Genomic DNA, 59,194 nt, shown 5'->3' on the forward strand with positions numbered 1-59,194 from the left:
TCCTGTGGCCACTGCTGAGTTTTCCACATTTGCTGGCATATTGAGTGCAGCACTTTCACAGCATTATCTTTCAGGATTTGAAATAGCTCAACTGGGATTCCATCACCTCCACTACCTTTGTTCGTAGTGATGCTTTCTAAGGCCCATGTGACCTCACATTCCAGGATGTCTGGCTCTAGGTAAGTGATCACACCATTGTGATTATCTTGGTCATGAAGATATTTTTTGTACAGTTCTGTGTTATTTAGAGGGGAAGGCAATGGCACCCCACTCCAGTACTCTTGCCTGGAAAATCTCATGGACAGAGGACCCTGGTGGGCCGCAGTCCATGGGGTCGCTAAGAGTCGGACATGACTGAGTGACTTCACTTTCACTTTTCACTTTTATTCATTGGAGAAGGAAATGGCAACCCACTCCAGTGTTCTTGCCTGGAGAATCCCAGGGACGGGGGAGCCTGGTGGGCTGCCGTCTATGGGGTCGCACAGAATCGGACACGACTGAAGCGACTTAGCAGTAGCAGCAGCAGTAGCAGTAGCAGTTTTCTTTAGAATAGTGCAATTCATGTTATAAGAACAAGTGACATCTACCATCTTTTCATCTCACCCCACTCTCAATTATTTTCACTTTTGTTTCCATTGTTATTGTTTGGTGCTTCTTAGCAGTACCAGCTATATCACTGCTGCTTTTACACTTGCTTCTGGATATCCTGTGCTTGAAATAGATTCTGTACTGCTGTGCTCTATACAGTACTATACAGTACACAGAAACACCACCACTTGTAGAGGATGCATGCATGTGACAATGTGTGCCAGACATGTGAACTTACATACAAATACATGTTCACATCTTTGAAAGTTCAAAACTTGAAGGTTCATATGTAGGGAACTTATTATATATGGGTATTTGGGAGGATTATACATAACTGTTGAAGTGGGTTCTAAGTCAGAAGTGGCTGGAAGATGCTGGCCATACCTGTAGCTAGGACAATAGGCTCAAAGAGCTTCTAGATTAAAGTGGCCCTTTGCCCATATTTCCAAACACAATCCTTCAGATTTTCAGAAGCTCCATTACCATGTATGCCTGTGAAGCCTGAGTCTTGCAGGCTATATTGAATATCAGTCTGCTGATTATTTCTGAAGCACAAAGCACTGATTTCTGGCATGGCTCACTTTCTGTGTATGACTATTTACTATTATATAGGTCTTTCTCATGTGCAAACTAAAGGTTGCAAACAAGTGAGCTAAAGCCCCAGCCCATAGGTGTGTTTTATTTAGCCTAATGCTTTGAAAAGTTAGTTGTTCACATTTAACAATGGAGAGATTTCACATAAAACAAGTGATCTGGCAACAGTGGTTGTGCCTTTCTACAAAGCAACAGTTGACTGCAGTATAAAGGCAATTTTCCAGGGCCTGGAGGGCCTGCTTCCCTCATTTATCACTCAGATGCAACTTCTAGTCCTCTGCTGTCTAACATAGTCACCACACAGGACTATTGAATATAAATTATTTCAAAGTTCAGTTCAGTTCAGTCGCTCAGTCGTGTCCAACTCTTTGCGACCCCATTAATCGCAGCACGTCAGGCCTCCCTGTCTATCACCATCTCCTGGAGTTCACTCAAACTCACATCCATAGAGTCAGGGATGCCATCCAGCCATCTCATCCTCTGTCGTCCCCTTCTCCTCCTGCCCCCAATCCCTCCCAGCATCAGAGTCTTTTCCAATGAGTCAGCTCTTCTCATGAGGTGGCCAGAGTACTGTAGTTTCAGCTTTAGCATCATTCCTTCCAAAGAACACCCAGGGCTGATCTCCTTTAGAATGGACTGGTTGGATCTCCTTGCAGTCCAAGGGACTCTCAAGAGTCTTCTCCAACACCACAGTTCAAAAGCATCAATTCTTTGGTGCTCAGCTTTCTTCACAGCCCAACTCTCACATCCATACATGACTACTGGAAAAACCATAGCCTTGACTAGACGGACCTTTGTTGGCAAAGTAATGTCTCTGCTTTTGAATATGCTATCTAGATTGGTCATAACTTTTCTTCCAAGGAGTAAGCGTCTTTTAATTTCATGGCTGCAGTCACCATCTGCAGTGATTTTGGAGCCCAAAAAAATAAAGTCTGACACTGTTTCCCCATCTATTTTCCATGAAGTGATGGGACCAGATGACATGATCTTTTCAAAGTTAATTATAATTAAATAAAATTTAAAACTCAGTACCTCAGTCACATTAGCCACATTAGCATATTGGACAATACAGAAGAGAACTCTGTCGTCACTGCACACTGCTCTATTGAACAGTGCTGAACTAGCCTGTCTCCCCAATTGGAACAAGGAACATTTTTGCCTATCCCTTAGGCTACATAGCTTATTAGTGATAACTGTGGAGCCTCATCACAATTTACTGTTTTTATGGGGAAATGTGCCAAGTTCTAACTCTAGACATAGGCTTATGGATGGTTCACAGGACTACAAGTTGGCCTCTATTCCACATGCTTGGAACTTACTACAATGTTTTTGTTTTTAATAATTCTAAGCTTTAACATCGATTAAGTCACTGACATCTAATTCAGACTCCGTTTAAGTTTTACCAACTGTCCCAGTAATACCCTTAACAAAAGGATCCAGGTTAGAGTCACATGTTGCATGTGTTGTCTCTCTAGTCTCCTGTGTGAAATGTTTCAGCAATCTTGACTATCACACCCTTGACACAAGTAAGGATTATTTTGTACAATGTACTATTTTATAGAATGTTCCTCAATTTATCTGGTTGGATTTATCTTACCTATATCTTACAGGAATCTGTGATGCTGTGTTCTTCTCATTGCTGCCTGTAAGAGGTCCATTTATCTGTCCCATTATTGGTGATGTCAGCTTTCATCCATCTGCTAGACTTCTCCAGTGTACTTTCTCTAAAATAATAATTAATATATATCCCCTTCTTACCAAGCTTTCAGTTGATTCGCTTCTTTATATAATTAGTATGATTCATGGATTTCTGCTTTATTCAGTGAGTTATAATCCAGTACTTTCATGTTTTTGATGCTCAAGTTGTCCCAGATTTGGCTAGCGGTTTTTATGTACTCTTGATATGTCCCTATCATTCTTTGAGCACTTCCTTCTCTCTGAATCAAATGTTCAGGTTTATCTTATACTTTTCCCACCCCAGGCTTGGGATCACCTATTTCTCCAAGAAGCCCTGGATCCTTTGCCTGGATAATAAAGCCCTCTTTGTGGGTCAAGGTGAAGAATGTATGTATTCCCTACATATACACATTGGCATCTGTATTTACTTACATTGAAATTTGTGTTTATTTAGTTCATACCAATAAGAACACTGCAGGCTTCATTCTGGTTTTTTCCTCTTCTATATTTGTAACTCCATTCTCTGCTAGATCTCATTATCTTCAATATATCTACTTACTGGATCAATTCCCCCTGTATCTATGTACCCAGTCTCCCATTGCCAGCATTGCCTGGCCAGATCCTCTTTCCTCACCCTGTTTAGACTCCAGTACCCCTCTCCAGTCTCCCTTAAAAACAGTATTTTTAAAGAAAAGCAATCTTGTTGGACACTGAGACCAAAAACTGTTTGCTGTTATTTTTTTGGCTGTGCTGCATGGCTTACAGGATCTTAGTTCCCTGACCAGACACTGAACCTGTGCCCAACTGCAGGGGAAACTCAGAGCCCTAACCACTGGACTGCCAAGGGAATTCCCAAGACACTTTTGAGATAAAAAAAACTTTGATATGAACTGAGTATTTAATATTAAGCAATTAGTGTTGCAAATGCCATCAAAGTAAAAATTTTAAAAGTCCTTATTATTGCTAGGTAATGAGTACATGGGGGTTGATTATTATTCTATCTATCCTCATGCTTAAAATTTTTAAATTAAAAAAAAAAAAGACAGAAGGCAAGACTGCTGATCACCAGACTTTATTAAGATGAAATCGCTGATAATTACACAGAAATTACTTGCCTAAGCCAAAATCCTTGAGATTCACATGAACTTAGTTACACAAATAAACATCATGTTCAAAACTATGAGGAAATATCCCAATGCCCAGGTGATGAAGGCTGGGGTGAACAAATATGCACACTTATTTCAAGCTGTTAAACAGTTTGTGGGCCACCTAGATGGGGGAAAGAAAAGAATGTCATCAACTGGCATGTTTAATGTCACGAATTACAATGCTTTTCATAACCTGGAGCAGCACTGCCTCTTCCCTTACCACTCACCTTCTCACACTCTTCTTGAGCCCTAGTGAACTCCCCTCAATTACCGGAATACTATCTTAACTGGGAATCTTTTTCCCACTTTTTCATCTTTTAACTTTCCTTTAAAACCTAACATTTAAAACCTACATATTTAGGTTTTAACAAGCTCCTGTCCTTCCTGTCTTTCCCAAAGAAACTTATGATTCCCAATTACAGTGCTTACTAATTCAACAAATATTTATAAAACATCTACTATATGCCAGATACCGTTCTAGATGCTGAGTCACTACGGTAAACAAGACAATATCTGTGTCCTATAGAACTTAAGAGAACAATGAGAGAAATATATATATAACTTCTGGTAGTGATAAATGCTGAGGAAAATAAAATGGTGGGGGGAAGGAACAGCAACTTTAAATAGAAGGTTCAGTAAAGGGCATCCTGAAGTTATACCCAGATTTATCAGTTTACTAACCATTCTCCTTCTGTCTCCTGTGCTGGCTTATAACTCAGTGAAGGGGACCACACCCATCTCATTCCCAGATCTTAAGCCAGTTTTGACTCAAAGTATTTAAATAACATTCACCATTTTAATAATTTTAAGCAATTCATTTGTGTAGCCTTAAGTAACCGTGGTGTTGGAGAAGACTCTTGAGAGTCCCTTGGACTGCGAGGAGATCCAACCAGTCCATTCTAAAGGAGATCAGTCCTGGGTGTTCATTGGAAGGACTGATGCTGAGGCTGAAACTCCAATACTTTGGCCATCTCATGCGAAGAGTTGACTCATTGGAAAAGACCCTGATACTGGGAGGGATTGGGGGCAGGAGGAGAAGGGGACAACAGAGGATGAGATGACTGGATGGCATTACCGACTCAATGGACATGAGTTTGAGTAAACTCCGGGAGTTGGTGATGGACAAGGAGGCCTGGCGTGCTGCGATTCATGGGGTCGCAAAGAGTCGGACACAACTGAGCGACTGAACTGAACTGAAGTAACTCACGTTGTTCTACAACCATCAACCTCCAGAACTTTTTCATTTTCCCAAACTAAAACTCTATACCCATTAAATAAAGGCAACTACCATTCAGTTTTCTACCTCAATAAATCGGACTACTCTAGATCCTTCATATAAGTGGAATATTTGTTCTTTTGTTTTTGATTGATTTCATTTAGCATGTTTTCAAGGTTCACCTATGCTGTAGCATGTGTCAGTTTCCTTCCATTTTAAGGCTCAATAATATTCCATTGTATGTACATACATTTTGTTTATCCACCCCACCAACAGACATGTTTTTTGAGTAAAGTACTTATTTCTTTTTTTTGCCAAATAATATTCCTTTATGTGGATACATCAAGTTTTATTTATCAGCTGATGGACATTTATATTGTTTCCAACTGTGCCTGTTATGAATAATGCTTCTAGGAATATCTGTGTACAAATTTGTGTAGAGATGTTTTCATTTGTCTTGGGTGTACACCTAGGAGAACTGCTGGGTCATATGTTAACTCTAAGTTTAACCTTTTGAAGAACTGCCAGACCTTTCAATAAGGCTATACCAACATACATTCCCATAGGCAGTGTATATGAGGTTTCTAGTTTCTCCACATCACCAACACTTATTTCTTAAGATATAAAAAGCAATACATAGTGTTTTGTATATAAACTTTCCCTCTTTCCACTAAAATCATGGGGAAAAAGCTATATGAATAATTAAAAACTAGAGGATGGATAAAATATGAATATACATCAATGGAAAGGAATATAATGCTCCTTCATATTTTATATGTAAATGTGTTGTTATGATTTCATTTTGTTTAAAAATGTTAGTTTATATAAGAAAACATGTTTATCTCTAAACAGTATGACTTCAGTTGGATTTTTGTTCTTATATATATAAAAAAAAATTCCAGGCAATTCCTTGGTAGTGGGTCCAATGGTTGTTTAGAATTCCATACAGCACACACAGGATCAATCCTTGGTCAGGAAACCCTATAAAATGTGCAGCACAGCATGGCCAAACAAAATTTTCTTTTAACTGTTAGAATGTGTTTATAGGAGCTGTGTACGAATATGTGTGCATATGCATTTCTGTGTTTGCACTGTGTATTATAGAATTAAAAAACCTAAGTTGGGATTGCTGAAGCATAAATTATGATAGTGGAGGTCATTAACTATTTTGTGGGGAGTTATTTATCAACCCCCTTCACCCATTTCTCCCCATATTTTTTTATTATAGCCATCCTGAGGTGTGAAGGGGTATCTCATTGTGATTTTGATTTGCATTTCCCTGAGAGCTAATGGTGTTAGGCATCTTTTCATATGCTTATTAGTCACTCAATCAGTTTTAACATAAACAATCATATCAAACTTTGCCTACCCTGTACTTTATTAAAATACCTTACCGTTACATATGTAAGGAAGTCAAAAACAAGTTTAAAAAAAAATTTTTGTACTAACTATTATGTACAAGACACACTGGAGGATATATATTGAAGAACAGCCTTTTGTACTTAACATACAGAATCCAGTTTCCCTACTGCTTAGCAGTTTAAACTGGAACATCACATCTCTTTTCTGAGCCTCAGTTTTTTATCTGTAAAATGGGAAAAGCTATCTTCAGTGAATCAGAGGATTATGTAAGATTATGTATGTAAAATGCTCAGCACTGTCCTGCCCCTAGGATGGAAAGAAAGGTGGTCATCACCAAGTCTTCCCTGGCCACTGTAAGCTTTCCCCTTCTGGACTTTAGGCTGACTTACACAGTGGTCCCTTGCATGCAAGAAGTCCAAGAGCTCCTCTGTGCAGTCCTCCTCTGTCTGTGACCTGGAGGATACACGCTCATCACAGAGCTCGAGCCGCTCCCGAGCCTTTACACATTTCTCCAGCTGCTCGCATTGCTCTCTCACTGTTGTTAGGGGATCCTAAGAGAAACACACACCCACACAAAAACAAAATGGGGATTTTAGGAGACCCACAAACCACATGCTTTAATACAACCACCAAACCAAGGTGCTGTCTCTGAATTACCGTGCAGAAGGCCACCTGGCAGAGCCACACTGCCGCCAGAAAGAGCAGAATGGGGTCTCCCATTTAATTCTGATGCTAAGTAGAAGGGGAAAGTTTCACATTCCTGCCTTCCAGGGTTGCCAGTATGCACTGAAAGCCTCAGTCCTATCTGAAAAACAAGGTGATAAAGGAAACCTGGCCAAACTTGAAGGACATCTAGAGGAGGCCTGCCTTGTTTATTACGACATCATTTGGGGATATATAATGTCTGTGAATTTTAATTCCCCTCAATGGACAACTGGCCTATGCACCCCAGCTGACCACCTACAAAGGCAATGTGAACATGGAGAAGGATCATTTAAGATTCCTTTTAGAGTTCCTTAATAGACCACAAAGAGCACATGGTTGAGTACCAGGCCTTCAAGATGCTACTCTGCTCTCTGATACCATGATTGTAGAAGCCCCAAACCCAGAAAAGTGTCAGCCTCCCAGGCCCACATGCCAGAAAAACTAAACAGGAGTATTAAAGGATTTTTCCATTCCCATTCTCTCCAAGGTGTTGAGTATCCTTAAAATGCTCTTAAGAGTTTCATGAAACTCAAAACTTTCTTTTATTGAGATGGTTCCAAACCTGAGATAGCTCTTACCACTAATTCCTCCTCCTCCTCTTCCTCCTACAAAATGAAAACAAAATTAATGTCAGCAGCAATTTTATGACATATATATTCACAATCATAGTGTTGTTGTAATTACTGAGGATAGACAGTATTAATCATGTTTTAAATTTTTCTATATTTTATGGTGTTTTGACACTTTAGGAGCCTTGTTAATCCTGGAGACAGCCCCTCCCAGGGCTGCCTAATTTCTAGAGTTGGCAAACAACTTGCCAGGGGGCACAAATTTCAAAGAAACCAATCCAAAACCCTTCTTACCATCTACCTTTATCTAACTTTCCTACACTAAACCAATTATTGCCCCTGTACTAATCACATCAGGGCTAAGTACCAAACAAAAAGGGACCAGCCCAAAGTCAACAGCCTATTAAATTATCCAGTCTTAAACTTGCCAGTATGTTGAGGCTGGATATTGTCACCCTGCTTATTTAACTTATATTCAGAGTACACCGTGGGAAATGCCAGGCTGGATGAAGCACAAGATGGAATCAAGACTACCAGGATTAATATCAATAATCTCAGATATGCAGATAACATCACCCTTATGGCAGAAAGTGAAGAGGAACTAAAAAGCCTCTTGATGAAGGTGAAAGAGGAGAGTGAGAAAGCTGGCTTAAAACTCAACATTCAAAAATGGAAGATCATGGCATCCAGTCCCATCAGTTCATGGCAAATAGATGGGCAAACAATGGAACCAGTGACAGATTTTATTTTCCTGGGCTCCAAAATCACTGAACATGGTGACAGCAGCCATGAAATTAAAAGACGCTTGGTCTTTGGCAGAAAAGCTATGACAAACCCAGATAGCGCATTAAAAAGCAGAGACCTTACTTTGCCGACTAAAATCCATATAGTCAAAGCTATAGTTTTTCCAGTAGTCATGTATGGATGTGAGAGTCAGACCATAGAGAAGGCTGAGAGCCAAAGAATTGTTGCTTTTGAACTGTGGTGTTGGAGAAACTCTTTAGAGTCCCTTGGACTGCAAGGAAACGGACTACAAGGAGATCAAACCAGTCAATCCTAAAGGAAATCAAGCCTGAATATTCATTGGAAGGTCCATTGCTGAAGCTGACCTTCCAATACTTTGGGCATCTGATGGGAAGAAGCGACCCATTGGAAAAGACCCTGATACTGGCAAAGATCGAAGGCAGGAGAAGGGGACAACAGAGGACAAGATGGCATCACCAACTCAATGGACATGAGTTTGAGCAAGCTCGGGAAGACAATGAAGGACAAGGAAGCCTGGCATGCTGCAGTCCATGGGGTTGTAAAGAGTCACAACTGAGTGACTGAACGACAACAAAACTTGCCAGAACATGCCTATCCTGCCTCACCTAGTCCTTCTTCTGCTCCTGATTGGTCCTGGCACCTCCCCATGTGGCCCTGGTGGTATGGCCTGCCCTCTTCTCTTGGGAACTATAGTCAGTCAGCTCAGTCGCTATATATATAACTATATATAGTCAGGAACTATAGTAATAAACTTCATTCAAAAACAGTTGTCTTATCTTGATTATGCTTTGAAGAAGGGTAATAGATATCATACTAGACAGGGTCACTGATATAAACAACTTTACAGGTTATACAATTTAAATAATTTTAAAATAAATTATAAAGTAGTTTAAATAAAAAAAAGTTGTCTCCATGCTTGTAACCTTACCTTACCTGATTAAAACAAGTCCTGAGTATGTTTAAACAAGGATACACAATCTCATGTTCATTAGCAACAAACTTAAGTGTGTACAACACTCTAAAAGTTTATGCACTTTATATCTGTACTGATTTGACTAATTACAATAGATCCTTAAGGGGCTCCCAGTTTAGTAATAACAAGCACTAATCAAACATTTTCTGATGTAGATTCAAGCTGTCATAGTAAAACTGCCATATCAATTTTAATGTATAGATTTTGCAAATACCATACTATATGTAATACCTAACCGTATCTATAATATCTGTCATATATTTATGCTCATTAAATGTTTTAATTATGGGGGGGGGGAGATTCAGGGACTTCCCTGGTGGTCCAGTGGTTAAGAATACACCTTGCAATGCAGGGGATCCAGGTTCAACCCCTGATTGAGGAAATAAGATCCCACTATAGCCTGCCTGGCTCCTCTGTCCAGGGAATTCTCCAACCAAGAATAGTGGAGTGGGTTGCCATTTCCTTTTCCAGGGGATCTTCCTGACCCAGGGGATCGAACCTGGGTCACTTGCACTGCAGGCAGATTCTTTACTATCTGAGCTACAGGAAAGTCCCCAACTTAAATATATTTTCTTCTCAATTCTGAGACATACCAGTAGTGCCAGAAATAGCTAAATTTAATCCTTACATTCCCAAACCAAGTTAGGTAGAAAGCTAACATTTTTCCCTATGTTCTGAATTTGAATTGGGTATATGAAAATAGCCAAACCTAAATTCTCCTTTAGCCAGAATTTAAAGATAATTTCAGTCACTGCTTTTGGCTTGCTGAACTTTCAAGACTCTAAGTACACTGTCAATATAAGTGCACCAAAGCTCTACACAACTCCACTCACAAGCTTAAAAAACATCAGGCCCTATCTATTACTTGCTGCTACTGCTAAGTCGCTTCAGTAGTGACCGACACTCTGTGCGACCCCATAGACGGCGGCCCACCAGGCTCCCCCGTCCCTGGGATTCTCCAGGCAAGAACACTGGAGTGGGTTGCCATTTCCTTCTCCAATGCATGAAAGTGAAAAGTGAAAGTGAAGTCGCTCAGTGGTATCCGACTCTAAGCGACCCCATGGACTGCAGCCTACCAGGCTCCTCCATCCATGGGATTTTCCAGGCAAGAGTACTGGAGTGGGGTGCCATTGCCTTCTCCGACCTATTACTTCAACGTCAGCTTCTTTTCTTCCAAGGGGTGTGGGTAAACAAATCTCTTTGGGAGGAAAAGCAGAGTCTTAAAACTGTGGCACAGTAGAGCCTGATCAGTAACTCAACCTGTCAAAAGTAAAGCATCTGCCCGCCAGTGCATGTACATGTCCACGTTTGCAGGAAGGGAAGGAAAAGGTGATATAGAGAGGAAAAAAAAAAACTAGTTCAACAATCCCTCACTGTGTTTTCAAAACTCCATACAATCTGCCCCATTGTATGATCTTCAAGGAAGGGACCAAAGCTTATGAAAACTGGAGTGAGGGACAGGGCAGGTTCCACTGTAATCCAGGCTATTTATTCTCAAATTAACAAAGGTGTCTTCTAAATGTGAAGTTATTACTTAGAATGTACAATTCTAGTTTTCCATTAAACAAGATTTCTTAACCTTGCTCTTAGGGAAAAAAGATTCATCCTGAAAACAGTTATTCAAAAAAACTGAAATCCCATTCTGCCTGAGTTAGAAACCAGAAATTAGTATCCTAGAAGCAAGACCTTTATATCCTTTCCCTATTAGCAGTGTTACTACACTGATTATTTTATTGATCATTTTGATAATTTTGTGTCAAAAGTATCATGGCATATTTTGAGAAAACAAATCCAAATACAAATCTGAATATGGACTATTTCAGGTAAACTTCATATCAATGATAAAAACCAAGGTCATACTAAATAAAAAGATTCAATCTCCAAGATGTACAGGTTCTTCATAACAAACCTCAGATTTCTTCATTTTAAAACAGACTACTTGTTTACTTTCTGTTTTCTCATCTACTGCTGTGATGAGCCCTACTGAACTTTCTGGTATACTACCAGTTGAACATCCTGAGACTGGCTCCATTTCTTTCTTGTCCTTTTTCTGAAAATAAGACTAGAAAAAATTATGGGATTAACTAGTTCCCAATTATTCTTAACCCATAAGCCCAGAACAACTGCAGGGAAGTGACCAGAGAACTAAAGATAGGAAATGAGATGGGAAACAAAACTAGCTGGCTTCTGTAAAACCAGGTAACACTGTGGCTAAGCCTCCTCTGGAACCATGCTGTCTGAGTTCATTCCTGTCTCCATGATTTATTAGCTGTGTGTCCTCAGATTAGGCATTTAACCTCTCTATGCTTGTTTCCTCATCTGTAAAATGGCAATACTATGACTACCTAATACCTCACAGGACTATTGTGTGGCCTAAATGAATTAGTACATATAAAGCACTTGGAATCGAAAGCAGCCAATAAATGATTATTATTAAATTGGCATTCTCAGTCTGGGAAGGAGCTCCCTCTCTCATCACAGAATTATACCGCACATCCCCACAGTGTCCCCAAAGACACTTTTCCCTTCCCTCCACCTAAGGAAAACTAAATCACGTTTTCACAGAAACTAGCCGAAGGCCTGATGCCCGGAATCTCCACAGAAGATATACCAGGATCCCTGACCCTAGCTGAGGCAGCTTGCTCCCCAAATTAGTCAAACTACAGGCTCTGAACAGCTAATTGACTAAAAACATAAGCAGGCCTCATTTTTACAAAAATTTAGTCCACAAAGCATTTTCCCTCTCGTTAAACCTTAATCATTTTCACAGAGTGGGAAAGCCGAAGCCCAGAGAAAGCCTAGTCACCTACTTGCCCAAGGTCACCCGACGAGCTCTGGGGAAGGGTATGGGGAACCAGCTCTCCCGACCCTGCAAACTCTAGTGGGAAAGGGGGGCCCAGAGGGTCCCGTGCTTTGGGAGGTCCTGAGCCTCAGGGCTGTGAAAGGAGGTCGAGCCGCCCGAAACTCTTACCTCCTTGGGATCTCCGGACCCAGTCAGCATCCTTTGCTCGTCCTCTAGCCCCATGTCCGGCTGCGGCTCTGGACTCAACACAAGCAGCAACAGCGGCACCTATTCCACTTCAGGATCAAAAAGGACTTGTAAGGGTCACTCAGCGGATATCCGGCGATCTGGCCGGAAGTGCGGCAGACTAGTCGTAGTGGCGAACACACGCTCCGATTGGCATGTACTACCGTCCAGAGGCAGGGGACAGGGATAGCTGGTATTTGCACCAGAGAAGGATTTGCTAAGGAATATCCCCTTAGCCACACCAGGCCCAAATATGTTGACTTGGGGGGTTATTTGAATTATTGCTTTCTAAGAAACTTGGGAAGTATGCAGAAATACTTGATATTCTTTTAGCACAGTTCCCAGTCTTCCCCACATCGTCGATGGAACCGTCCTAACTGCTGACCTTTTCAAGATGGCGGCCCGAGACTGCTACTCGCGGACTCGCGCACCTCCCCAAGATGGCGGCGCCCGAGGCCTGGCGCGCCCGGAGTTGCTGGTTCTGTGAGGTAGCGGCAGCAACGACCATGGAGGCCACGTCCCGGGAGGCGGCGCCAGCGAAGAGCTCGGCCTCGGGCCCCAGCGCTCCCCCCGCCCTGTTCGAGCTGTGCGGGCGGGCGGTGAGCGCCCATATGGGGGTTCTGGAAAGCGGGGTGTGGGGTAAGTCGCGGGATGAGGGGCTACCACTGGCAACGAACGGAGGCGGCCCAGCGGCCGGGGGGCGCGGGGGGCGAGGCCAGGAGGCCTGGGGCAAGGCCCAGCTCTGGGCACTGGAAGTCAGACCTTCGGGTCGGAGCAAGAATTCTGTGACTGGCAGGACTGGGCACAGTAAAGACGGAGACCAAACTGGCAGGTGGACCCGCACCGCGGCCTGACTGGGGGGCTCGGGGGGCGAGGCCAGGAGGCCCAGTCTGGGGTGAAGCGGGCAGAGCCCGGGCGACAAGAGTCAGGACTGACTAGCCGGGCCTTGGTCACCGAAGTGACACTCGGACTGGGTCGGGCTGCAGAACCTCGGATGTCGAACGGACGGGCAGGGATGGCACTGCTACTTGGGGGCGGGGGCCGAGGCCTGGAGGCCCGGCCTAAGGCCAGGAGGCCAGGCCCAGGGCAACGTAACCAGACTGACGGCGCGCGGCCTCCGCTGTCTGCCTGACAGACCGTGGGGGCCGGGACTGTGGAGGCCAAGCCGCTGGGCCAGGGCAGCCAGCGGACTGGAGAGTGAAGGGATGGGGCTGCGGGAGAGGCCGAAAGGCTCGGGGCGCCGAGGCCTTTCTGACGGCCCGGGGCTGGAGGGAGCTGACTGACGGCCAGGGCCTCGGGTACCAAACTGAGTGAGCGACTGACTGACGGGCAGGACTCGGAGCGCCGGAGGCCGCTCGGATTGGCCGGAGCGGCGAGGAAGGGCCAGAGAGCGGGTGAAGGGAGGCCCGGAGCGGGTCAATCGACTGAGGCGCGAATGACGGACAGGCGGGAAGGGCCACGGAGGCCACAGGCGCGGCGAGGGCCTGGGGAACCCGAACTGGGAGGGGGCGCGGCGCCGCTTGGAGGCCTGGGTCCGGGTGGAGTGAAAGAAGGCCCGGGGCCTGAAAACGGCCGGGACCGCCAGGCCCGGCCTGGGTTGAGGGCGCCCAGGCTGAGTAGCAAAGGCGGGTGGCCGGGGGCACTGGGATGAGGGCCTGGGACGGTCAGCCGACTAGCCTGTCGGGGGGCCTGGCAGTACAGCGGCGGCGGGGCAAGCGGAGTAACGGAGGGAGGCCTGCAGGCGGATGGGCGCGAGGAGGCCCGGCCATGGGGTGGGTACTGCTGGTGGCAGCCAGGGGGCTGAGGAGGAAAACGCGAGTGGACGACCTCGGCACCGATAGTGAGTGTGAAAGAGAGGAAAGGGAGAGCTCTGGGGGCAGGCCTGCCTGCTTGGGCCTAGGAGGCCTTGGGCCTGACAGACTGCTGGAGCGAGGGGGTGGGGCCGGAGGCCTGGGCTGAAGTTGGGTGAGGAGATCTCAGGCCAGGCCGGAGGCCCCGGGACGGGGGAGCGGGTGGCAGGAGAGGAGGCCCTAGGCCCTGGCGGTGAAAGGGTCTAGTGTAGGCCTCAGGGAGTGTGGTGGTGTCTTTGCCTGGAGGACGGCCTGAGGAAGGCCTCCCGTAAGGTCAGGAGTCGGGGCTTAAGGTCCTGGGATGGGGGGTTTGGATTACACCCTGAGGAGGCCGATGTGGAGAAAAGACCCTGAAATGTGGGGAGCTGGACCTTCAGGAATAAGCCCCAAAGCTGTGGAGTGGTTAAGGAGGTCCAAGGATGTAGGAAGGCCCTTGGTGAAGTGGGGGTGGGGCACCCTTCCTGAAGAGGCCCAAGTGTCTTGTCTGGTGAGGGAAGGCTGTTAGCCGTCCTCAGGCCTGGTGAGGGGGAGGGGATTGTGGAGGCCCTGGACCAACAACTAAAAAGGATAGGGTCAAGCTGACCCAGGGGGAATGGGAGAAAAGTCTCAGTGGATCTGGACAGGAGACTCAGAAAAGTCCTGGGGAATTTGGAAGAAGATACAGTGGATCTGGCTGTGTCAGCCCGGAGCGTCTAGAATGCTAAACCTAACTAAGAGGGACTAGGACTGAGGGTGAAGTTCCCAAGTTGGGAAAGCAAAGCATTAAAGATATGAGCTAAAAAGAAGAGACTCCGGTTCGATCTCTGGGTCGGGAAGATCCCCTGGAGGAGGAAATGGCAACTGACTCCAGTATTCTTGTCTGGAAAATTCCGTGGACAGAGGACCCTGGTGGGCTACAGTCCATGGGGTTGCAGGGTTGGACACAACTGACACACACACACGAAAAGAAGCGAGGAAGAGCCTGGCTTAAGAAGATTGAGGAAAGGTAGAGAAGAGTTTGTGAATAATAGGGGATGAGAATGTCTGTGAAAGGGGATGGCTATACAGAGAGGAGCATATTGGAGGGACAGAGGAGGAAGAGCTCCTATGGGCCTTGCCCAGGTGGACAGTCACACAGAAAGAGCTGAATCAAGTTAGGCCTCTTAGAAGGGCCAAGTAAGAGGCCTGCTAGCAGTGCTATTTTGGAGCAAGGTCTCAGTGTGGGCTAACAGCCAAGAAAGCCTTCCTGGAAGTAGTGCACTAGCGTTTCTTTGTGTAGGGAGAGAGAAGGGAAAATGAGTAGAGCCAGCAGGAAAGGATATAATGAGGAATAGAACAGGTATGTTATACCTTGAATGCCAGGATATGGAACTTGGACTTTATCTTGAATGCAGTAAAGAGATTTCATTAGTATATTAGCAAACGGAATTAATGCTCTTCTTCAGTGGGTACATTGAGTCCCTACTATGTACAAAGAATTGTACTAAGCTCTTGGATATCAGGATTCAGTTACTGCACAAGTAAGGATAAAAGATCCTGGAATGTAAGTTTTAAAAGAATTTCCTTAGGTATCAAGATCTTAAAACTTGTTCTTGGCAGAACAGAGAAGCTTTTGACAGAATAGGAATAATAATAGCTAAAGGTTAGTGAAATTATGGCCAGCAACAGTCTTCAAGTCTGGTCTCTTCAAGTCTACAAATATGGTCTTCTTTAATTTTCACAACAATCTTAAGAGGTAGTTATTATTATCTCCATTTTAAAATTAAGGAAATTGAGGCTCAAAGACATTAATTTGTCCATGAATTCATAATTAAGTGATACAATCAGCATTTCACCCAGATTTGTCCCAACTCTAGAGACTATACCATTTAGCCACAATATTATAATGCCTCTCAGATCTAGGGAAGTTAGCAAGAGCGAGTTTTGTTTTTAAGATATATTGAATTAAGGGTTTAGAACCTAATTATTTCTATTCGCCATAGGAAAGTACTAGTTCAGGGTACAGTGGGAGCCCAAAGGATGGAAGTGGCCAGTCTGGAAGACTGAGAAGGGAATCCAGAAAAGGCTTAGTAAAGGGCATGTGATACATGAAAGATGAGTAGTTGATATGCTGAAAATGGCAAGAGCATTCCTGATGGAGAGAACAGCATAACAAAGGCACAGAGGCAGAAAGCAGGGAGGTAGGTAAATGAAAAAAGGTAGTTTAGTATGACTGAAGTATAGGGGGCAAAGCAGGGAGCTGGAGAAGTTAGTAGGGCTCAGATTATAAAAGACTTTTTTTAATCACACATATTCAGTAGGACCTTTTAAGTGCAGAATGGTTCATTATGCTTGGGCAGAAGTGAACTGCCAGCTCCTAAATGAGCCCATCTGCTTGCTTTGTGGGATTATCTCACCCTTGAAGATGTGCATGCCTCTGAAATTCCCGCTGCAAACTAAGTGTCTGAAGATAAGTGGACCAGTTTGAATTAGACTTAGGTTAGCGTCTAAAGATTTCTACTTGTCAAGTGAGAAGTCTTTCTGTTTTCCTTTCCAGTAGAATAAATAATGCTTGCAACCCTGGGAGAAAAAAGTAAATTTTGTGTTTGGTTTTTGTAGCCCTCCCAGGCCCAATACTTCAAAGCATCTTACCTCTGCTCAATATATATTACTTGGAGAGGATTGAGGAAACTGCCCTCAAGAAAGGTGAGTGTTTTTCTGTCTCTTTCTCAGTGATTGTAAGCAAGGCACCATGATGTTCTTCAGGTAAATATGACACTTGATACCTGCATAGAACTTCATGCTTTTCAAAAAGTACCCTCACACCTATTTTCTTATCTGATTTCTCAATGTCCTGTGAAACACAAAACAAGTATTTAATCCCCATTATACTAATAAAAATGAAACCACAAGCACACCACAATTAAGAGCAAAGCCAGGTAGAACACACATCTTTTGTTTTGGGCATTTTTGGTCTTGCCTCATGGCTTGAGGATCTTAGTTTCCCAATAAGAGATTGAACTCAGCCCCTGGCAGTGAAAGCACCTAGTCCTAACCACTCCACCGCCAAGGAGTTCCCAAGCCCAGATCTTTTGAAATTTTAGTTTTTCTATTTTATCAGACTACCTCCTAAGCTCCTCATTAAATACATGTTAACAGCTAACATTCATCCTTGTCTCAAGCATTGTCTTAGGCCCTCTCTCTGGAGAAACTTATTTAATATTTTCATCAATTCTGCAAAATCACTATTATTAACTACATTTTGTATATAATGAAACTGAGGTACAGAAAAATTAAGTAATTTGCTCAAGGTCACACAGCTAGACTGTTCTGGTATTTAAACCTAAACAGTCTGTCTTTAGAGCCAGTGCTCTTTACCAGTCTGCCATATTGCTCCTGTAAACCCAGAAAAGGACATTAAAAGGCTGATGTACTTCAGTCATGGAGACCAAGGAGCAGCCAAGTAAATGTGTTATTTCTCTCTACAGGCCTGTCCACTCAGGCCATTTGGCGCCGACTATGGGATGAGCTGATGAAGACAAGGCCTTCCAGTTTGGAAGTAAGTTAAGGCACCAGGTCAAGCTCTGGCCTCACTACATGGTGAAAGCAGGAATAGCACACAGACACAAGCTGGGTACTGGTAAAGCGCAGGGGCAGGCATGGGATGAATTTGAGAAGACGGCTCCAAGGGCTTGTCACAAAGTTCTTTCCTGTTTAACATTTGTCACTGACTGACTTGTTCACCATGTTTGCAGGTGACATAAAACAGGGAAAGATAGTGATTATATTGGATGGCAGAACCTGGATTCAGGTCTTGATAGGGCTGGAACAATGGTCAAACCTAACAGGATGAAATTGAACAGAATAAACCAACTCTTGAGTCTAAAAAATTCCAATTTCATGACCTCAGGGTAGTGGGTAGAGGGGTCTGGCTTAGCAGCAGCTAGTATAAAAAAGATTAAGGGGGTTTAGTCTGCAGTGTGCTGAAACCACTCATATAATGACTGTATCCTGAACTATGTGAACTAATGTAACTATAATGTAGACTGAAGGACATGGGGGATGATAGACCTGCTTGACTCTGCAGTGGTCAGGCTATCTCTGGAGTATGGAGAAAGAAGTCAAAGCCACATCTTGTGAGTCACATTTGGAAGACTGGAGATATTTTTCCTGAAAAAAGAAGACTTGAGCAATATGAACTGTCTTGAAATATCTGAAAGAGGGATTAATAGGTTTGTTCTGAGTGGAAGCTAAAGGAAGATAACTTTTTGCTAAGCTGAATGTAGAATTTTTAAACTGCACTTATTGGTGATGAAACAAGCTAATTCCAAAGGTAATAAGCTTCCCATCACTAAGTGTTTATAGAGTCTAGATAACCACCTGACACAAGGGTATTGTAAAAGAAATTCAGCATTGTTGGAGATGTTGGACAAGATGACTTTTAGGACTCCTCTTAGCCCTAAGATTCTGTTATTCATTGGTTCAGATATAACTCAATGGAGCTCTCATCTCTGTTGCTGCTGTGTAATCAGGTGACAGGACAGACTAATTTCAATAAACATTTACTCCAGCTTACCACATACCATGTATTATGCTAAATATTTTAAGTACAGCCATAATCCCTAGTCTTGAGAAACTATCAGTTTACTGGGGAAATCTGCAAACAAATACATCATGTATGGCAGGGCAAGTCGTATGACTGAGTGTAGCAAGGAGGTTGAAAGAAAAGAGAACAAGAAAGTCTTTCCTAGGAAGTAATCATTTGAATTGGGTGTTAGATGGTGAATGAGGCCAGATGACAAGATAACAAGCTCTTATCAGGAACTGCAGATTTATTTTGTGAGTATACACTAGGTTCAGTAACATTCAGCTCCTTTAGCTTCCCACTTCCAGATCTAGATGCAATCCCTGCCGTTCAGCACAGACACTGAGGCCCAACGAAATCATCAGGCATTATGTACAGGATTTAGGCCTTAAGAGGAAGAGAAGTGGACACAAGAATGTTAGAAAGTGGAAATAGCTTTCTGCAGTCTTTAAAGAAACATGATTTACTTTGTCACAGTGTTTCCCAGGTAGTATGGTTGACTAGGAAGTGATGGAGATTGTAGTATCTTTCTCTTTGAGAAAGCTTTCTCCACCATTATCTCAAGCTTCCTGGAAAGAAATGTCTGTTTGTTAGCTGTTTCCTTGTCTCAGAGTATTTCAGAATATTTAGGAAGCCCCAGGCCTGATGGCCTCACAGTCACCTACACAAAGGTCTTAACTTGGAACATATCCATTTCAGAGGGTGTCTTCTTCCACTTCCCACTTTTCACTTCATTCATAATTAAACAGTTATTAAGTGACTGTACAGTTCCAGGCACTATGCTAGGTTCTAAGTATACAGTGGTGAGCAAGATAGACATAGCCCTATTATAAAGCAATAATATTTCAAACTATGTAGTACTAATATATGTGTATATTAAGAGATCTGTAGAATAAAAGAGATATTCTGGAAACAAAGCAATGAAGAAATAAAGGATTATTCAATAAATGGTTCTGTAGTGATTGGTTAACCATTTGGAAAAAATAGTTAAAAGAGTCTTGTTTGGCAGAAACCAACACAATTCTGTAAAGCAATTGTTCTTCAATTAAAAGATAAATTTAAAATTAAAAAAAAACTTCACTTTACAGTATATTCAGTTTCTATATGCAAAACCAATACAATATTGTAATTAGCCTCCAATTATAATAAATAAATTTATACTACAGATTACTTTGTAAAAAGTAAAAGCACAAAACAATTTTAAAAATAAAGGTGACTGGTTATCTAGTCTCAGAGTAGAGAGTGCTAATAAATGGGTAGAACAATAAGAAAAAAATATACAGACACATTTGGCCACATAAAATGCCAACACTATAAATACAATTTAGTGAAAGATTCTTCCAGGCCAAGAATACTGGAGTGGGTTACCATTTCTTTCTCCAGAGGATCTTCCCAACCCAGGGGGATGGAACCCAGGTCTTTGCAGGCAGATTCTTTATTGGTCTGAGCCACCAGGGAAGCCCAAACACAATTTAAAAGGTGCATAAACTAGGAAATTATGAATGTTTGCACCAATATTTGCAAAATAAAAGGATACAGAGAATAAGACAAAAGCAAACAGTAAAATGAATAAAGATTTGGATAAGTCACAAAGTATACAAAAATTTCCAATAAATTTTTAAAATGTTCAATTTCATTAATAATAAAAAATGGGAAAGTAAAATTCTACCTCTTTAAAAGATAATTCCAGGGGTGGGCAGAACTTGCATTTTAATATGTTGTTGGCAGGAGCAGAAATGCTACAACTTTCTTGGTGGGTAATCTGGTGATAACTGTCAAGAGTCTTTAAAAAATGCTCAAATTCTTCAACTAAAATTATATTTTATGGTATATAAAAACTGAGATACTCATGAAGATTTATTTCCAGATGTTCATTATAGCAAAGTTATAAACAATTTAAGTATTCAATAATATAGACATTAAACATAGCACATCTATATTTTCAAAATTATTAATAAAGTCATTCTAGAAATATTTAAATATTTCTAAATATTTAAATAGTGGTAAAAATGTTTAATGATGTGGTGGTATAGTCTTTTTTTTTTTTTAAGCCCAGAATTTGAAACTGTTCAGAATTGTCTCTGTGTTATAAACACAAATACCTATGGCTTGTAACATATACACTCCAAAAAGTTTTACACGTGATTTTTGATTTGCTTCCATAAACTATTCCTGTTATCAGAAAAACAATGGACAATATATAGTTTGAGTATGGCTCTAAAAGTTTAGTATAAGAAAATATTTAGCTCTCCCTGGTTTGTACACACATTTCTTCCTGACCAGTACCCGAGCTACCAGCCCATTGTGGATGGGCCAAGGATTAGTTGTGTTGGTAAGCAAATGCCACTTCACCTCTTTGATGGTGTCATTTCCCAAAAGAAAATATTCAAATTACTTTGCATTGTCTGAACTATAGTGTACAAGTCCACAAAATGAGTGGCTTGGACTACTAGATCTCTCAGGTTATTTTTCAGCTTTGAAATTTTAGCACAGAATCTTGTACAAGCTGGTGATGGAATAAAGTGACAGTGAGTTGCTATCTATGCATTAATAAAAGTGACAGTGAGTTGCTATCTATGCATTAGTTGTCAGCTAATTTTTTTACACATTTGATTCTCATAATTCTGTCATGTAGGTATAGTTATCTTCCTCAGTTTATATATGATGAAACACACAGAAAGAGTAAAAGTGATTTGCCTAAAAGTTTCAGTTTGTGAATGACAAACCTATCCAGTTGTGGCAGCCTGGCCCTGGAGGAAATGCTCTTAATCACTGTCACGTTGCTTTCACTGGTTATCACAGGTCTGAGGTGTTCCAGTTTCAAGTATTCTCTCCCATTGTCTTCATGAACCAATAAAATGTCTGAAAAACCCAAGTATTTAGTTATCTACAGTTCATATTCCACATGCCTTATAGTTGGAAACTTACACCTTAATTTTCACATTTGTCTGTTATCTTAGCCCCAGATCTCATAGTAACCATCTACTTCACTTGTGAAGTTAAAGCCTTGCTGGGGTTACCTGCAAGCATCTTTTAAGATTGTGTGGGCCAGCAATGTGTGAAAAATGTGTTGAGTGAGGATGGATTGAAGGATTCAGGAATACCTTCTTTACTTCTATTAAGGCTAAGTAGAGATTTGGTTACCAGGTATTTTTTCCTGCTTCCCTCATGCCCCCACACTGCTGCTGGAGGGGTCTTTCTTATTGGTGCCATCCAGTTAGCTCAAACATGAAGTCATTCATGATTATTACAGCGTTCTCAGGAAACAGCTCAAGCCAAGGGAATGACACTTTTGCCCGAGAATAGGAGCCTAGCTCCTGACAAGAACCTCTTTTGAGGGTCAGTCTGGTAGGAGGAATGCACGGAGGTAGGGTAGAAGCCAAAAGAAGTGTCTTATTTTTAGATTTGAGGAACCTCAGGCCCCTACTACCTCTGCTTCAGGCTGAATAAGCACCCTGCTTAACAGGCTTTGCCTCCATTAAGTCCATTTCCCATGTAGGGTAATTATCATTAACAGTAAAGTTACATTTTATATTTTACAGTTTATAAAGTGCTTGAATTTACATTTACAGTCTCCAGTTCGATCTTTACAACAAACCTGTGAAGGTGATATTATCCACATTTTACAAATGAAGAGGTTGAGTATGTCGCAGAGCTGGCACTTTTCAGTCATCAGACTTTCCATGCACCTTAGGAGAGAATGGGGATTTACAGTATTTGCCTTTTGAGGTAGGCAGGTCCTTTTGAGGTAGGTAGCAGTAGTTCCTAATCTCTGATACATGTATCAGAATTATTTGGGGGGAGATTTGAAAATAAAGATGCTTGCATCTTACCTCAGATGTAATCACCAAGTCTGGGTACACGGCATATGAATTTTGGAGAAAAAGTCCCCAGTAAATTTGATGTATTCCAAAGGTTAAAAATCACTTGTGTTTAGAGTTCTCCTGAATGTATCAGAGTAGACTGTTGAAACCTCATATCCAAGTATGGCCTTGGAGAAAACTAAGACTTGGTCCCTCCTCTCCAGGAATTTATCTGGTTGGGATGAGACATGATGCACAGGCAGAGTGACAATACCATGAGACCTATTTACCATTGTCTAAAGACATGAATAGTCGAGTATGAGTTCCAAAAGTAGGAGGTTGAGTAGGAGTGGGGGAGAGCAGTCAGTGAGATCTACAATTTTAGGGAGAAATGAACGGCCTCAAAGAGCAAAATGTTGATAGGTCCTTTCAGGAAGTCTGTTTGGGCAGTGGAGAGCATTTCTGGCAGATGTAGGAAGGGACAAAGGCAGGTTTGGGTCCATGAGGTGACCAGTTTTGCCAAAGCAGAGCTTTCCTGAGCAAGTGGGAGATACAGCTTCTCCAGTAGGCAGAGCCCATATTGTGGACAGCTTTCCCTGCCAGGCTGAGGAACTTTAAATGTGCTGCTGCCCTGATCCCCTTGGCAGTGGGGACTCAATAGGGGTATTGGAGAATAGTGTAATCAGAGTTGTTTTTGAACACAAAGATTAAACCCAGTGGACTTGTGTAAAAGTTTGGGAAGGGAAACAAGGAGAGCAATCAGGAAGCTAATGAAGTACCAGGTGTTAGGTAATAAGGGGCTGAACAAAGGTGGCAGCAATAAGAATGAAAAGGTAGGATCAGATTCTAAAAACAAAGGTGATATAACAGAAGTATTTCACTTGAGGGACATTTTGGCAAAATTGTCTCTGGAACCAAATTTCCTGGGTTCAGGTTTTGTTTTTTGCTGTACCACACAGCCTGTGGAATTCTTACTCCCCAACCAGGTATTGAACCTGGGCCATAGGCAGTGAAAGCTCAGAGTCCTAACCACTGGACTGCCAAGGAATTCCCTCCTGAGTTTCAAATCTTAATCCTACCACTTAATTATGTAACCACAGGCAATGACATTTGTGCCTTGTTTTTCTTACCTTTAAATTGGATCTAATAGTAATATATACCTCAAAGACGTGAGGATTAAATGAACTTGCATGTTATTTAGAACATTACCTGGCTTAGTAAACAGCTAGCTATTGGAAGGAAACTGTATCCCGTGGGTAGCACTTAGTATCACAGCTGTCTGGAATGTTCTCTGCTTTTCAGAGCGTGACCTGTTGGCGAGCCAAGTTTATGGAGGCCTTTTTTTCCCATGTTCTACGTGGGACCATTGATGTGTCTTCTGACAGGCGTCTTTGTGACCAGCGCTTCTCACCTCTCCTGCATAGCTCCCGCCACGTCCGGCAACTCACCATCTGCAACATGCTGCAGGGTGCAACTGAGCTGGTGGCCGAGCCCAACCGCAGGGTTCTGGAGACCCTGGCCAGTTCCCTGCACACTCTTAAGTTCCGCCACTTGCTGTTCTCCGATGTGGCTGCTCAGCAGTCACTTCGGCAGCTGTTACATCAGCTTATTCACCATGGGGCTGTCAGCCAGGTGTCGCTGTACTCCTGGCCTGTGCCAGAGTCAGCCCTTTTCATTCTTATCCTCACCATGAGTGCTGGCTTCTGGCAGCCAGGCCCTGGTGGTCCGCCCTGCCGCCTCTGTGGAGAGGCCTCCCGAGGCCGGGCCCCATCCCGAGATGAAGGGTCCCTTTTGCTGGGCTCACGCCGGCCTCGCCGAGATGCTGCTGAGCGATGTGCTGCAGCTCTGATGGCCTCCCGGCGTAAGAGTGAAGCCAAGCAGACGGCCAGAGCTGCACCTGCCACTCGGGTAACACGCCGGAGCACACAGGAGAGCCTGACAGCAGGCGGCACAGACTCTAAGAGGGAGCCCCTCCCTCCAGCCACCTCCCATGAGGCTCCTGGCACCAAACGCCCACCTTCTGCTCCAGCCACCACCTCCTCTGCCTCTGCTTCCTCTTCCACATCCTCATCTAAACGGGCTCCAGCCAGCTCAGCCCCACAGCCTAAGCCCCTAAAGCGTTTTAAGCGAGCTGCAGGGAAGAAGGGTGCTCGCACCCGTCAGGGGTGTGGCGCAGAATCTGAAGACCTGTATGACTTTGTTTTCATTGTGGCGGGTGAGAAAGAGGATGGGGAAGAGATGGAGATTGGAGAAGTGGCTTGTGGAGCTTTGGATGGATCAGATCCCAGCTGCCTGGGGCTTCCAGCACTGGAAGCCTCCCAACGATTCCGCAGCATTTCCACCTTGGAGCTTTTCACAGTTCCACTCTCCACAGAGGCGGCTCTGACACTGTGCCACCTGCTGAGCTCCTGGGTGTCTCTGGAGAGCCTCACACTCTCCTATAATGGTGAGTGCCCTGGAGGGCTGAGATTTGGTTTCCCAGCAGCACCAGCTGTGCCCAACCCTGTCAGGGGGAATAGGGGATATGATCAGGAAGCCAGAGATGTGGCCCTACCCACCTCAGGGAATAGAGTGGCAGACTCAGTGCTACAGAAGATGGATATATGGTCTATGGCTTGATCTAGTTGGAAGCAGGGGTTCCTGAGGAGCAGTGAGAATCTCAAGAGTCTACTTTGGATATGGTAGGCTAACCAAGGGCAGGTGGGAGAGTATAATGTATATAGGCCCAAGGAGAGGGCTGAGGTTGTATCTTACCTATCATATCAAAGGAGCTGTACAAAAAGATGTGGGACACTTTTTTTTTTTTAAAGATCAGACCAGCAACCTGCCTAACAGTCCTTAGGTCTTGCCCACCTTGTTGTGCCCAACTAGCCAAACTTCAGTTCTGACTAAACCCAGGAATCTACCTATGTTGCTGAATGCTGCTAAAGTCACACAATTGCAGATTAGTGTACCGTATACATTCCTGGTCATCAACTTCATATGAACCCTGTTTGCAATGTCAGCTCCATTCCTAACTCTACTACTTCCAAATCCTTTCCTCTTTTCCTTTCTTAGCAAATCTCACCTGCTTGACAGAGAAAATAGAAGCCATCACACATGAACTCCTTCAATTTGTTAACCAGCCTATAAACTTCTGCATTTGCACTCTTTTCATCACAGTGGGATAAATGGCTGTCCTGTCTAAGGCTAACTCATCTGCTTGTGCTCTGGATCCATACACTCACCTCCCTAGGAAAACTGTTTTTCAAATGCCTTAATAAGAACTTTTATATACTGCCTATTATGTGCCTGACATACTTTAAATATTCTTAAAACTGGTTTAATCCTTAAAATTGTGAAGCCAAGTGACTTGCCCAGGATGTCGATAGGTTATAGACCTAGAATTCAAACCCAGGTGACCTGGCTCCAGAACTCATGCTTTTAAAGCACCAACTACTTAATGCTGCCTCTCTCCTCTGGATCAGGTATCCACCAAAAACTACCACCGTATCTCCTCCATATATTCTACTTATGAACTACTGTCCTATTCTCTCCTGCCCTTCATAGACAACCTTAAGAGTTATCTGTGCTTTCTTCTTCTCACAGCCACTTCAGCCTTGCTTACACTCCTTCTACTGCATTGTGGACCTAGAGGTGACCAAGGTTATCTGTGTTGCTAAGTCCAGTATATACTTTTTAGTCCTCATATTCTTGACATCTACTATTCTGCATTTTCTTCATGTAATAGTCTCACTTCTAACCTCAAAAATTTTCTTTTTCTCCCTTTCTGGACATTATTTGCCCTAATATTCAGAGTTTCTCAAAGCTCTCCCACTTTACATTTCCTGGACAATTTTGTCCATTTCCTTGATTTCAAAGGCCAACCATGCTCAAGACACCCCCATTTTGACATTAGCACATATCTTAACTCCAGACCAGTTTTTCCATCTGACAACTAGGAATCACAGTATTTATAAACCACATTCCCCAAGCTGAATTCATTTTCTTCCTTCTGTTCTCAGTGACATCACAGATGATTCAGTTGCCCAAAAGAAACCTGGATTCTTACTCCACATACATTAAAGATCTCTTACTCCACATATATTAAAGATACAAATTGTATCTTTACAATCTCAGAATCACTTATCTCCACATCCTTAATTCAGATTATCATTACTTCTCACCTGGATTCATCATTTCAGCAGTTCGTCCATACTCACCATAGTTGTTTATGCCACAATCAAAGTAATTTCAAAGTGCAAATCTGTAACTCATTCATTTAAAAATTCAGTGGCAAAAAAAAAAAAAAAAATTCAGTGGCTTCTTGTCACCTACTTTTAAGTTTTACTTACAGGGTCATTCATGTTCTTATCCCTGCTCACCTTTATAGTTGAATACTTCCCTCCCTTACACTTCACACACCTGCCAAATTGAGAATTTTTCAGTTCTTGGCACCTGCTTTCTCCTTCAGGTCTTGATATATGCAAAATACACTCTGCCAGTCACTGTTCTTCCACCTTTTAGCTTCTTTTATGTTTAGGACCTGCCTGGAAAGTCTTTACTGATATAAGCTAGCCTGGGTGCTAAGTAGCCATCCTTTTATTTTCACAATACTCTTACTTCCCCAGTTCTCATCCCATGCTTTTGTTATCAGGTAGGAACAAGATCTGCTGCTCATGACTTATCTAGCAAAAAAAAAAAAAAAACTATTTACCAGGGCTAGTTAATAGTTAAGGTTTAAATGAACCAACAGGAGCCTGCTCAGTCCAGAGATAAAGGTGTGTAGCTTCCACAGAATTATTTGCTTTGTGGCATTAATTACCCTAAACTTTCTGGATTCTACTACTCCCTTCTGTGAGATATGGTTTTCTGCCCCATTCCCACCCAGTGACCCTTTTAAAGTATTCCCTGTTGGATCACTGTCATTCTCCAGCTTAGTTTTAGATGTTACCCATGACCTACAGGAAAAGTCCAGAGGTCTGTACTGTTTAGGTCCATCATTCAGCTAGCAACCACATGCTGCCCCACATTCTATCATGTTTTGTGACTCTGGCCTGACTGATGCTTGAGGGTATGACCCAGTAGAGTAGACACCAGTCGGCTGGTTACCTGAGGAAAAAGCAAGACAATGGATGAATAATTGAGAATCATTGAAAATAATCTGATCCAGAGCTCAGATTTGGTAGTTTAATCAATATCTGAAGTTGTCTCTGAATGTTATCCCTGATGTAACTCCCACGATTGACCTAATGTCTTTCCTGCCATAGGCCTGGGTTCTAATATCTTCCGTCTACTGGACAGCCTGCGGGCCCTGTCAGTCCAGGCTGGATGCCGCCTCCGTGCCCTGCATCTCAGTGACCTGTTCTCACCACTGCCCATCCTGGAGCTGACACGTGCCATTGTGCGAGCCCTGCCCCTGCTGCGGGTCCTCTCTATCCGTGTGGACCACCCCAGCCAGAGGGACAACCCAGCTGTGCCTGGGAATGCAGGGCCCCCTAGCAACATAATTGGGGATGAGGAGATACCAGGTGAAGCATTGTGTGCGTGTATTTCCTCACAAATGTGCAGGTGTGTTTGTGTGGGCCAGGCAAAAGGTTTCTAATCCAGGTCTCTAAACCACCACATTCTTGGCTATCTATAATTTGTTCCCTTTAGAGCCTGCTAATCTTAAAGATGGGCTTACCTGGTGGTTCAGGTGGTAAAGAATCCTCCTGCAATGTGGGAGACCTGGGTTTGATCCCTGGGTTGGGAAGATCCCCTGGAGAAGGGAAGGCTACCCACTCCAGTATTCTGGCCTGGAGAATTCTATGGACTGTAGAGTCCATGGGGTCACAAAGACTTGGGACACAGCTGAGTGAATTTCAGTTTTAAAGATAACCATGGGTTGGATAGATCTCAGACCAACACTAGCCTAGTAGGGAGTCACTGGCACATCCACTCCAGAAAGGAGTCTGAACCAAGAACCAAACTGATGGGTCCCCATGCTATATGTTCTTTTAGTTCCTACGTGTCTCATATCCCACCATTCTGCATATGCTAAGTTGCTTCAGTCATGTCTGATTCTTTGTGACTCCCATGGACTGCAGCCCACCAGGCTCCTGTGTCCATGGGATTCTCCAGGCAAAAATATTGGAGTAGGTAGCCATTTCCTTCTCCAGGGGATCTTCCCAATCCTGGGATCAAACCCACGTCTCTTATGTCTCCTGTATTGGCAGGCAGGTTCTCTACCACTTGTGCCACTTGAGCCCACCATGGTGCATACTCTTTTATTATACTTGTGTCTGAGTAGTCTTCTTGGATTAAAAGCACCGTTAAGGGCAAGGACTAAACTGTGTATTAGCATCCTGCCAGCATATATAGGCACTCAAGGACAAGTAGATGAATAAATGATTTTTCAGTGAATCCCTTAAGGACAGGGTGAGACCTGCAATGGGAGTGAAGTAGATATGACCAGTTGGAATCTTCTCTTCCTACCATATCCAGAAAACTGCCTGGAACAGCTGGAGATGGGATTTCCACGGGGAGCCCAGCCAGCCCCACTGCTCTGCTCTGTACTGAAGGCCTCAGGTTCTCTGCAGCAATTGTCCCTGGATAGTGCCACCTTTGCATCTCCCCAAGATTTTGGGCTTGTGTTGCAGACACTCAAAGGTATGATCCAGCTAGAATGATAAAGGGAAGAGAATAGAAGGGGACTTTGTTCTTTGGGAAAGCTAAGGTCCATGAACTTTCTCCCAATCCAGAGTATAACCTAACCCTAAAGAGGCTGAGCTTCCACGACATGAATCTGGCTGACTGTCAGAGTGAGGTGCTCTTTTTGCTACAGAATCTGACTCTTCAAGGTAAGTTCTTCATCTAGAACCCAGGGACTCATTGGTCCTCACTGCAGAATTGCCACGGTCTCACTGAATCAACAAGCCACCGTTCTTTTCTTAGTCTTACATCCTCATAACTAAAATTATAGAACCTGCATCACCTTCCTTCTAGATGGTCCCCAACCTAACCATTCCTATACTAAACATGGGAAATTATTCACTTGTAAATTACCTCACCTAAAAGTATTCTTACCTTCCACTAGCTGACAGAAATGATGGTGGTGGGAAGGGATAAATGTGCTATCAGGCCCCCCTCATAGACTTGTCACTAATGTCCACCCCTGCATAAAAGGAAGTGAATGGAGAACTGTCCATCTAGAGAGTCTCCACATAGGCTCAGTCTCTGGTTTGAATCCTGACTTAGTTGCAACCTTGCTTGAGGGTTTGGACAAATTATTTTCTCCTGGGACTCTATAAAATGCTTATAACCCTTTTTAAGGCCCTGGGGACAGGTGGGACAGCACCAGTTCTCAGGCTGCCACCAGAACTTGTTCCAATTTTTCTTTACAGAGATTACCTTCTCCTTCTGCCGTCTGTTTGAGAAGCGCCCAGCCCAATTTCTGCCCGAGATGGTTGCTGCTATGAAGGGCAACTCCACACTGAAGGGCCTCCGACTGCCAGGGAACCGCCTGGGTGGGGACAGGGCCCTGAGGAGGGAGAGGGGGAAGGAGCCAGTCCTCTGACCTAGAAACTCAGTGGGTGAAGGCACATACCTCTCCACTGGGAAGACAGGGGTTGGGATACAGTTGTGCTGGAGCTTTAGGAGACTGGGCTTCTCTCCAGCCAGAATTGGGTTGGGATACCTTTGTTTCCTATTCTGGGGTAAAGGTGATGAGCATTTCTCCCCATCTCCCCAGGGAATGCTGGCCTACTGGCCCTGGCAGATGTTTTCTCGGAAGATTCATCCTCCTCTCTCTGTCAGCTGGATATCAGGTACCCATGGGGGTGGGGAATGACAAGGGATAAAGCTGTAGGGACACAGACCAGGGATTGATTTCTGGGTTTCTGATCCTCACCCCTACCAGTTCCAACTGCATCAAGCCAGATGGGCTTCTGGAGTTCGCCAAGCGGCTGGAGCGCTGGGGCCGTGGGGCCTTTGGTCACCTGCGCCTCTTCCAGAACTGGCTGGACCAGGATGCAGTCACAGCCAGGGAAGCCATCCGGCGGCTCCGGGCCACCTGCCATGTGGTTAGCGACTCGTGGGACTCATCGCAAGCCTTCGCAGATTATGTCAGCACCATGTGATGGGCCCATGCCTCACAGGCCCATGCTCAGTACCATCAGCTTGCAGGGGCTGAGGCATGGGCTGCCCAGAACTCCCAGCACCAATTCTGTCTTTCTCTTTCTGCTACCTTTTTTCTCTTTTTTCCTTTTTCCCTTGCACTGAGGTCCTGGAGGCCTTGATGGGGCCCAGCAAAGGCATTCCCACACCTGGGTTTGGAGCCTTTGGGTTCCTTACCCAGTACCCTGGGCCGGGAGGTTTCAGTGGTCATCAATCACTGAGGACAGCCCCCGTCCCCTTCCCTGCCCCAGGGTTCCTGCTTTCCTTTCTCAAGCAGGTACCCAGGCTTTAGTGAAGGATAGGAGTGCCCATTACCAGGCCTCTCCTCTCTGCTGGGCTTACCATGCTGCTTCCAGGCCTCAGTCCCTTTCATACCTTTATTCCTTTCTTTTTTTTAACCAAAATTTTTCTTATAAAATAAATTTTGGGCAAACATCATGCAGCCCTTCTTGATTTTTCTCTCAGAGAACAAAATACAACAGTGCCCTATTGGGCAGGGAGTCCCCTTTCCCCATCTCTTTCCTCTAACAGCTACACACCAGACCAGCTGGTTAAAGGTGGAGGCCCCGCTGCTCCTCATGGGAACGCTGGTGGAAGACAAAGGTGATGGCAGTGGAGGCAGCATCCCAAGCAGCCTGGAGTACCTCATCCTTGAGCCCCCGCTTATCAGTGCTGTGGTTCCACTGAGCCAGGTCTGAGGTGCAGTCAGAACCGTCATGGGGTGGCCAGACCTGGTGGTTGTTGACGCAGCGCCGGCAGCGCAACCTGGGGGCAGAGGACAGAAGTGTGGTTACTGTGGGGCCCAGCTCCATGCTGTGTAGGGTGTTCAGAGAGAATGGCCAGCAGGGGCACCCCACTCACCTGTCATGTGTGTCACTGAGCTTAGCCTCATCCAGGGTAAACAGCTCCTTCAATTCGCCGAGAGAAAAGTGTCGCTCCACATCCTGCTCCTCATCCACCACACAGCTGCTCAGTGCTTTCTTATGGCTCTGACGCTGAAAGATCTTCTCCTCGATGGTTCCTGCCTGGGGGGTGGGGGCAGAGGTGGAGCCCAGGGCTAAGTCACCTCCACACATAGGGGGCAGGAAAACCCAGGGGTTGAAACTATAGCTGCGCAGAAGGGGAGATGAATGAGAAGAGTCTTGCCTCAGTATGGCTCAAAATGGGCTGATCAGCTCAGCCCATTTTCCTAGTCTATCTTTTAGGAATATAATTTGGACATGTCTGCCCACCCAGGATATTTTCTGTACCGACAGAGGGTTTCAGGGCCTGGCTAAATTTCTTTAGGATGAGCTGAGGTTTATCTGCAGCAGCGTTATCTGACCTCCACGCCAAGCCCAAGTCTCACTCACTCAAGTAAATATCATTTGGGTATGAAATGCCAGGCCCTGTGCTTAAACCAGATACAAATAAGAATCAATATGATCCCTATCCTTCAACTCATAGACTAGTCAGAGAGACAGACAGACATATAAACTAACTGGTACATGACAGAATTCTATAGGCTACCCAGCGACCCACAGGAGGGACAGCATGAAATAATGTTGAAGAGCTTGAAAGTAAAAATTATCTTTAAGCTGAATCTTGAAAAAGGAATAGATGGTTTACAAAGAAAGAACAGAAGCCATTCCAGACATAATAACAAAATCAATCAGCCTGGCCTACTGGGGGCCTGTCTAGAGAATGGTAGGAGTAGGGCAAGAGCTGGGACTGAGAAAGTCCCATACTGCAGAAACTTGGATGCTAGGCTAAAGAGCTTGGCCTTGTCCTGAAAGTGCAAAGCAAAACTAGAATTTTTGGAAGGCTCATTCTGGAAGTAGTTGTGAATAATGGATTATGATAAGGCCAAAGGTAAAGAATTAGGATGCTGCTGCAAAATCCAAGTGGGAGATGACTGTGACTTTAGCATGGGATGGTGAGGAAGATTAGAGTAAGGACAGGATGGTGGGACACATGTACACCCAATGGAATCAACTGCCATTGATTCATGTCAATGTATGGCAAAACCACCACAATATTGTAATTAGCCTCCAATTAAATTAATTTTTTTAAAATAAAATGCATGCCCTTTCAAAAAAAAAAAGGCGGGGGGGGGGTACATTTTGAGAAAGTAAAATCAATGATAACTGGAATCTGGTAAGGAAGCAGAGAATGGTCCACAGGATGATACTCATATTTGGGTTGGGTGGATAACAGTCATTAAGTGACAAAATTCAGAAGGGGATACTCAAGACATTCAAGTAGAAATATATAGTAGGTGATAGAATTTTAAAATCTGCAGCCAGTAAACAGTGTCAGACACACAAAGAAGAAAAATCAAGAGTCTCTTGTTTTAGTAATTAGGAAGTCAACAGTACACTGAAAGCAGATCCAGTGGCAAAACTGGTGAGTTTAGTGAGTAGGAGATGAGATGAATTAAATCTCTAGGCTTGGGAAAATCTGACAGTGAATGAATGGAAAATAACCCTAGGTTGTCACTACAATGTAAGAGAGGGTTGAGAAACTTATTTTTAAGGTGAGAGCTACTTGACCATGTTCATAGACATCAGGGAAATAAAGGAGAAACTGATCAACTAAGAAAGGAAAGAATGGGGAAAGGGTCTAGAGCAGAGCTGGAATGGTAAGTCCCAAGTAGAAAGGAAGGAAATGATTCTCGTTTGAGAATGGAAAAAAAAGAGAAGATGTGAGACGGACAGAACAGAGGAAGATAGGCGAGAGAATTTAAGTTTGGTAGCCTACATTTTCTCTGTGAGGTAGAAGACAAAGTCTCTGCAGAAAGAAGGAAAGACAGGATTAGGAGGAAACTTGAGGGAAAAACTTGAAGTGGCTGTTGAAGGAAATGAGATACAACCCAGCTCAAAATGGAGAATGTGAACTTATGGTAGTGCCAATCTAAAAATGCCAAGTTTTATCTGGTGCAAAAGCTGCAAACAGCTGTAATGATCCAAGACTAGGTATTAGGGGAAGAGTGGCAGAAAGGATGCACAGGGAGGATCGGGCCAAATAGTAAGGCAAGTCAAGCCTGATTGGGAGGAACTGGGGCAGGTAGTAACTAAGGACATTAGGTTGAAACAGATGTAGAGGTCAAGGAAACATGAAGGCTAGAGTGCTGGCAAACTGCATGGCCCCTGAAGTCAACCAGGAAGATAGCTGGAGTTGAAGTAATGAAGACTGAGCTGGTGTCCAAACTTATTAACGAATTAGGTAAACAGCAGAAGGTAGATAACTGTAGCAAGGAAGAAAAGAGGGTAGTTAAGGCAACATGAGCTTCAAAAGAGGTACTATAGGATGGATGGTCTGAGTGATCACTGAGAACCTGGAGAATGCCAATACCACCACTTAGACCCACAAGATGGAATGTGAGAAGACTACAAGGCAAGCAGCACAGAAGAAATCAGGTTTAAGAGAAAGCAAGTGTCCTGTGAAAATGATGAGGGCATAGGGGAGTTTATTATCTACAGGCATCCAGAGTACAGCAAAAAGGATCTGAGGAACAGGATAGAGAGAGGGGAGAGAGCAGAAGAATGAAGGGCTCCAGGCTACGTCCAAACCTTGCTCACCACTACAGGCAGAGGGGCCACAGAGGCAATGACAAACACCAAAGGTGATCCTGAAGGTCTTATTCCATGACCCACCACTACTCTGAACATTACCACCATCCTTACAGACAGTAGGCGATAGATATAGCAGGTCTTCTTTTGACCATCACGCCAGACCCGGGCCATGGCTTGTTCATCATTGGCTGGGTTCCAGTCAGGGTCAAACATGACCAGTCGGTTAGCCCCGATGAGATTGAGGCCACAGCCCCCAGCTTTGCTGCTTAGCATGAAGACAAAGTCAGGACTCTGGAAAAAGAAGAAAAAGAACTGCTTATACCCCAAATTAAGAATCTTACTCAGACCAACCAACTGTTCTCTCACGTGTGGACTGCCAGTTTGCCTGCCTACCAGCCAATTTATCAGCCCGCAAGCTCAGTTCCCAGCACAGCCTTCATAAACCAATTAGCCTAACCCTACCACACCCACCAGAAAAAAAAAGAGAGGCCCTAAAGCAGAGGCCCCTTATAAATTAACAACCCTTAGTTCTCATGTTATTGCACTGGTAGCATGGGGACAGTGGCCGTGCATTTACCGATGGGTTGTTGAAGCGCTCCACAACCTTGGCTCGCTTCTTAATGGACATCGTGCCATCTAAGCGAACATATAAGTACCTAAAGGGGGATCCAAAGATCAAATCAAGAAGTAAACAGAACACAGTGGGAGAAGGGGAGCGTTGGACAAATTGACTGACATACATACACATAGCTAGTGGGAAGCTGTTCTATAGCACAGGGAGCTCAGCCCGGTGCTATGATGACCTAAAGGGGTGAGATGAGGGAGAGGGAGGTTTAAGAGGGAATGTATACTTATGGCTGATTCACATTGTTGTTCAGCAGAAACTAACATGACATTGTAAAACAGTTATCCTCCAATTAAAAAAAAAGAAGTAAGTACAGTGTCCTTGGAGCCAGAGCTACTGAAGAGATAGAACCAACCACTCTTGAAGGTTGTTCATATATAACCTGAAACCCTAAACTCCCAAAGGGATTGGCAAGGAGCTAAGGGGCGAGGACCGTCCTGTGGAGTACCTGAAGGAACAGGGGCTATTCTGTTTGGAGATGGAGCAATAAAGGAACAAACATCTGGAAAGTCCTTCCTGTGCCTGCATTTTGGCCCACATCCACCAATCCAAACACCTGTTTTTCCTATGAATACAGTAGGTGAGGTATCCCTCTGACAGCTCTTCCCTACCTTCGGGCTCGGCAGAGTTTCTCAAAGAGGTCCAATGTCTGAGTGTAATTGGACACCAGCACTACTTTGTCACTGCTGTGGCTTCGGGTCACCGCCAGAATGTAATCAAGGACCAGCATCTTACCTAGGAGATCAACAACTATCAGCCCCCAATGCGCTATCCCAGTGGCCAGGATTCTTACTCTTGAGATGGAATAGATCGAGCACAGAGAGACAACCTCCTGTCTCTTTTCCCAGAGGGGCCCAAAGACTGGCAGGAAAGGACTCACCTGACAGCTGAGGCTCTAGAGCCTTGGAGTTATAACCAGGGGGAAATATGTCCAAGGTACCTTCAAAGCCATCTTCCTCTTGCACACACTTGTCATAGATTAAAGCTGGATCTGAAAAAAACAAACAAACAAACCTCCAAAATGCCAGCTACACTGTGTTTAGAAGTTTCATTTCAGTGTTCATTAGAACATCCTCTAGAAACTTAACCTTCCTCAGCACCAGACTTGTTTCCAAAGCCCAGGGTGTAGGCAGTGCCACCTGGGATCATGAGTAGACAATTCTGCTCACTAGTGTGTTCTGTGTTTTCCCAACAAGAGGGGAGTTATACCAGAGAGGGCAAAGTTTGTTATTTTTCCCCCGCCCAACATTTTATAGGCACACTTGTGCACACACACTCTCATGCACAGTCTTGTATACTCCAAGCATCAAACACGGGTCAAGCAAGGATAAGCTAAATTTTCCAAAACAAAGGGTCTGGTCTACTGCATGAGCTTATGCCTTGGGAAGGGTTAGAATCACATGTGGCCTCCGTGAAGACTACAGACAAGTTTCAGTAAAGGTGGCTGAACTACCTTCCTTGCTCACTTTCACCGAGGACCCCAGGGCATGGATCTAACTCACGATTACACAGTTTCTTCAGTGAGGTGATGGAAGAAAGAGAAGACACACTCATCTTGCCCTCGCGCAACTCTTCTGCTGGCTTGGCCTGTCTCAAAAACCTCTTGTATAATTCAATCTGAAGGGGTGTGAGCCTTTAAAAAAAGACAAAAAGAAGGGTAGCTGGGTCAGCAGGAATTGCAGGACCACACTTCTGCCTTCTGAGGACACCTTGAGAGCCCAACAATACCTCAGGGGCTGAGCTTTTACCCACTCACTCCACATCCCTCAGTTGTTCAGTACCTACAACAAACCACCTGCTCGATCTTCACAGGCAGATATTTAGAAAGGATATCAGATGTCCTCCGTATCAGGCACCTGGAAGAACAAGTTAAAAAGGCAAGAGGCTGATAAAACTGCCACACTAACTACCGGAATAAAAGCTGACACCCGAAGGACCAAGGCTCTTTGCAGTATCAAATGTCAGACACTCAATCAGCTCTATGGCAAAGATGTCTATATCAGTGTCTCAGCCATGGGAACAGAGACCCTTTCCTAGGGTCTAGCTTGATGGACAACTCTTTCTCTACTCCTTCAGAATGTTAGCTTATCTTCAAAGCAAGGCAGAGGTCTTCTACTAAGCCTGGTGCTCTGATGGAAATGAAGCTGTAAACCATTGAGTGTTCATGGGAGTTTCTCCTTGCATTTGCCCAAATGCCTGCTGCCAAATGGCCCGAGGTTCAATTAAATTCTGCCCCTACAACCTGGCAGACCAGGAAGGACAGAGATCAGGCACCTGAGCAGCAGCTCCTAAGAGCACATGGACTCTCTTTCCTGTTATCTTAACCTGAGAGGGAGGTGGCAGTTGGCAAAAGCAAGACTCTTCAGGATATAAATCATCAAGTATATATAACTACAACAGAGGAGTGCAGAATATACCTGCCCCTTGAGCAATGCGGCCCCCATCGAAAAAGCCCCATCAGCTGGGGAGGCACCACCACCCATCCTTCAGATCTACTACTACCTGTCACAGAAAGCTATGGGATGTAGGAAGAGAAGCTTGGTGCTTTAGATCTGAGACAGACAAAGGAAGCTTCTAAAGTACTAACAATGCTCCAAGGGATACCAAAACTTCCTCAGCAGGATGCTAAGTGGCACCAAACCAGACCACAGGGGCCAAGGCCAGGAAGAAAGCAGGAAATCAGCCTGCCAGACCCCTTCATTTACTCAGTGGCTATTATTGTCAGGGCACCATCCCACTCTCTTCATAGAATCCCACCCCCAAAGGCCAAGGTCCCAAAGGATTGGCCTTGGATGGCTAAGGAGGCGATTCTGATGACCTAAAGTGGGGGGGACCCCACAAGAGATGCTACTGCCACCCCCACCCCCATTACCTATTCACAATGCTGGTGAGCTCCCGCAGGCGCTCCTCTCCTACACGCCTATCTTCCTCACTGGCAGCTGCATCTCGACCCTTCAGAATTGGCAGTTCAAAATGCTTCTTGAACTCCTGGGCGGTTCCTAAGCACAGGAGAAAAGGCATTAAAGAATGCAGAAAGTAATGACTTTTCCATTGCCAGGAATGGCAGACTATGTTGTCACAGACCAACTTTCCCACCAAGAACAACAACGCTGAACAAATTATAGGCAATTTCTGTTTGAATAGATCAGAGAGCTACCAAAGCAGTAAAGACTTGAAAGGCCAAATATTAAGATAGCAAATAGATCAAAACTCAAATATATACCTAATTACATTAAATGTAAATGGACCAGGGACTTCCCTGGTCGTCCAGTGGTTAAGATCCCACAGTCCCAATGCAGGGGACACAGGTTCAACCCCCGGTCTGGAAGATTCCACATGCTGCAGGGCAATTAAGCCTGTGGGTCTTAACTACTGAGCCCATGCCCTAGAGCCCTGTGAGCTGCAGTGATCACACGAGTTAAAAACTGATATAACCATTCTACGCCCATACATTCTGGTTTTCACTTTCAGTAGAGTATTCGATGAATTACATGAGATACTCAATACTTCATTATAAAATAGACTGTGTGAACTGCTTTCACCTAATTTTTGGCTAACTTAAGTGTTCTGAGCACATTTCAGGTAGGCTAGGCTAAGTTTTAATGGCTGGCATTAAATGCATTTTTTTAAGGTATATGATTTTTTATGCTGCATACCATTTTATTTTTATTTTTTTGGCTGCACTGCATGGCATGCGTGATCTTAGCTCCCCAACCAGGGGTTGAACCTACATCCCCTGCAGTGGAAATGCAGTCTTAACCACTGGACCACCAAGGACATCCCTTAAATGCATTTTTGACTTAAGACACTTGCAACTTTTAGTGGGTTTAGTGGCACAGAACCCCATCATAAGCTGCGGAAGATCTGTACTGATACATGCTACATACAATACTGATGAACCTTGAAAACATTATGCTAAGTATGAGAAGCCAAACACAAAAGGTCTCATATTATATGATTCCATTTACAGGAAATATCCAGAACAGGCAAGTACACAGAGACAGAAAATAGACTGGTAGTTGATAGGGGTTGGGGTAAGTGGGGTTGGGAGTGACTGTTAATGAGTATAGGATTTTGTTTTAGTCAGGAATTTAAAAGATCAGGTACCTCACAAAAGTGGATCTCCAAATGGCCAATGAATATATGAAAAGGGGTTCCACTTTTACTCAAAATTAAATAAATGCAAAGAAATATCACTAAGCACCCAGCAGAATGACAAAAAAAAAAAATTTAATGTCTTCTAAAGATAAATATTGGTGGAAAAAAGCAGAGGTCAGCAAACTACAGCCATGGACCAGTCACCTGTTTCTGTAAAGTTCTATTAGAACGCATCCGTGCTCATGAGTTTACATGTTATGGATGCTTTCACGGTACAGAAGCAGAGCTGAGTACCTGTGACAGAGACAGTATGGCCTATGAGCCTGCAATACTTACCATCTAGCCTTTTAAGAAAAAAACTGCTGGCCCCTGATGTAGAAACACTGAAATTCTCATATACTGCTGGCACAATCACTCTGGAAAACTGGATTATTTACTAGGGCTAAACTCATACATAACATATGACCCAGCAATTCCATTTTTATGACAGAGAAATGCATACTATTCTCAGGTAAGGTACAAGAATGTTCATGGGATCACTATTCAAAATAATAAAAAATGGAAACTCAATTGTCTATCAACAGAACTGATAAATTCTGGTATATTTTAAAAAATGGAATAGTATACTAAAATGAAAAACAAACTGCCATAGACAACAACATGAATTACTCTCAAACATTATATTGAACAAAACAATCCAGATGCAAAGTAAAATATATTATATGATTCTTTTTACATGAAGCTCAAAAATGGGCACTAACAAATCCTTCCACAGATATCTATGTACAAGAACTGCCCAACCTATGATTTTTAGGGGCTGGGGGGCAGTGAGGAGTTGCTGCTTAATGGGAAGAGTTCCAGTGTTGCAAGATGCAAGTTCTGGAGGTAGATGGTGGTGGTTGCACAACAATGTGAATGTATTTAATGACACTAAGTTGTGCACTAAATAATGGTTAAAAACAAAACTGCCCAAGACAGTCTTCTCTGAGGCAAGAGCTCTTGTGAGGCTGCTAGGATGTGATGAGCAAAAAATGCCTGGGGGTAGTAGCTCCATCTCTAGCTCACGGAGACCATGCCCTGCACAGCGCCTGCCAACTCTACAGTGGGAAAAAGGGCCAGGGTGGGCCTTGCTAAGATGCCCAGCAGAGCCAAGGTCTCCCCACGGTTCTGGTACTCCTTGACAAGAGAAGTCTCCCTAAAAGAGAGTCTAGTAACCCACATTTAACCGTGGTCTCCTCTCTCCTCAGCTAGTGTTAGACTCGCAAGGTTACATCAAGGCTCCTCTCCAGCGCAGCAGAAAAGGCCAGATTCTTACCCAGGATTCCCGAGTTGACAAAGTGTACCAAGCTGAAATACTCAAGGAGATCATTCTGGATGGGGGTCCCGGAGATGAGCACCCGTCGGCTGGTGTTCAAGCTGTCCAAGGCCTGATAAGTCTGATTCTCAGAGTTCTTGAGCCTGTGTCCCTGCAAGGAAATTAATTCTCACTGAGGCCTGGGCACAATGTGGCCTCCCTAACAGTAGCAAAGTCTTGTGTAGACAGGAAAAGAGGAATCAAAAGCATAACAGGTCCTGAGGCCTTGGGAACTGGGCAGGGGCACCAAGAATGAGAGTTTATCTACTCTCTTGGGGAGAAACGGGCCAGGCCCAAGGACAGACCTTCAGCTTCTAGATCAACGCTACATCCATAAAACAAGGATTCCCTGTTTCTTCCTCTGCCCCCATCTCCAAAGTCACAGCAGCCTGCCTATCCTCTTCAGGAATCATCTGGACATGTTAGAGACCCAGGCTTTCAGGGAATTCTCCCTCCCCCACTAGCCCAACCATCCTAGAATCTCCTGAGTCAGATGCCTTCTGTATTAGACTCCTGGCTGTGTCTGGACTGTCAGTGGTAAGGGAACTTAGTCCAGGTTCCTCCTCCCCTCTTTCCTCAGAACCCATCCAGTTCAGATCTAAAGAAAGAGCCTCTCTCTGCATCCCTTCTCAATCCCTATATCACCGCCACCACCCCCAGCCCTCCCGTCCAGCACTTTATCTCACCAAGGCAGAAACTTTAAAGCAGAGACCATGTCAGATTTGCTTTTTAACTTAATGCACAAGACAGAGCTCTCTATTCAATGAATGTTTGCTGAAGAATGAAATGAATAACCAACATTGTTATTGAAGAATTAGACACAGAATTTTATTTAACAAAATGACTGAATGTTGTATACCTAAAACAAAAACATTTTATGTGAATTGTATCTCAAAAAAAACTTAAAGACATCCTAAACAAAATTAAGTTTTAAAGTGACTGAAAGCTCAAGCACCAGTCCTGAAACAAAAGGCTGAGACTTCTGAGCTGAAGAGGGAAAAGAAACTTTAAACCTGTGAAGAAATTACCCAAAAGGCCCTGGGGAAATGCGCATCACCAACTGGAACCCTCTAAACGGAAGCCCCCTGAGGGCAGGCAATCATGGATTCCCCAGGGCCTGACTCCGTCTAACAGGTACTTAACTCAATTTAATGAACTGAGCTGATACACTACCTTTGTGGGTCTCTGTGGAAGAGAAGTCCAACCCCAGCTCCTATGCAGCCACTCTGACTCCAGACCCAGCTCCTGACACCACTGGCCACAAATTTCAAACCCAAACCCTGGCATCTCAGCAAATCAAATATTTGGCTAGATAAAAAGTTGTCAAAGTTCTGGCTGAATTTCTATTCTGGCAGAATTCTCAGCTTATCCTTTTAAAAGCAAAAAAATGATACCAAGATTAAATACCACCACTTCTCTCTCATGAGCCCCATGAATAGATTCTTGTATTTAACACATTTCCCCAGCATCTGACTGGCTTTGTGTTCTAGAACTTGTAAAGAAACGTACATGGAACTGTGTGAAGCATACAGGGACAGATAGTCCTTCCATAGCCAAGCCAAGCTTCACCCTACACCAAGCTTTGGTTACATCCAAGGCAGGAGTGGAGAAGAGCCGGGCCTTAAAATCTCAGACCTGTATTCCAGTCCCAGCACTCCCCTAAGCTTCAGTTTCCTAACCTCCAAAACTGAGGTGAAGATGTCAGTCCCTCCCATTTATAACACCTTACAAAATGGCTCCATATACCCTCTTTCTTGATCTGGATCATGTCCCTTTCAGGTAGACAATGTACCATCTACTCTATAGTCTGAGAGCAGTCTCATCCATAGACACGCTTATAAGCAGCAAAGCCAACACTGATCCCAAGTGTTCTCACTTGCTCTGCCTAACTCAGATTACTATGTGGATCAAGATATTGTACACAGTTATCATGCTATTATCTTTTATTATTTCTGTGTGTTCCAGAGAAAAGCATCAGCCGGGAGGAAGCTGGGAACATGAAAGCCTGGGGAAAAGACTTTCCAGGATCTGAACAGGACAAACTCTTCCTAGAGTAGGCTGACCACCTCTTCAGGACTCTGGCTTCCTCAGGTCTCTGACAACCAACACAACAGGGACTAGCAATACACTACAGTATTCTTGCTTGGAGAATTTCATGGACAGAGGAGCCTAGTGGGCTACAGTCCATAGGGTCACAAAGAGTAGGACCCGACTTTCACTCTCTTACTCTGATAAATAAAAGGTAGATGAGGGGCTTCCCAGGTGGTCTAGTGGTTAAGACTCTGCACTCCCAATGCAGAAGGCCCAGGTTGAATCCCTGGTCAAAGAACTAGATTTCGCATCCCCTAACTAAGAGCCACAATGAAGATCCCATGTGCTGCAACTAAGACCCAGCACAGCCAAATAAATAAATTTTTTTAAAAAAGGTAGATGAGTATAAGGGAAGGCCAGGACGCTGCAGTGTACAAAGAGGCAGCTTGGAACCTGGTGCCAGTCAGCTCAGAAAACAGGAGAGAATGAGGAAAAAAATGAAACACTATTGAGCAAAAGAAAATCTAGATGCCCTCAGTCCTCAAGAGCTCAGATGCCATCAGCCTGCCTTCCCATCCCCTCCCCGACATCCTGGCCTCTAGACCAGGCTCCTGGCACAGTCCCTTTCCATGATGAAGCAAATGCCAGGGAGCTGTGCAGTGGTCACGTGCACACCCCACCTCAATCTGCTAAATCCCTTACTCCTACCAAGGAATGGCCCATCAGGGTATCAGAGGTTGGCAGGCATGCCAGATAATGACTCTTCATATGGACAAAAGTTCAACTGGGAAACAGCTCAGGGCTAGCAAGCATGGTTACCCTAAGTAAGCTTTTCTTCATCCCCTGGAAAAGACCCTCAGATACTAGGGTAATCTACAGTCCCTAAAGCAGTCAAGCCTGCCATCAGTTGAAAGATGGGGCCAAGTCTTCCAGCCACCCCTCCACTAAAGCCCCAGGGAATGCCCTGACTTTCCCCAAGATGTAAACAAGGTCAGCAGGCTCAGGGCAGCCAAGGCCCCTGAAGACCTGGAAAATTCTTTATACCGGGAAGCTCCCAGCCACCCTCACTCCTTTCTAAGTAGTAACATCCCTACCACCCTTCATGCACAGTGCTGGAAAAGGCCAGAAAGCAACAACTGCTATATTTCCCTCAGTCCCAGAGAGTCAACACAGGCTCACAATGTGTATGGACTATCCGCACCGGACTTTCCTATCGCTGTGCACCTGTTCACGGGAACCCTCTCAGCCTACACAAAAATCAGAGCTGACATTTACCAAGGTCTTATGACATACCAGGCACTGTGATAAAAGCCTTCCTTCATTTAATCCTCACAATAGTCCCATGAGGCAGATATTATCATCCCATTTTACTGACACAGAGAGGCTTGGGTAGTTAAGTAATTTGTCCAAGGTCATATTACTGGTATGCAGCAGAGAGCCAGGATTTGAATAAAGATCTCTCTGACCCTAGAACCTGTTCCCCTAAACCCTGTGCCGTGTCTCTCCACCCATCCACATCTCTCCCAGCCTTCAAAGTCCTTCGGTCTAGGAAAACTGTGTAGAGAACAAAACTGTGTAGAACAAAACCAGTCAGCCCCAGCACCGCACTCTCCTTGGCATCCCAAGCACTACTCAACCCCTCTTTTGGCAGATTGGTACCCTGGGCTCTCCCTCTCATCTGCTGACTCTGAGGCGTATGTTCTGTCCTCAGCATCTCCCAGTGACTAGCACAGCCCTTGGACGGCACTTTTCAGTGACAAGACGCTGACAGACTTTTCTCCCACCACCCAAACAGCAGTACGTCAAGTACCTCATCACATATGACCAGTCCAACACTCCCTTTCTGGAGGACTCCAACGTGAAGGCGGAAAGTCTCATAGGAAATGATGAGGATGGGAGAAGGCACTCTGGCACCACGCTGGTTCATAAATCCTTCTACGACAGAAAAGGTGTCAGGAGAGCAAGTCTGAGAATATGCTAAAGAAAAAACCAGTTTGATGATTCGTAATTTAGCCTGGAAACAACTCAACTCTTTTTCATGGTAATTCTCTTATCTTCTACCCACTCCCTGCCCTGGTTATCAGTGAGGATACACTTAAGAAAGGAGCAGGTTGTATGGAGGAGTGCAGTCATGTTTGTTAAGGCTCCTACCCAGCTTTTGGTCTATCTCGTCCTTAGAGCCTCCATCGATGGCCAGAGGTTGGATCCTCCCTCCAAGCCATTTCCCAACTTCATTGTACCAGTTCCTCACTAGGCTGGAGGGCGACACCACCACTGCCTTGTCAATTTCTGGCTTGCAGTCTGGACTCTGGCGCAGAAGCGTCCACATCAGTGTGATGCACTGCAGCGTCTTGCCCAGGCCCATCTCATCAGCCATGATGCAGCCATGGCTCCCAGGGATGCGCCGACTGGTGACACACTCCCACAGGAACTTTACTCCCTGTGGAATAGTAACAGCACTCAGCCCCCTTTGGCACCCCACTGCTGCTGCCCCGGGGATGACAGTCTCTCAGGCCCAGCCACTGCCCCAGCCCAAACCTCACCCCCACCCCCATTTACCTCTCTCTGATGAGGCCTCAAGACCTTACTCAGAATAGGATCAACAACCACATGGACAGGAAGTTTTTCCCTGAGAAAACACAACACAGAAAACAGAGCTCAGACACGGCAAGGCCACACCCTCAGAAAGCTATGTCCTGTTGTTCCAGAGGCAGTTGCCTAAGAGAGGACCTCTCTGGCCCATGCAATCAAACCATAGCAAATTCCTCTCCAGGGTGAAAAAGCGAGGAGATGGGGATGGGTTTCCTATGTCATCACCTCAACATCCCCTGCTCCCCTGAGTGAGCCTAGTGGGAAAGGATGAGGAAACCCACCAACTGGACATATCTACACACTCTTCCCCAGGCACTCTCCTCCCCATCTACTCACTCTCTGGATGGTACCATCGTCATGACAGCACTCTGAAAACACATACAGGTCCCAGGGTGAAACCACACCAAAATGCTCTCTGCCCTCCAGGCTCTGTGCACTTACAGAGGACACAGAAACACCAATGCTCAAGAAACACCAATGCACATACTTGTCAAACTTTAGCTGGTCATGGGCGCTCAGTGGGGGAGGCTCATACAGAACCAAGGCACCTTCTTCCAGGGGGTCATGGAGGGCTCGGCGGACCCCAGCCCGTTTGAGGCCCAATGCCCGAGAGCCCAGAGGACCTAGAAACCAACAATTTGTCACTTAAGCCTCTAAGCTGAGGAGCTCCAGCCTGCCCAGGTTAAATGCCTATCCTTCACATAACTTTCCGAAGCTTCCACATGACCCCTCTCCCCAGTACCTCTCCAGATGCAATTTGGGCACCTCTGCCTAACCATTAACCAGTCTGCCTCAGATATTACTTCTCCCACTCAACTACAAACTTCTGGCGGGGCCAGGTCTCTTTCATCTTAAATCAAAACAATCCTGGAAAGGTCTGAAACCCTAACGGGGCCTTTCAAGACTGAAAGCTCAAGAGTTTGCCTCCTCCCCACAGCCCGAGTTAGCACAACACTCTGTCCTTTGTACAGAGGGGGAAACCTGCAGAACCTAGACCTCTGACAGAGTCAACCTTATAAAGGAAATGCTACTGGACTCACCTGGACTGAACAGAGCCTGGGTCCATCAGCCGCCCTGGCCCACCAGAAACTTCCTGCACACTGGCACATCCCCACCAAGATGAGGGGCACTTAGTCTTAGTAACCCTTGATGAACTTATCAAACACAGACCTCATGCAGGCCCCGGGAGGGTCACCCCACACATAGTCATCACTGGATTGGCATCTTTAATTTCAAGGTAAGCTTGTACTTACAAAAGCAGGTGTTTTGATCTATTTGGGCATATTCACACATGACTAATTTAAGAAACAGAAGAGTCTCCACTTTTACCTTGATAATTTGGAATGGGAATTTTGAAAGGCTTTGACAAAATGCTTCGAATAAATGCTTCCTAAAAAGAGAAGAAACAAGGATTCAGGATTGCTTAGAGATGTTATGGGATGTTTTTATAAACACAGTCAAAAATGCCCACGTAAGTATCACAATATATTTAGAGCACTGTAGTTTGACTACATCTCATTCAGATGCATCTAAAACAGAAGATGTGCTCCATATTAAATTATTAGGTTTTGTACAATGGCTTTCATTTTTGAGGCTTTGCATGAGGTTCCACAAATCTCCTGGGACAGGACAGTGCCAAAGCAAGTAGCTGGCCTTGGTCAACCACAAGACTCAGAACCTTTAGCTCATGAAAGATCATGCCAAGCAAGCATACCTAACTATTCCCTAGGCTGCAGTGCCTTAAGAAAGCACCACAAACTGACCTGATCCCAGTACTAACATAACTCTCAAGTCTAGATTCAACCACTGTCCTATAGGGCTCCATCTTTCCAACCATAGCTCACACTTCTTTTGTAATCTCTGATCAATCCTGCTTACTGCATCTAATTCCCATATCAATTTTTACATCAGCCTCCTTGGGAACTAAACAGCCCTTCTAAGAGTAGTGGTCACAGGAGAAAAAGGAACAGTAGTATCAGTAAAATAATGTTGATAACAACAAAAATGACAGCAATAATGATAACTAATAATGTATGTCAGATGCAGTGCTAAGTCCTTGCATTCACGTTACCAATCCTCATTAATAGCTCTTTGAGGTCTGTATATTGGCACCCCTATTTTACAGATGAGCAAATTGAGGCTGAGTGGTTTCAAGTCACACAACCATGACATCTGTAGGACGTTCCTGATTCCAGGGCCTTTATTTGTAACAGATGGGCAATATGGCTCCCTAACCCAACCTGTTTGAGTATAGCATGTGGATCAGCCCAGAGTCAACAGCTTCCTGCATGAAACAGTACAAGAGAGGGGAAAACATGAGCCAAGAGGACATGAGAGCGAGGGCAAGCCAATCACCAAAAAAGCCAGGGACAAGGATGACAGGAAGTCTCTGTGCCATCACTTTAGCCTGGAATCAGCACTGGGCTACTGGGCTGGGGCAGAAGAAGTCCACAGTGTCAGCTCCTGAGCTAACTGACAACTCCCATCTAAGTTCTCATGTATATACACCTGAGCCCTCTAGGGAATTACAATAGCCTGTGAACCTCAACAAAATAAGAGTTAGCCAAGAGAGCAAGGAGAAAACAAGAGCAGAAACGTTGAAGGCAGTCTTAATGGAATACATTAGTAGGAAAGTAATGAAAAATACTCCCTTCTAGCAAAAACACAGTTTAATGGGGAGGGGGGGAAAGCAATTGCCCTGAAATTTTTATATTTTTATTCTGATCCACATGTATAGATTATAAATTAAATTCTAGAAACTCAATGTACTTTAAAGAAGAAGAATGTAATGAATATATATGGCAATGTATGGCAAGATAGAAAAGAAATGTGGAGAACTGAACTTCATCACCATGCTTAAATAACACAAGGCCAGGGTCGGAGAAAGGCTCCAATTCTTTATTTGCATATTTCTTTGCAGCTGAATAAAATTTTTTGATTATTTTTAATTATCAAAGAAAGGATAATGAGAAACTTATACATGAAAGATGCTAACAAAAAGCTACCATTAAGTCAAAGAAGAGGAAAAGGACAAAGATGGACTCAATTTCTTGCCTAACTTGGCATCAATTTTGCTTTTAATTCCAAAACTGAGATATTATTTTCAAGATTATCAATGTAAGAGGCTAGTATTAAAGCTCTTAAGTAGCCAAGCATTTATGCTCCAAATTTAAAGACTTTCAGTAAAACCCAGGAGCCACAAGTGCTGCAGGCAGAAGTGCAGGCTTGTGGAAATACTGTGGAAGGAGGTGAGGACCCCTGGCTAAAACCATCTGAGGGCACAGCCTGCAAGACTTGCAATGCAGCTTCCAAGAATCTGGTCTGGGAATAGTCACTGGACTCTGACAGAGGCAGGGGAGAAAGCATGCTCTCACTCAGTTCATTTAGTTATTGAAAATCCACACCACCCTTTGCTCCTAATGATAGAAGAGGGAGAAGAACATTCCTCCTCCCTACCAAGGTCAAAGCTTCCCTCTTCCACAGACAGTATCAGGCCTGCCTGATCTTCCTCTATCTCAAGCTTCTCCCTCTACCAGCTCTTTCTCACCAGGATTTAAGACATGCTTAACTCTCTCCTATCTTAAAAACAAAATGTCCTTTGACTTCATATCTCCTCCCCTTCAAACTTCTAGAAAAAGTAGTCTGTTTCCCCCTTATCTCCCACTCCTATCTTCTGAAATGATTCTGCCCAAGGTCACCAATGGCCTACAAGACCTTAACTCCAAGAGATATTTTTCTACCCTATCTTACTATACAAAGCTGGTCACTCTTCCCTCTCAAATAGTCTCTGCTTTTGACTTCCATGACACCATTCTCCCACTATTTTATCTTTCTGGGACTTTATACTCAGTCGCCTAACAGGCTCCTCTTCTTCTGCCCAATCCCTTTAAAAGTCAGTGTTTCTCAGGGTTTGACCTTACGTTCTTCTGACTATACATTCACATGGACACACCAATACACTTTTTGGAGGTGTCAAACTCTATGCCAATCACCTCAAATCTATTTCCAGTCCATAACACTCTCCTAGGTACCACATCCACATGTGCAAACCTAGACAACCTACAGGACTTAAACTCATTGTGTCTAAGGCTAAAGTCTGTCCCCAGGGCTGCACTGACTCCTGTAGTCCTAAAGCCTTTTTTCCCTTTGGGGATCCTTCCTCCACAGCTTTCACACAGGCTGTTCCCTTTACCTGGACATTTCCTGCTCTCTTCACCTGGCAAACTCCTCACAATCTTCAGGACCTGACCTAATCAGCATGTCCCTCAGATTCCAGTCTCCACCAGCCTCCAGACTGTTAGGCCTCCTGTTTGCAAACTCTCACCACCGTAACACTTATCTCCTAAGATAAATCCTGAATTAAAACAGTTCCAGAGGACTAATACTACCTTTTTAAGCTCAAGAAACAATTAAACAATATTACTTTAGTGAATTACATACATATGGTAAAACTATCACAAAAAGCAAGGGACGATGAACATAGTTAGGATGGTGGTACCTCTGGGAATGGGAAAAGAATTATGACTGATGATATTCTAGCCCTGGGTGGTGGGTTCACAGGAGTTATTTTGGTTTATATCTTATATACATTATACATATGTTTCTGTATTCATCAAATAGTATATAAAATGTTTTCTGAATGCATAAATAACTGTGCATGTGTAACCTCCATTACACATTCCTATCATCATATTCCTATTTTTCCTTCAAAATGTCCCTATAAAGGAAAAACACAATCCTGTGTCTCTGCCATTGCAACAAAACAATAAAACACCTAGGAATAAACCTTGCTACAGGACAGCCTTGGTGGTCCAGTGGTTAAGAATCCACCTGCCAATGCAGGGGACATGGATTTGATCCCTGATCTGGGAAGATTCCACATGCTGAAGAATCAGGACTTGTAGCCTGTGCCACAACTACTGAAGCCCTTGCGCCCTAGAGCCCATGCTCCACAAGAGAAGCCAATGCAATGAGAAGCCCACTCATAGCAACTACAGAGCAGCACCTGCTTACCACAACTAGAGAAAGCCTGTGGGCAGCAACAAAGATCCAGCACAGGCAAAAAAAAAAAAAATATCCTACCTACAGAGGCAAAGGCCCTAAGGCCCTGCTTATTTAACTTATATGCAAAGTACATCATGCAAAATTCCCGACTGGATGAAGCACAAGCTGGAATCAAGATTGCCAGGAGAAACAGCAATAACCTCAGATACGCAGATGACACCACCCTTATGGCAGAAAGTGAAGAGGAAATAAAAAGCCTCTTGATGAAAGTGAAAGGGGAGAGTGAAAAAGTTGGCTTAAAGCTCAACATTCAGAAAACTAAGATCATGGCAGCTCCCATCACTTCATGAAAAATAGATGGGGAAACAATGGAAACAGTGACAGACTTTATTTTCTTGGGCTCCAAAATCACTGCAGATAGTGACTGCAGCCATGAATTAAAAGATGCGTGCTCCTTACAAGAAAAGCTATGACAAACCTAGGCAGCATATTAAAAAGCAGAGGCATTACTTTGCCAACAAAGGCCCATCTAGTCAAAGCTATGGTTTTTCCAGTAATCATGTATGGATGTGAGAGTTGGGACTATAAAGAAAGCTGAGTGCTGAATAATTGATGCTTCTGAACTGTGGTGCTGGAGAAGACTCTTGAGAGTCCCTTGGACTGCAAGGAGATCAAACCAATCAATTCTAAAGGAAATCAGTCCAGAATACTCATTGGAAGGACTGATGCTAAAGCTGAAGCTCCAATACTTTGGCCACCTGATAAAAAGAAGCAACTTATTAGAAAAGACCTTAATGCTGGGAAAGATTGAAGGCAGGAGGAGACAACAGAGGCTGAGATGGTTGGATGGCATCACCGACTCGATGAACATGAGTCTGAGTAAACTCTGGGAGTTGGTGATGGACAGGGAGGCCTGGAGTGCTGCAGTCCATGGGGTCACAAAGAGTTGGACATGACTGAGCAACTGAACTGACTGACAGAGGCAAAAGGCCTGTATGCAGAAAAGTATAAGATACTGATGAAAGAAATCAAAGATACAAACAGATGGAGATATCCCATGGTCTTGGATTGGAAGAATCAATATTGTGTAAATGTAAATGAATATACTACCCAAAGCAATCTATAGATTCAAAGCAATTCCTATCAAATTACCAATGGCATTTTCCATAGAACCAGAAAAGAAAATTTTACGATTTATATGGAAACAGAAAAGACCTTGAATAACCAAAGCAATCTGGAGAAACAAAAATGAAGCTAGAAGAATCAGGCTCCCTGACTTCAGACTATACTACAAAGCTACAGTAATCAAGACACTGGCTCAAAAACAAAAATATAGACCAATGGAAAAGGACAGACAATCCAGAGATAAACCCACACACCTATGGTCATCTTATCTATGACAAAAGAAGCAAGAAAATAAAATGGAGAAAAGACTTCAGTAAATAGTGCTGTGAAAACTGGACAGCTACATGTAGAAGAATGAAATTAGAACATTTCCTAACACCATACACAAAAATAAACTCAAAATGGGTTAAACACCTGAATGTAAGGCTATACACAATAAAACTCTTAGAGGAAAACAGGCAAAACACTCAGATCTTTTTTGATGCGCCTCCTAATGAAAATAAAAATAAACAAATGAGACCTAATTAAATGTAAAACCTTTTGCACAGTAAAGGAAACCATAAACAAGACAAAAAGACAACCCTCAGAATAGGAGGAAATATTTGCAAATGAACAAACTGAAAAAGGATTAATCTCCAAAATAGACAAACAGCTCATGCAGCTCAATATCAAATCAAAAAATGGACAGAAGACGTAAACAGACATTTCTCCAAAGAAACCATACAGATGGCCAAACAAACACATGAAGATGCTCAACATAACTAACTATTGGGAGAAGGCAATGGCACCCCACTCCAGTACTTTTGCCTGGAAAATCCCATGGACGGAGGAGCCTGGCAGGCTGCAGTCCATGGGGTTGCTCGAGTCGGACACGACTGAGAGACTTCACTTTCACTTTTCACTTTCATGCACTGGAGAAGGAAATGGCAACCCACTCCAGTGTTCTTGCCTGCAGAATCCCAGGGACGGGGAAGTCTGGTGGGCTGCCGTCTATGGGGTCGCACAGAGTTGGACACGACTGAAACTAATTATTAGAGGAATGCAAATCAAAACTACAATTAGGTATCAACTCACACCCATCAAAATGGCCATCATTAATAAAATCTACAAACAATAAATGCTCGAGTGAGTGAAGACAAGGAAGTCCTCTTGCACTGTTGGGAATATAAACTGGTACAAACACTATGGAGAACAGTATGGAGGTTCCTTAAAAAAACTCAGAACTAGCATATGAACAGCAATCTCACTACTGGACATATACTCAGAGAAAACCATAATTTAAAAAGACACATGTAGTGGTCAGTGTCTGACTCTTTGTGAACCCATGGACCATAGCCTGCCAGGCTCCTCTGTCCATGGGATTTCCCAGCCAAGAATACTAGAGTGGGTTGCCATTTCCTTCTCCAAGGGATCTTCCCGACCCAGAGATCAAACTCGCATCTCCTGCATTGGTAGGCAGACTGCTTACCACTGAGCCACCTGGGAAGCTTACACCTGAAACTAACACAACACTGTAAATCAACTATACTCCAATAAAAATTTAAAAAATGAAATATCAACTCTCTAAAGCAAAAAAATAAAGTTATTACAAAATAATGACTATACTTCCTTGTGTTGCATGTCCTTGTTGCTTATTTTATAAAAAACAAAAGACTGATGTATCCCAATGTTCATTGCAGCACTACTTACAATAGCCAGAACATGGAAGTAACCTAAATGTTCACCAACAGAGGAATGGATAAAGAATAGATAGTATATATGTGTGTGTGTGTGTGTGTGTGTCCACAATGGAATTAGCCATAAGAAGGAATGAAATTGGGTCATTTGTAGACACATGGATGGACCTGGAGATTGTTATAAATGAGTGTAGTAAGCCAGAAAGAGAAAAACAAGTATCATGCATTAACGTATATATGTGGAATCTAGAAAAATGGTATAGATGATCTTATCTGCAAAACAGAAATAGAGACACAGAAGTAGAGAACAAATGCATGGACACCAAAGGGGAAGGGAGAGGGTGGGATGAATTGGGATTGACATATATACACTCTTGATACTATGTATAAAATAAATAACTAATGAGAATCTACTGTATAGCTCAAGGAACTCTATTCAGTGCTCTGTGGTGACCTAAATGGGAAGGAAATCCAAAAAGAGGGGAGATATATATACATATATACACACACACACACACACGTATGGCTGATTCACTTTGCTGCACAGCAGAAATTAACACAACATTGTAAAGCAACTATACTCCAATAAAAATTAATGAAAAAAACAATCTTGCGTCTCCTCTATTGTCAATACTACACTATTTCTGACACTTGACATGTGGGTTTTCCACACATCAAGCAAATCTTCAGTTCCACTTGGGTTCCCTACACCTTAATTCCAACACTCTCTTCCAGGAGAAAGCATCAGAAGCAAATCTCAAGTCTAGGTGCTTCTAACCACAAAGTGAAAGTCGCTCAATCAGCTCTTTGCGACCCCATGGACTGTAGCCTGCCAGGCTCCTCTGTCCATGGGATTTTCCAGGCAATACTGTGGGGGATTGCCATTTCCTTCTCCAGGGGATATTCCCAACCCTGGGATCAAACCCGAGTTTCCTGCATTGCAGGCAGAGTCTTGAAAGGCTCTGACCCCAAGCTACAAATCAAATGTTACCACAACCCCTTCCTTAGATTAATTCACTAGCTGGTTCAGAGAACTCAGATAAAGTTTACTTACTAGATTACTGGTTTATCACAAAGGATATTAAAAGATATGAATGAATAGCCAGATGAACAGACACACAGAAGGAGGAGGTCTGGAAGAGCAGTGAACACTGGAGCTTCTGGCCCAGAGGAGCTTCAAGTGTGCCTCTTCCTGACTTCCTGCTCACTAACTGGGTTCTCCAAACCCTCCCAAACCTTTTGTGTTTCTAAGGAGGCTTTTGACACAGGTAGGACTGATTAAACATTGGCCATTAGTGGGTTGGTTCCCCTGGCAACCAGTCCCAAAGTTAAGTGCTTTCCAAAGTCATCTCATTAGCAAACTCAGGTGTGGCTGAAAGGGGTTCATTAGGAATAACAGAAGACATCTTGATCCCTCTTATCATTTAAATTCCAAAGGTTTTTGGAGCTGTGTCTTGGTGTCCTTCAGAAGATTTAGAGGAAAAAGCTTTGGATGGAGCCAGGCAGATCTGACAATTTTGTAACTTTAAGCAAATTATTTAACCCCTCTAGGATTCATCTTCCTTATCTTAAAAAAATGAGTTACATGAGATAATGCACATAACCTGCCATGGTGATGATTACTTTTGATTTTACTAAAGGATACAGTGAAAGCTATAGGGCTCTGGTACTTCTTAGAAGCCATTATGCAGAATCAGAGACAGTTCTCTGACGGGTTCCAACACCCTGCCTAAATGGGAAGGTCTTCACTCTCTGCACCTTGTTGTCGTCAGCAGTCTCAGCCACCTGAGAGTTGGTGCCCAGGTAGCTATAACAAGGGGAATTCCAAGTCAGGTACACTAAGGAAATCTCTTAAAAAAAGAGGTCAGGCCTTTTCCAGGCCCCGGGAGCTGTGGCCAGGCCCAAATCTCCCACTAAAGCATCTCATGGCTACTGTGCAAGGACTCAGGGAGCCTCCCTAAACAAAAGAGGGCACACACAGACATCAACAGGTTATAGCTCGGGCTTACATGTTGACTGCTGTCCAGACAGGGTGGTCGATTCATTAGTTGAGTCAAAGGTTTCCGAAAAGGAGACAGGAAACACTCCTGGCTCTGGGTCTCATGGCTGGATTTCTTAGGTTTCTTAGGAGTCTAGGAGAGAGAATTGGGGAAGGTGAAGTCTGGATGATACAGAGTTAGCCACAATGACAACTAATATTTAAAATCTCATTAAGCGTAAAGCACCGTGCTAAACTCTTCACATGTGTTATCATATATCATCTTCACAGTAATCCTAGAATACATGTTTACATCCTGATGTAACAGGTGAGAACACTGGAGCTTAGTGAAGTTAAAGAACTTGCCTAATTTGAGGGGCAGTGAAAAGTAAAAGTCGCTCAGACCTGTCCAGCCCTGCCTGCCCGTGGACTATACAATCCATGGAATTCTCCAGGGCAGAATACTGGAGTGGGTAGCCATTCCCTTCCCCAGGGGATCTCCCTGACCCAAGAATAGAACCAGCACTGCAGGCGGATTCTTTCCAACTGAGCTATCAGGGAAGCCCCGAGGGGCAATGGAAGAAGTGAATGAAGTGGGCCTGTGACGGGCAAGTCCATCAGTAGCATAGTCAAGCTGCCCACAAATCTTCACTCCAAAAGCCCCAAGGAATGACTGAGTGACTCTTTGCTTTCCTCCCAGGGTTTACCAATGGAGGGCAAGAGTAGCTGCTGCTGCTGCTGCTTAGTCGCTTCAGTCGTGTCCAACTCTGTGCGACCCCATGGACGGCAGCCCACCAGGCTTCCCCATCCCTGGGATTCCCCAGGCAAGAACACTGGAGTGGGTTGCAATTTCCTTCTCCAACGCATGAAAGTAAGAAGTGAAAGTAAAGTCACTCAGTTGTGTCCGACTCTTAGCGACCCCATGGACTGCAGCCTACCAGGCTCCTCTGTCCATGGATTTTCCAGGCAAAAGTACTGGAGTGGGGTGCCATTGCCTTCTCTAGGGCAAGAGTAGAGCTGCTCCCAACTCCCAGGCCGCTCTCATCAGTCCCCACCATGTCTATGAGAACACCAGCACTGAAAGCATTTTCTGGAGCAACCAGGAGCAGACAACACCAAGTGCTGCCCCAAGTTCAGTCTGAGACCCATGTAAGTGGCAAGGGGCAGCCAAGGCAGCCTGCACACCAGCAATGCAGCTACAGAACGAGCCCCACTGAGCCATCAGGCAAGAATTCACTTGTAGCAGCTTGCCAAGGTATCTGAAGCTACAAGGCACACCTGAAACAAACACCAGACCCCTTCCACTCTCTCTATGGGCTTTTACTCACATGTTGCAATCGCCCCAAATTGCCTTCTAGATATTTCTTAGCTAATCCCTTCTTCAAACCACTGCTTCTTGAATTGCTTTCTCTGAAGTGCATGCTACATCATCATCCTACTGATTTAGGTTACATAGGTCCTGCCCACAGCTAGCCCCAAAAAGCCTCCAAGGCAGGGCCCAGTCCAAAGTCAAACGTGGTGCCCTTGATTATCTGCAGGGACAGGAGGGGCGGCACCACCCCTCCAATCAAGGCCCAAGGAAGCTCCGATTCTACCATAGGCCCAGTGCACCCTACTGTTCTGTGACACTGGGCAGGTGACAAAGAGAAAAAGAGCTGCCAGTTGCTGCTGGGGCCTCCTCCCCCTTTTTTCCCAAGGGAACCAAAGGGTCCAACCCAATCAGCTCTTTGCTTTGGAACATAGCATACTAGCTTTTAGTGAGCACCTTGAGGACAAAGATTTTTATCCAGTTCGAAGCCTGACACATAGTAAGCACTAAAAGAACAGTAAGCACTGAAAGGTTTCTGGAGGTGACAGGGTACATTTCATGTAACCCCAGAAACCAAGTCTAGGATTCCTCTCTGCCTAAACAGCCCTGCAACCCCACGTTCCCTATCCCCTTGAGGGCAGAGTACTCACCACTGCTCCAGGCTGCCAGTCTTCATCATCAGAGGGTCCGTCTTCCGGTTTTCTCTTGGCCAGCTGGCTGGGAGCTAAGCTCCTCCTCTGTAAGAAGAGGACGGAAACAGTCCATTAGACCCAGCCATAGTGCTAGCCACAGTCTCCCATAGGCCCATACTTACCATCCTGGACCCAGTAACATAAAATGTCAAGTACCCATTAGGAAAAGGTCAAAGGCACACAGCAGCTGAGAATGTAGAACCAGCCTACTAAAGAGCGGGCTGCTACTCTTTTGAGAGCATGGGCTAATTAAAGGAGCAGGAATGGAGGGAATACAGCCAGGGGCTGAGCTTTAGGCCCGAAGTATGAAGAGTGTCGGTCTCCAGGTAGCCGAGGCGGGAGAGAAAGGCAAAAAGGAAGTACCCAATCAGAAATGGGTAGAGGTCTAGGATGGGGGGAAGAGGCAGGGGAAGAGACTGACAGACTGGGCAGAGGGGAGTCGGAATAACGGCCCCAGATGGACATGAAAGCAGGGGGTAGCAGCGGGGTGGGGGGAGGGGGGGAAGGGTGAAAATCTGAGGCCTGGGGAGGGCGAGTCCGGAGAAGGGATTTCCCAGGTCGGAGTGCGGATGCGGTCCTGAGGGAGGCCGAGCAGGGGTCCAGGCAGGACACGTAGAAAACCCGGGTTTGGGAGGGGAATCCCAGGCAAGGCTGGAAAGAGCCGCACAGCTGAATCCCAAGCACTGCCGCTAAACCTTCCTCTACCCAAAGCGCGCGTTAACAGCCGCCAGGACTCCCGGGACCCGCCAGGCCCGGTCAATCGAACCTCCCGCGGTGCCGCCACCGCACCACCCATTGGCTGCGTTCTATGCGTTCGGCGCTCGCGCCCTAAGGATGGGGGCGGGCCTAGCCCTGCGGTCGCGGAGAGGCGGGGGAAGTAGAGCTGAGTTGGCTGAAGGGACCAGCGAGGAGGTGGGACTTAGAGCGGAGGGCGGGGTCCGCGGTGGCGGGAGCGGTTAGGCGAGGTGGGCGGGGCAAGAGGACCATCTAGGTTTTTGTGCTTGGGGGCAGGGCTTGCGCTTGGGGGCAGGGCTTGCGCTTGGGGGCAGGGCTTGCGCTTGGGGGCAGGGCTTGCGTTCGGGTCCACAGGCCTGTCGTGCTGCCTGGGAAGCAACTGAAGTGATGGTTTACTTCAGATGGGGCTGCGAAGGACTTGCACCTGTGTGCAGAAGGCTGGGAAAGGGAGGCATAGTATGTGACAGAGCTGGAGAGGAGGTCGGGGTTGGAGTTAGATGTCGCTCCTTTTCCCCATCCCCAGCCGCCGAGGGTGGGGGCAGTTTTTCCGTCTGGACTCCCTACCACGTGGTCGGCTTAGGCAGTGAAAGCTCCCAGGGGACTTGATTTTTAGGTCTGGGGTGTCTCGAAGAAAGCTACCTTCCTTTCCTAGGCAAAACCGTGCTGGCGGCAATGTGGCTTTGGAGTCAGACCTAATTCTATACACTCAGTCTTCCTGTAGGCTCAGTTTCTTAAAACGTCAATTACTTCATAACGAAACTGTATATTAGTATTTTGGCTATTCTGAGAATTAGATAATGTGCTCAAATTTCTCGATATAATGCCAAGCACAACCTAGGTACTCACTAGTAAGGGGTATACACATAGCATTCATTGCCAGGTACCTCTAAGTTTCTTAGTTATAATCATTTAATAAAGAAAGCTGGTACGGGGAGGGAGGAAGGAGGAGGGTTCAGGATGGGGCACACGTGTATACCTGTGGCGGATTCATGTTGATATATGGCAAAACCAATACAATATTGTAAAGTTAAAAAATAAAATTAAAAATAAAACAAAAACAAACAAAAAAGATATAAAAATAAGCAAAAATTTTAAAAATTTAAAAAAATAAAATAAAGAAAGAAAGCTGAGCACTGAAGAATTGATGCTTTTGAACTGTGGTGTTGGAGAAGACTCTTGAGAGTCCCTTGGACTGCAGGGAGATCCAACCAATCCATCCTAAAGGAGATCAGTCCTGAATATTCTTTGGAAGGACTGATGCTGAAGGTGCAACTCCAGTATTTTGGCCACCTAATATGAAGAATGGACTCATTTGAAAAGACCCTAATGCTGGGAAAGATTGAAGGCAGGAGGAGAAGGGGATGACAGAGGATGAGATGGTTGGATGGCATCACTGACCCAATGGACATGAGTTTGAGTAAACTCTGGGAGATGGTGATGGACAGGGAGGCCTGGCATGCTGCA

General features: G+C 44.5%; 3 protein-coding genes and 1 long non-coding RNA gene across 8 annotated transcripts; 1 reads left to right on the forward strand and 3 right to left on the reverse strand.

Annotated features, from left to right (window-relative positions):
• Positions 1 to 3,915: 3,915 nt before the first annotated feature.
• Positions 3,916 to 12,724, reverse strand: LOC102393147 (cytochrome b-c1 complex subunit 6, mitochondrial). Of its 2 annotated transcripts, XM_025288816.2 has the most exons (5): positions 12,569 to 12,690; positions 7,869 to 7,895; positions 7,243 to 7,390; positions 6,975 to 7,136; positions 3,916 to 4,128 (listed from the first exon to the last, which is right to left on the reverse strand). In XM_025288816.2, exons 3-5 carry the CDS (start codon positions 7,303 to 7,305, stop codon positions 4,096 to 4,098), a joined length of 258 nt encoding a protein of 85 aa, XP_025144601.1. In that variant the 5' UTR covers positions 7,306 to 7,390; positions 7,869 to 7,895; positions 12,569 to 12,690; the 3' UTR covers positions 3,916 to 4,095. The 2 variants fall into 2 exon arrangements, with proteins under 2 accessions (XP_025144601.1, XP_006052592.1); XM_006052530.2 differs by lacking the exon at positions 7,243 to 7,390 and having other exon boundaries at positions 12,569 to 12,724.
• Positions 12,725 to 13,013: 289 nt separating this feature from the next.
• LRRC41 (leucine rich repeat containing 41) lies at positions 13,014 to 31,395 on the forward strand. 2 transcript variants are annotated; one of them, XM_025288813.3, is made up of 10 exons: positions 13,014 to 13,264; positions 17,053 to 17,139; positions 17,922 to 17,992; positions 24,124 to 25,267; positions 28,071 to 28,331; positions 29,287 to 29,451; positions 29,544 to 29,642; positions 30,186 to 30,308; positions 30,533 to 30,608; positions 30,701 to 31,395. In XM_025288813.3, exons 1-10 carry the CDS (start codon positions 13,066 to 13,068, stop codon positions 30,918 to 30,920), a joined length of 2,445 nt encoding a protein of 814 aa, XP_025144598.1. In that variant the 5' UTR covers positions 13,014 to 13,065; the 3' UTR covers positions 30,921 to 31,395. The 2 variants fall into 2 exon arrangements, with proteins under 2 accessions (XP_025144598.1, XP_025144599.1); XM_025288814.3 differs by lacking the exon at positions 13,014 to 13,264 and adding an exon at positions 13,285 to 15,460.
• On the reverse strand, positions 18,980 to 24,124 carry LOC123334127. The gene is made up of 2 exons (XR_006641225.1): positions 21,745 to 24,124; positions 18,980 to 19,405 (listed from the first exon to the last, which is right to left on the reverse strand). It is a non-coding gene; the product is annotated as an uncharacterized LOC123334127 (long non-coding RNA).
• On the reverse strand, positions 31,321 to 57,806 carry RAD54L (RAD54 like). Of its 3 annotated transcripts, none has more exons than XM_044945059.2 (18): positions 57,762 to 57,806; positions 56,954 to 57,040; positions 55,026 to 55,148; positions 46,541 to 46,601; positions 45,699 to 45,834; positions 45,179 to 45,248; positions 44,771 to 45,059; positions 44,430 to 44,554; positions 40,550 to 40,700; positions 38,009 to 38,135; positions 36,918 to 36,992; positions 36,639 to 36,769; positions 36,017 to 36,127; positions 35,748 to 35,871; positions 35,089 to 35,167; positions 34,623 to 34,802; positions 31,819 to 31,982; positions 31,321 to 31,722 (listed from the first exon to the last, which is right to left on the reverse strand). In XM_044945059.2, the coding sequence occupies exons 1-18, from the start codon at positions 57,789 to 57,791 to the stop codon at positions 31,509 to 31,511; spliced, it is 2,277 nt and encodes a 758-aa protein (XP_044800994.1). In that variant the 5' UTR covers positions 57,792 to 57,806; the 3' UTR covers positions 31,321 to 31,508. The 3 variants fall into 3 exon arrangements, with proteins under 3 accessions (XP_044800994.1, XP_006052591.1, XP_044800995.1); XM_006052529.4 differs by lacking the exon at positions 57,762 to 57,806 and adding an exon at positions 57,118 to 57,755; XM_044945060.2 differs by lacking the exons at positions 45,699 to 45,834; positions 55,026 to 55,148; positions 56,954 to 57,040; positions 57,762 to 57,806 and adding an exon at positions 54,071 to 54,232.
• Positions 57,807 to 59,194: the final 1,388 nt, after the last annotated feature.

This window comes from Bubalus bubalis, chromosome 6, assembly GCF_019923935.1.
Source record: "Bubalus bubalis isolate 160015118507 breed Murrah chromosome 6, NDDB_SH_1, whole genome shotgun sequence".
In the NCBI taxonomy this organism is placed as follows: Eukaryota; Metazoa; Chordata; class Mammalia; order Artiodactyla; family Bovidae; genus Bubalus; species Bubalus bubalis.

Excerpts from the sequence above, each read along its gene's own strand:
- LOC102393147 (XM_006052530.2), bottom strand. The coding sequence starts at position 12,622 with ATGGGGCTAGAGGACGAGCAAAGGATGCTGACTGGGTCCGGAGATCCC. Across the intron at positions 7,896-12,568 it reads GGTCCGGAGATCCCAAGGAG|GAGGAAGAGGAGGAGGAGGA; the intron begins GTAAGAGTTTCG and ends TTCATTTTGTAG. Across the intron at positions 4,129-6,974 it reads TGCATGCAAGGGACCACTGT|GTGGCCCACAAACTGTTTAA; the intron begins GTAAGTCAGCCT and ends TCCCCCATCTAG.
- LRRC41 (XM_025288813.3), top strand. The coding sequence starts at position 13,066 with ATGGCGGCGCCCGAGGCCTGGCGCGCCCGGAGTTGCTGGTTCTGTGAG. Across the intron at positions 17,993-24,123 it reads CAAGGCCTTCCAGTTTGGAA|AGCGTGACCTGTTGGCGAGC; the intron begins GTAAGTTAAGGC and ends TCTGCTTTTCAG. Across the intron at positions 28,332-29,286 it reads TGGGGATGAGGAGATACCAG|AAAACTGCCTGGAACAGCTG; the intron begins GTGAAGCATTGT and ends TACCATATCCAG.
- RAD54L (XM_044945059.2), bottom strand. The coding sequence starts at position 57,791 with ATGGGTGGTGCGGTGGCGGCACCGCGGGAG. Across the intron at positions 31,983-34,622 it reads ATATCTATCGCCTACTGTCT|GCAGGAACCATCGAGGAGAA; the intron begins GTAAGGATGGTG and ends CCCACCCCCCAG. Across the intron at positions 31,723-31,818 it reads CTCAGTGACACACATGACAG|GTTGCGCTGCCGGCGCTGCG; the intron begins GTGAGTGGGGTG and ends CTCTGCCCCCAG.